General features: G+C 37.1%; 1 long non-coding RNA gene across 1 annotated transcript; it reads left to right on the plus strand.

The window, feature by feature from the left end:
• Positions 1-22,620: 22,620 nt before the first annotated feature.
• LOC139128561 (uncharacterized) lies at positions 22,621-35,188 on the plus strand. The gene is made up of 3 exons (XR_011551337.1): positions 22,621-22,804; positions 33,984-34,061; positions 35,123-35,188. It is a non-coding gene; the product is annotated as an uncharacterized lncRNA (long non-coding RNA).
• Positions 35,189-72,089: the final 36,901 nt, after the last annotated feature.

Genomic DNA, 72,089 nt, shown 5'->3' on the forward strand with positions numbered 1-72,089 from the left:
CCTGCCAAAATGTCAGGAAAGGTTATCATATTGATAAGCTTGTTTAACTAACTAGTCTGCAGGCCCGAGAAAAACTGTCAACACAGTCTCCACAGCTTGCCCTGGGTACCGTATTTGCCCATATAAAACACTGACGTAGACACTGTGGCTAGGTCAAGGAATATGACTTTCCCGACGACCTAAAGACTAAGGACTAGAGATTAAGGGGCGAGTGTCGAACGCGCGAGAGGCATTCTTGTATCACGGGCATCTAAACATACGATCTTGGCGTATGCTTTTCTCAGAGCCAGGCGCTCTCTGCAGCCCGACAGCAGTTTAGGCTGGTACCGAAGAGCGGACGCATGCCATGCGTACATACCCGGCCTTCATGACCATCGGCGATTTATCATCCTTTTTCCTCGCTGTATCTGAACATTTAATTTCACGTAGAAAATATTTTTCTATAACATGACAAATGACGCCTAAGAATATTACTTGTAATAATACCCCTAATCTACCAAGAACCTTCGGCAGCTCTCGGCCATCGCTACATTCTGTTTATTTTTTTTCTAGTGTCACGAGGGCCTAGGGCTGCCATTCTTGAAACAGCGTGTAACTCTATGGAACCCAAAAAAGGTGCCGGTTTACTGCAGCAGCTGTCGGGCATTGTTGAGATGCATTTTATTTTGTTTCATTAATTTCAATTTTGTTTTATTTCCATTTTACTTTGAATTTACTTTCATTTTCATTTTACATTTTTGCATATCGATTTTACTTTAACTTGATTTTCACTTAAATTTTGATTCTCTTTTTTTTTTGTTTTCTATATCGAATAAAATTTTCGAATTAAATTTTCCTGCTTTCTTATCAAAATTGAAAAATAAAACATTTTGTTTCAAATCTCTTTTGGTTGATTTTTCATCTGCAAAACAACATTTAAAATTTATTTGTCTTATTTACAATCGTTTTTTGTTTTCATATACCTTTGTGTAATATGAACTGTTTTGTTACAAAATCACTTTCATATATTATATAACATAAAGCTAAACACACATAATTTTGACGTATCTTTATCGGCGGTAGCTTCTGGCAACCATACACGACAACGGTGTCCCTGTGTGACGCATCACGTCTAAAAGCGGACGACTGTGTCGTCATAGCAAAGTTCGCTCCTGTCGCAGCACACATCGCTAAGAGGACGGCGACAAATAAAACTGTATATGTAAGTTACACTCTGTTTATTATAGCTTTGCTACAGTGGAGGCTGGTGGAGGAAAAACAACAAATAGTTTGGCAATTAGTGATTAGTTTTCTTGCTTTGGTGTCACTTTGTTATTATTGTGTTTTCTCCTTGTTGCTATTGACAGCGATAACAACAGTCGACAGGATTACCATTTCGTTTTATACATGTAAAGCTTGGATACACAAGGGTTAACTATTTTAAACCATAACATCGGCTCGAAATCGACGACACTACAATAAATGGGCGAAAACTGCAGTTTTTACAGAAAAATATTTAGGCGCTGAAGGTTGAGCAATAATCACCAAAGCGATGAATGGCGACGAAAAAACGTACCTAGCTATTCAGTTTGTAGACAGAAACAACGCCATTTTGTGTTCCGTGTTGTAGTAGTTTGGCCCCACCTGCTGACCTTCAACATTTATGGACCGGCAGTATGTACGCTGCACATTTCATGTCGTTGTTATCCATAAAAGTGAATTTCGCATATAATGTGAGATTTACAGAAATACTTTATGTTTATAGAGCTTTTTCTCGTGTATCACACTGGATCACTTCATAACGTTGTTACTGACATTTATGTGCAGTAATTATAGCGGCTGGCGTCACCGTAATTGACATGCCAGCTCGGCCAAGCACATACAGCAGCTATGCACTGGTAGTGTCGTAAGCACTGTTGTCACCGCACCAAGGTAACACAAGAAGGTCATACTGTAAACACATCGATCTACCGTAGGTTACAAAGTGTAGTCAAATAAACCTCTTTTAGTGGCGTATCAAGGATGGCTTGGGCCTGTTCCTTCCTTCGCAAGTAAATAGGGCTGCATATCTATTGTAAAATAGCATCTTACATGAAAATGTAAGACTATATTGTGGGAATCTAGTTATCAGAAGGAACAAGATACCATTTTAATGCCATAGTTCTAGGCTATGTGCCCTTTTAAGAGAATTATGGGTATATACCTGGTTAGAGTAGTAGACAGTGGTATGTACATGTGTGTCCTCTAATCCTCTGATTTTTAAAACTTTCACTGCGTAATTAATCTTAATTTGTGAACACACCACCGCTAAGTTGAGGAAAAGACAGGAGGGTTTATTGCAAAAGGCGAATGTAAACGCCAACAAAGTAAAGAATAAAGCACAAGATGAAACGGCAAATATAAAGCAGTAAAGGGCACAGAACTAGTGCCCTCGCAGATCTCAAACTAAGTACTATCAAAACTTACAATACAAAACAGTCAAAATAGAAGTAGCAAACTAACCTACAATAAAATATGAGCAAAATATATGGGAGAGGGCCCCTTCAGTCAAGCAACCGAGCAACGGTCATTGGTGACCTTGGGGTCAAGGTCTGAATGACCTTGATGATGAATCCATCCTGAGAGGCCGCAATGTGGGAAAGGAGTGGAATTCCCGAGAAATGGGGGTCAGGATGGAATCCAAAGCCCGGACACCTGAAAGAAAGGGAAAAGAGAGGAGGAGACAGGGGATGGTGGTGGGATAGGCTGAGCTGGTATGGCATGAACCCAGCGGCTGAATGAATGAATGAATGAATGAATGGGAGCGATGAGACAAAGGCTTGATTATGTAGTGTCGTGTGCAAACGTGGCTGATTGGCTGGGAAGGAGGATTGATAACAGTCATGGGTAGAAGAGCCGATTGGCTAAGGGGATGACAGTGAAGATGTAAGGAAGGCAGATAGCTAGGTGTAATCACAAAACACATCTGTGATAAAACACAGATTCCACTTTGTGAACACACCACCGCTAAGTTGAGGAAAGACAGGAGGGTTTATTGCAAAAGGAGAATGTAAACGCCAACAAAGTAAAGAATAAAGCACAAGATGAAACGGCAAATATAAAGCAGTAAAGGGCATAGAACTAGTGCCCTCGCAGATCTCAAACTAAATACTATCAAAACTTACAATACAAAACAGTCAAAATAGAAGTAGCAAACTAACCTACAATAAAATATGAGCAAAATATATGGGAGAGGGCCCCTTCAGTCAAGCAACCGAGCAACGGTCATTGGTGACCTTGGGTCAAGGTCTGAATGACCTTGATGATGAATCCATCCTGAGAGGCCGCAATGTGGGAAAGGAGTGGAATTCCCGAGAAATGGGGGTCAGGATGGAATCCAAAGCCCAAACGAAGGAAGTATGACTGAAGTGACCCCCAAAAGGAGGGAAGAAATTGAGAATGATGTTAGTAAAGGGTTCTCGCACCCAGGGGAACACCGTGGTGGTGATACGGCCTGGGGGGAGGGGGTCCTGGGGGACAGGTAAACTGTACGAGCCCAGGTGGAAACATGATGAAACGGAGACGAGGTTCTCGCACCCAAGGGATCACCGCAGTGGTGATACGGCTTGGGGGGAGGGGGTCCCGGGGGACAGGTAAACTGTGCGAGCCCGGGTGGAAACATGGAACGAAGACAAGGTTCTCGCGCCCAAGGGATCACCGCGGTGATGATACGGCTTGGGGGGAGGGGGTCCTGGGGGACAGGTAAACTGTACGAGCCCAGGTGGAAACGTGGATTGAACAAGACAAGGTTCTCGCACCCAAGGGATCACCGCGGTGGTGATACGGCTTGGGGGGAGGGGGTCCCGGGGGACAGGTAAACTGTGCGAGCCCGGGTGGAAACATGGAACGAAGACAAGGTTCTCGCGCCCAAGGGATCACTGTGGTGATGATACGGCTTGGGGGGGAGGGGGTCCTGGGGGACAGGTAAACTGTGCGAGCCCAGGTGGAAACAACGTACATGTAGGAACGTTAGGTGACAGAACACAGACGTGAAACACGACGAGACATGTAACGTGTGAGTCATAATGCAATGGAATGAGGCTGACTTGCATGACGAATAGGCAGCCGTTAAAAAGTGTTTGAGTGTGCACCCAGTGAGTCCAGATGGCAAAACGCAGACATGGAACACAACAAGACGTGTAAACGTGTGAGTCTGTTGATGCGGTGAAATACGGCAAACTTGAAGAAACGACAAGACCGCAGTAGATAAGTGTTTGAGTGTTCACACAGTAAGGAATACGGCAGACTTGATGGCATGAACCCAGCGGCTGAATGAATGAATGAATGAATGAATGGGAGCGATGAGACAAAGGCTTGATTATGTAGTGTCGTGTGCAAACGTGGCTGATTGGCTGGGAAGGAGGATTGATAACAGTCATGGGTAGAAGAGCCGATTGGCTAAGGGGATGACAGTGAAGATGTAAGGAAGGCAGATAGCTAGGTGTAATCACAAAACACATCTGTGATAAAACACAGATTCCACTATATTTATTCCTATGCGTAATTTTCTAGGTTTTTTTTCGTACACAGACCTTTTTATGAAGCGTCACTATATTTCACAGCAGCTTTGTTATATCTTACGTCTTCCGATTTTCTGTCAGCTAAATTTCCAAAATGCTCCTATTGTCATCGCTATCCTGCCAGACTGATGTTCACAAAATGTATCATCATTTTGAAATGTTAAAAAAATATTTTGCTATTCAAGAAAATTCTTTTTGAGGAAAGGCAAATCGCAGAGAGCAAAGCATGCTACCGACGTTTTGTTTTGCAGAAAACGTAGTACGCTGTATTGTATATTTCCACTGATATTTACCAAAACCTTGCTGAACAATCAAAATTTATTCAAGCCATTATACTTCTTTGAATCCCCCAATTAACAGGTCATGGTAAATGACACAGTCAAAACCTATAATTTAGATGATTTGATAACTTTGAGAATATTTGTGGCCATACGTCGGAGCACCTTGTCTTTGTGTCAAGTTTTAATAAACTCGACCTCGGCAAGTCTTGGTAATGGTTTAGGCCTGACAAAACAAAATGGTTGCTAGGCAGCAATACTGGGTCTTTTAAGATTGATTTTCATCTGTACTTCCTGGTACTACACTGCACCCTTGTACAACTTTTTTTATTGAAATTGGTCCTACAACTTCTTAGCAATGGCTAGCAACGTATGAAAAATCGAAACACAATGACCACCATATAAGATGTTTTAGGAAAATAAACTAAAGTGCGTCTGTATGTCTTGGCAAAATGGTAGAATGAAAATCAAGTCATGGAACATCAAGATACTGGCTACAAATAGACATCTAAAGTAGTGCTTGCGAATTACAGCTTTTGAGGTCACTTGCTGACAGCATTACGACAAGTCCTAGACATCGACTTTATTTTTTACTCGAAAAACTTTATGAAACTACCACTAAGTTAGTGTACAGGGATATTAGTAGGCCGTGATTGAATTTCATCTATTTTCTCCATTTTGGAAATGCTTTAGCCGATTTCGTAGATCTGTTACGACCGAGTCAATGATAGCCGCTGAAGAGCGCGCCTAACGACGATTGTGAAAGGGTATGCAATTAGTGAATTCACGGATATACTTTGCCAAAAGCATGGTGACATACCCACTATGTTTAGGAAAGTACTAAAAAGAGCTATAATAGATAAGTGTTTAAAAAATTGACACCACAGGAAGATTGTGATATTTCATCGAATAAAACTTCTACTTTCTGGCGGTGATTACGGCAAATTAAGTAAACATAACTCGTTCAATTTATTGATAAATTTTTGTATAATATTAAGATTATGTACTGTTCCATTTTTTTGTTATTTAAACGATGATAATACTAATATTTATTTAAGGTAGAGCTGCATGTTGCCAACACAGATTTTTTTCAAAGCAATATTTCTCATAAAAGATGACAAAGAGACCCCTCATTCTACACATTTTCAAAAGCAGAGACTCTAAGTTTAGTATGGTAGGAGAAGTTTACTCGAAAGAAGACGCAGGTGTATATTTTGGGTAAAAAACCCTCAATTTGGGTATTAATGATAAAAATTAATTTAAGTCAAAAACATGACGCTATTTTCTGAAATTTAATATTTCGCTTGAAAGAAGAATATATGTAGGAAAAAAAGACCTTTATTTTGCATTATCTATCTTATTCTAAAAAGGAAATGGTTAAAAGTCTGACACTCAAAAAAGTGATTTAAATCATGAGTAGCAAACTAAAAATGCCTTTTATTCAAAATGTAAGAATTTTATCGCCAAACAAAATAGTGATTTGATTATATGATTTTTAAAGAACATAATGTGAAAATATTAGAAAATTTAACCCCCCCCCCCCCCAAGGTGGAGTTCAATTCTTTGGAAATTTTGAAATTTTTGGGAAAAAGAAGCAAGGAAATCGGGTGATTTGCATATATTTGCATAACTTAAGACTTCTGTATCAAGCAACTACCGACTGCCAGACAAGCTAAACGGTAAACCCAACCAAAAATTTAATTTTGGTTGACAAATTAATTAAAATTGAATAAAAATATTTTAAATAAAAAAAAAATTAGCAAAATGCGCTTTGTTTTTGGTGCAGCGCCCCTTAACAGCATGGACTTAAGATGATGCCGACTTTTAATCCTGTTTAAGAAAATTAAACATAATGATAGTCTTTTTCTTGGACTTTAGATTATTCCAATACACCAAAAGTAATAAATCTCTAATTCAAAAGTATTGCTGTAACAATACTTTTATTTTTCTCATCCTACACCCTTTTGATTGATCCTACATCATTAGCACTTATTCAGGTTCAGAGTTATGCGAAATAGGTTCACGAATAGCTTGTATGCTAACGATCATTTGTAAATGTCGAATGTCATGGGATATCTTTGTTACAACAATTCCGATGACTCTGCTTTGCTGCCGGCGGTGATCTGCAGCATATAAAACCCATTAATATTTGCGTACACTGATTTCATTCTTCTCTGATGATAAATCGTGTATGTCAAAATGTACATCTCACATCACAGCTCGAACATAACATTTCATTGTTACAGGCTACAAAATGAGGCTGTCACACTTCTTAAATTTTACATTTGCTGTGAGCCACCGTGAAAAAGTAATCCAAAAATTGTATGGAAAAATCGCCGGAATGTTTGAAGACCGATGATGAAAATAGATAGATGAAAATCATAGTTGTTGTGTTTTAATTTTTATTGATCTGCATCTGCAATGCTTGTAAAACATAAACACAGGAGCAGAGAAATATAGATGTTTGCATTGAAAAGCTCTACATGTAAGGAAGGAGTGAAGTTTAAATAAACTTTAATGAAGTTAAGGCATCATGTGATTTGTTAACGTATTGTTTTCTATGCCTCTGGAAATTGCAATTCGTACCTTGGAAATTGATCATGTGAACATTTAGTTTGGTTACCTAAAAAATTCGTTTTAACCAAAACAATGTCATGCAAATACTCCTACAAATTGAATTTAGATCATAAATATTATTGGAAAGCTGCTGACAAAAATACAGGAAAAGTTATATAATATTTTTTTTACCGAGGGAGACTATAAGTGTGCGTCTTCGGCTTTTGTGTTTTCTTTCAATGATCGTTTTTGGTTAGTTTGTGGTCCTCAGCTACATTTCATGGCCCTGATAACTTTGACCAATTTTGCTCCCACAAAATTTTGAAGAAACCCCTGAAAGTGTAGCTACTTTAAGGAACGAAAGAAGATTCTGTTCCCTCTCCATGAAACCACAGGATTTGCATTTTCTTGTTCTAATAAAATTGCATTTCAAAACAAAACAAAACAAAACAAACCGAACCAAACACATTAATGGTGCAGATCAACAACGACATGTTTATAGCGGTTCAATTGCCCCAATCAGTGACGATTTTCCTTTTCAGTAGGGGATAAAAAATAAGTCAATCACGTGCACAAATCACATTCTCTATCCGTTCTTAGGAAAGTCATGATATACAATTAGTAAAAGAGCATTCTAGAAATAGACGTCTCATTTACTATGTAACAAATCATCACATGAACTGGCTTGTATCACCAACTGTGTGACGTACGCCACCACAGATAAGATATCAATATTACCCCTGTTTTTAAGTCATCAACCGAAACTTTTTCCTGCAGCTGGGTCATATATGTACGCCGCGACGCAGACCGATTTGTCGTGATCTATGCCGTGCTCTCATGGCATTTTTTACAAAAAGGTGACCCGATAAATGACCCGGTAGGTGACCCGACGAAATTTCGAGTCGCTTAAGCTTTCAGCTATTCCCAAGAACTGAATGAGGATACCGTCGATCGTTTTAATGCGTCAGTAGTGACGCGGCTCCAGTCGAGTCGTAAGGCTAAATGTGAACCTTTCCTTCAAAAAAACCCATTAATTATCGTTCGGAATCAAACCTGCAGCGCAGGGCTGTAGCGAAGACATAAGCTGTCGAGCTGTAACCTAACTCTGCCTGCAATGCTGAGGAATACGTTATATTTGGAAAATTGACCCGGAAAAAACTGACAACAGAACAGAGTTCCGTCAAGTGACAAAATTAGGATGTATATACGGGCGATATATGTGTCGAGGCAAATATCAAAGTCCATAAGATAAAAACATTGAATTGACAAGTTGACACCGGCCGACATCGGTGACGGCAGCGTTCGCGCTGTGCCTTCCACAAGCGTAAATTCTGTGTGTCATCGAACGGAACAGTTCGGGCTCGCCAACGTCCTAAACTTGTGATATTTTTAAAAGCCGCGGCTTCTCAAAGGATGAGAACTACTCCATCGATCATGTCGTTTCATTTACTTCATAAAATATTTGTAAATATTCTAAATAACTGAAAATACTATGACTATCTGTCACAAGCACGGTGAAAGCTACGTCCGCCGTTGGCCGACTTGCCATGGCGTACCCCGCGCGTTGGAACAGCGCGAGACAATGATTGACACATTCACGTGACAGAATCCGTATGTCTGATTGGTGGAGATACCATTCAGTGTATCAAAATTTCAACTTGATCGGATTTATGAATAAAAGTATACCTGTAAATCATTTGCATATCTCCTGGATGATGGGCCACCTCACTCACTAAATGAAAGTAATCCGCTTAAATAAAACACAAATCGCGACAAAAATCATGCATGCAATTGGTGACAATAATTTTGATTTATCCACTTCAAAAGAAAAATAAGAAGACTGTTCATATGATAAATACTTCGGCTCGAAGTTGTATGTACGGCTCCGCGAAAAAATACTCCTCTACGATGACGTCAAACAGAGAAAAAATACCATAGGATTATATATAATTATGAGAGGACACACATAGAGGCATAGAGACACAGAGATATATTGTATTACATGGATATGACAAAATAAATACCTTAGCACGATTGGAACTAATTTTGGATAATTGGATGATGAAATAATGTCGATTAAATCTACAAATGTAAGCTCATCTACTTTTCTTTTTAAGTTACACACTTGTTTGTAAGAGTAATTTTTAATATCACAACATTCAGCTATAGGGCATCTAATACTTTTGAGAAATTTGAAAAACATACACTGGGTGAAAACCCTATAATACAGGCCAATACGGGCATGTATTTTAATCTGTCTTTAGGGTAAATACATGTAAATAAACGGCAATACAGAGTAATACAGGAAACACAAATACAGACCCTGTATTTTTGCCTGTATTTACCTGTATATGCACTCTTACAAATACATTGTAAATACAGGTAAATAAAGGGTAATACAGATTATAAATACAATTTGTATCAATCATGTATTTGCCATGAATTTGTATGTTTTAAATTCATCTATATTCATTCCTGTATTTGGGATGTATTTCCATGGCTTGAATTTACCATGTATTATGCCTAGATTTGCCATGAATTTCTTAGCCTCAAAGGAACCTGAGTGAACCGTTTGGCTAAATGGCTTGACGCATTGCAGAATTGAATATTAACAAGGCGTGCGTAGACTTATCTTGCCAAAAGCCTTGAGACAGAAACGAACATATATAACATAAAAGTGATAACTGATCAAACTGCTGAAAGGGAAACACAAGCTGTCATTTTAGGAATGGAGCTAGTTTCAAATAAATGGAGCTAATTTCAGATAAGTGCCAGGTTGTAATATGAAAATAGCTGGAAGAAGAATGAACTGCTACCGTGAAAGGAGAGTTGCCGAAAGAAATTAGAAAAAGCTTAAGTACAATTGCAGTGAGTAATTTGATCTATGAAATTTGTCGAGAACAATTTTTCAAAAGTTTGTTTTAGATACCATTTTAATTAGTTTGATTTTTAATTCTACCTCACAATAGATCGGAAGTTGACGGTAGGTGTTTTCTGCCATGGTAACCATCGATTATTGTGCTCTGACACGGGTGTAATGACTGTGATTTTTTTTGTTAGATCAGTCGTCAGTTAATTATCGAAATGTTGTTATCAGTGATCTTTGTCTGATTATTATCACATTTTAAACAGCAGCGGCAATCATGCTAGTGTTTTGCTAGTATGCAGATTGATCTGTGTTATGCAAGGCAGTGATTGTTTTTTCATGTACAGTAATTGTACAATATGTTTATATGTTATTTGAAACTTTGTCGTCTTGGTAAAATGTACAATTTTTATTCACTTTTCTCAGGCTTGGTGTAGCCACCAAGGCATGGGCAGACCTCTATGGTGTAGCTAAACTGCAATACAGAAGCCGTAAATTGGCCTCACTCGTTATCACTGTATGGGGGTACGTTCAGATCACAGTCCCTCTATCACTGTGGATAGAGGGACTGTCTGGATGCTTGCCAGCCGTCATTTTACACAATGGAGACTCATAGCTTGCATAGTTCATGATCATCACATTATATTTTTGAGGCAGTCCGCCTTGCAATTGGGGGCAGAGATAGGCAGAATGAGGTATATTTGAACATGGAAAGAGTAGGGCCATAAAAATGAGGGTTGACTTGGGCATGGATGTAAAAAAAAAGAGATGTTTGGGGTCGAGATGACTGTGACTTGGTCACCTTGTCCCAAACCAATGTACCAGGCCACAGTCCCTCCACCCACGGTCACGGACGGTGACAAAGCCTTGCTCCTGTGATCATCATTGGCTGTCATAGTTTCATAGTCTACACCCTCATAGATTTTTACATTTTTAAAGAGCCGTTGTCAGTATTATGAATGAGAAATGTAACGCCATAAGGACCATGCCACAATCTGTTTACTCTGTAAAATTATTTCACCATGTTTCTACATGTACTGAAAGATTTCTTTCATTAAAAAAACGAAGAGAATATATCTGTTTTGCAGGACAGATATTCACTGGCAGTCCAGCGAAATTGTTCAACCGGGCACGATACACTGAGTGTATGTCACGGTCCCGTGTGTATGGAGGTAAAAAGCGATCACGCTGACCAAAAATGTTTTAAGGCTTTATTGGAAAGAAAATACACATTTCCCAATATTGATTTGTATTGTCTATTGCTGTAATGTGTGTTTTACTATGTCAACCTCAGACCATATTTTGATATGCCTCCAGACATGCAGTCTGCACTGAGTGTAGAGGCCCTCCATCACGGATCTGTGTTCTGTGGGAAAACCACCTTGCCACCTAATTTACCATTCTTCCTATTATAATCAATGTATTGTTTTTATTCAACAGCTACCTGTTAGATAAGCGCCTGCTAATTGACTAATCTGTTGACACACGTTGGTGTTTGACAAGCCTGCAGCCTCCGTACAGGCCCTGCCACTAACCACTTTTTTCAGTGGGCTGAGGCCGAACAAAAAAAATTGTGCTTTTCCGATAACCCAACCTACGTTATTTTTACCTGCGGACCCTAAACTTTTTAGAGCTACGTAAACACGGAAGTAAAAAAAGAAACAAAAAGTCACGCAAGTCACGCATTCGTTACTTGGCATTTGATTTTTGCTTGAACAAAGATGTTTTTATGTTTTGTTTTCCTTTTATATATGTATGATACATTTTTCTGGAAATGTTGTGGCCAGTGTTTGACCGCCCTGAACCCCTGAAAAATGCATATTTAAAAATACAAATGTTTTGGAAAAAAAATTCCTGCCGACCTATCTACCCTATTTTTGAAAACCATGTTATCGGAACAGCACAATTCATTTTTTTGCCTAACCAACCAGGTCAACACCAACCTACTGCATAGACAGCAGTGGCCAACCCAACTTTTATTAACGCCCCTTGCAAAAATGTCACTGGTCATGAGTTTGGTGCTATAATCTTAATCTTAATCTTAATCTTTATTTCTTATATAGCGCATTACATTAAAAATAATCTCAATGCGCTTTACACTTAAAATCAACAAATAGAAGGATAAAACATAAAATTGTTTTAAACTGACAGTAAAAAAGCAAAGGTAAAATTAGCAACATGTTATAAAAACTCATCATAAAAACTACAAAAATTATAAATAAAAGGGGAGTTTTCAGTTTACTTTTAAAAACATCCAATGACTGAACCGCTCGAATATGTAATGGCAGAGAATCCATAAGTGGGGTGCACAAATTGAGAAAGTCCTATCACCGTAATACACTGTGTTTCCTATTGGCTGATATAAATTTACAACACTAGAGTGAGAGCGAAGTGTGCGCTGAGTGTCACAGACTGTAAGCTATTACCCTCACACTGTCCACTGTAAAGGCTAAGGTGACCCAAATCAACGCAATATACAAATTGTGGTTTCGATGTTGTTAGCACACGGCGGTTAGTCCACAGGGAGTGTCGAGTCGTGATAAAGGCAGGTTTCGAAGCCACATGCACAGCCATTTCATGCCAGTTTTGTTTGTCGGACCGTACGCTTGTTCAGCTTCCTGTCTCAAGACTGAAAATTAGGCATGTGCTGGACGCACTTCAGTTGTTCACTTAATTGCCAAATTGCAGGTAAAAACCCAGCGTTGTCAATGTGTACGGTAAAAACCCATGTAATTCGAGCACAAAAATGATTATGATTTTAAATCGTCGGATCATAGTAAACACCGCCGAAATAAATGGTCGAATTAATAGACGAGACGATTGTGAAATTTTACATGAAACATGTGTTTACATGGAGATTGCTTCAAAGGATGGGTGAATTTTTTGGTGCCCCGACATCGACAAATGGTCGTCATTCAGTAGTTCTATGCTCTACGTCACAAACGAAAACAAATTGGAAAAGGCATGTCAAAATCAAAGTGGCCGCTGTTGCAAGACACGTCACCATGGACGTCGCGTAAGTTGTGTCGGCCTTTGAAAACAAATAGTAAATAGAAAATAAATAGTAACTTGTGGCAGGCAGGTAATATGATCGAGACGTGTAGTGCAATATCTACGTCGATCAAATAATTTTAATACACAACGCCCATCGTAAGAACAGAATATTTTAACAGTCTGAAAAGACCATGGCGACCGATTTCCTGTGGGTATTCTAAGTTTGCAAACTTGCGAAACCAACATCAGAAGACTTTAACCATTTTGCTGTGTTCTACATGTTTTAATATCAGTCAAATTTCAGGAAAGTATCCATACATTTTCGTAATTGTACGGCGTAATCGTGCAACCCGGCGGCGATTTCCGAAAGAACATGAACGGTTTGCGGAAGCGTAAAATCCTCTCTCTCTCCTCTCTCTCTCTCTCTCTCTCTCTCTCTCTCTCTCTCTCTCTCTCTCTCTCTCTCTCCCTCTCTCTCTCTCTCTCTCTCTCTCTCTCTCTCTCTCTCCTCTCTCTCCTCCTCTCTCTCTCTCAGTCTAGCCGTTTCGATGTTTTGGTTTGTCGACATTTTTTTCGGGTTCGCGGTCATAACTCAATGTTGATGTCCATTACTGAACGGGTATTCCAAAATGTTCAGTATCAGACACTCAGAACAGGAACAACGCTGGTAATATTGAGTCTTTAGTTTTGAAAGCCAGTAGAATTCGATTTTTTTACATTACAACAGCAGGCGTCGCATAGCATAGTTGCAGAACTTTTAACAACCTTGAGGCTAGTTTGGTCCTCAAAACCATAGACCCTCGAGACATTTCTCAAGGGTCTGTGTCGAAACTAACAACAGTACGCTCGAAAGTTTTTTTTACGGAAACAGGACAGTAACATTGATCAAGCCCGGATTTTGCATGGTAGCTGTGGAAACCGGTGGTTTTCTCAGAAAACATGCGATGCCCTTTGAGCTTAGACTTTTATCATCTTGCTCCCACACATCAACAGGATCGTTCAGTCACGTGAATCTGTAAATTAATCAATTATAATAATAATCATACCGAATGCATCAAACACATTGGTCACAGTCACGGGTCGAATTCGAAGGACGTTCAGGAAGAGACACAAGTGACGTGTCTGTGGTGGAATTTATATTGGTTTTGAGAGCATATAATACGTCTGTATCCGTTCATCCGACAGTGTACCGTACAGTCGTACATCGAATCAAAAATATAACCTTAGGGGTTCTACGTTTTTACCGTAAAAGTGCTCATTCAAAAACTCAAAGACATCGCGACTGAGTACAACAGCGGCGCAATAAATTTTATTTTCTAGTTTCTCAATTGAATCCCACGTCAACTCCTGCATGTAAAGGCGAGGCTGTGCCCCGATGATGGATTGCATAAATCATGAATGTATAGTTCATGTTTTCCAAAGTTTTGTTCTATTAAACTGAACTGATTTATCACATTTGCCTAGACACACATGCTTGTTGTGAAATATATTTCTCTCTCACGCACAGATACTTCTCCTTGTATGTGCACACGCATAGTAGATAGACCTGGTTCAGGGCGCGGCTGTGCTTACAAATACAACATTTCTTCGCCGCTTTGCAAAACATCTCGCCAAGTATCAACTTTGAAGCACGGGCTACGTCTTTGTAATGTTAGATTGGGATATTATTTCGGTCAGAATATAATATTGAAGATAAAAATACTATTTATCAAAGCATGTGTCAAATACCTAATCACAGTCGGCCGTCCCAAGACGTGAGACTTATAAGATTTCAACAAGGAATGAAAATATATCGATTTATTGACTGACATAACGAGAATATACGTTTTATTCTTCAAAAACGTAAACTTCGGCTTTCCTAGACATCTCCGTTTCAATGTGTGAATACTCTGTCCTCAGTCAGTATGAAGGTTTTAGCCACCGCCGAATTACTCACTCAGGCCAACATATGGTTGTCAGAGATCTCGTCAACTTTCCGGTTTATTGCATCTGACACATCTGTGTACTTTCGTAAGGAACCCGCCACAGTAATTTAGGATACTACAGCGGTCAAATTAACACGGAATACTGAAGATGAAAATACTTTTATCGATTGACCCAAAGAGCAAGAGTCAGTGAATCTGATGTCTGTATGTAAAAATTGACCACCTAGCCTTTTCCTCGTAAATAAGTCGAGCTTGTCATTAATTGATCTGTTGAATCACAAATAAATGGTGCACTCTGTAATAATTTTGTCTTACGAGAGTGACAAAAATTGCATTTTGTCGTAAATGAACATAACTAATAATAACTTCTTAGCAAATTCTTCCTGTGAATATTTGAGCACTTAGGGGTCGTACACAGTAAAGCGCCACCTTGATTATGATGTACCTGTGTAAAAGTTTTACTTGGTCTCCGGAGTGGGTTGTCATGCAGTTACGAGCCGTCTACTTCGACATGCAACACGTTTTATCCTCAGTTCAACCCAAGTTTAGCCAGGCCGAAACAACACAACCCATTTTTGAGACTTGGACGAAGAGAGCAATCTTTTCAACAAAAGCGACATGTCGACAAGTACCTAAATCGCCGTTTTCATAGTACACAACATCAGCTGGACAGCTGTTTAATCCAAGTATGTATCGTTATCCTCTCAAAGTCCCAGTCTTTTTGGTACTATTTCTCGTATAGCTCTGTATAGAAATGTCTCTATCAGATACAAGTATCTAAGATTTTTATATGTTTTCATTTATCAAATCTTGCAAATAATGGAGCTACCTTTGGTAGCTCCATGTGCAAATGAATACCAAATTGCTAGCTTCCTGTTCCCAACCCCTTTATGCTAATGTGACTTTTCATGCCATGCCGTACATCAGACCCAGGAAAAAGGTAAATCCCTTGCAGGCAAATATACACGCATAGACCCTAAAAAGACAAAGTAACATGAATGGTTTACGTTCTACCGTTTGTTAAACCCAGACATGAAAAGGTCAGGGGATTGTGAAACTGAAGTCTTGAGAAGACTATGCGTTTCTGTCTTTTGTTTTTCTCTCAAATTGCAGTCATTGTATAAATATGTTGCGATGATTTTTGATTAATCTGACCAGACTCTTAATTCTTATATCTCAAATTTATGTACTATGTATTATGGTTCCATGATGGGAAGAGCCCTATTCAATTTTGGGGGTCTTTTTGGTAGCATTCTGAGAGGCATATGCATCTCCATTCACTCAGTTGCCATTCAGCGATGGCCACTACTATAATTAATTATATTGTTATGCAAATTAGCCACTTTGCTATCAGAAATTCCTGGGAGAACGCTTTTCACACCTGACCAAACCTTTCCAAACTTCTAAAAATTTGGGTTTCCTTTGTGTGACAAAAATTCAATCTAATGCTTTAGCGCTAAAAGTTTCACACAATTCCCCTAGCCAATATTAATTCAGTATTGTTTTCTAGCAGATAATAACATCTTTTTCAGCTGAAAATGAAGAATCAAAAGATGGAAATATCACACAATTTTCATAGATAATTGCAAAGACAAATTAAAATAACACTGTTATTCAGTAACGCGATGACTCTTATCTCTTATTTATTCATTTACTGCCTCTGTGATTAGTTACCCTTTGTACTGATCTGTTTTCAATTAATTTTGTCTCGCAGGCCATGCAGACGATACGTCATGTGCTTCTGAATGACGACAAGATGACTCTTTTGACGGGTTTGCTCCTGAACTGATTTAAGATGAAGAAGAGGAGGGTGGATTTGTCATCGGTGGTCTCCTGCTTGAAGAGCAAACCTGTTGAATGAATTTTTATGTACATCGGATGCCTGTCTAACAGAAAAAGTGTCTTTTAAAATTCTAAGAGGAAGTCAGTCATTCTACTCATTGCACCTGAAAACAGTGAGGAAATACGCAGCAGATTTCATCTCATCAACGCATTATGATTTCTCTAGTTTCACCACCACAGTTGACTCAAAGTTTTCAAATAGCTGATTATCTCTTTGCCGTCCACCTGTCACTCCACAGTCGACTTCCTTTAAAACCACTCGTCAATTAACTTTCGTATACAGGAAATTTTTTCTCAGACCACTTGTCAATTTGCTTTGAGATTTATTAGGCAGGTTCCTGAAGCAAAACAACCGAGTAAGATTTAATCAAATTATGGTGAGTTTTGCATGTAATTGTATATTGGTGAAAGTTTGCCTTTTTAATGGAAAAACATATCTTCTGAGAAACTGCCAGTCGACTGATTGCTTTCAAATTTTGCACGCAGGTTGCCACGTGTGATCTGAGTAAGTTATCTTCTGATATATGTTTATCCTCACAAATGTATTGTGTGCATGCCAATATCACGAACATGTGCTATACTAGATTAGAAAAAAAGGTCAGTGTAGTAATTCCAAAATCTGTGCAACATACGAAAATTTTGAAGTATTGTTTGCAGTTTTAGTGGCTCTTTTTATTCCATTGTGTATTTATTTTTAAAACTCTTATTAAATTGTAGCTTTGAAATAAAATTTTCAATTTTTCTTTGAAAATATTTGCTGTGTAAAATATTTGCTGAGTGTGTGTGATAAGTGACACTGCTTCTGGCTATTTAGTGATTACAAGAGACAATATCATGTCATCATATTGATAAAAGGTCTTTAGAAATATAGAAAACTTTTAACCCAGATGAGTTCGTCTTGCCCTAACATCATGTGAATATCATATCATAACAGCGATTCCCCAGTTTAAAACCGGATGCAATGTTTTTATTTGTAGCAGTAACTCAGTTCTCTCCTAAGCTGGTGGAATGAAATCATATGCCTGGTAGATTGGTACACGCCTCTCAGTGGGCTTTTATTGATTCAGTGGCCAAAATTATTCCATGGAAATCAAGTATTGTTCACTGCCAGCATTCTAACTTGTGAGAAGCTCAAATATGAATAATTACAGATGCCATATATGGTAACATTGGTATATAAATAATAATCTTTACGGCTCTGATACGGCTTTTGCGGCCCGAGGTCGTATGGCGGAAGGGCCCGAGCGTGCGAGGGCCCGTACGCCGTACGACCAAGGGCCGCAAAAGCCGTATCAGGGCCGTAAAGGTTTTATCATATACCTTATTGAATGAACAATATGTAGTTTACATAATATTCAACATTGTTAAAGAGATAAAAATGCGTGCGACATCGAAAATTCATCGCCATTTGTGTCAGTTTTTCATAAATACGATGGCCGCTTCCCGTCGCGGATTGACATACATAATGACGTCATTTGTTTACCTGCAGAATTCTAGAACGCGCAAAGCAACATCCGTACTGTACGTGACCAACATAGATCAAGGCTGAAATCGAGGTGTAAGAAGACAAAAGCGTGATGTCAGTTTCTTGTAATTTATACTGAACAGGCACGCACTTAGTACACAAAGGATTTCGCTAGAATTAGAAATAAAAGCCGATGTCACCTGCGCGGCTCCACTGTCGCCACGCGCAACTACGATCTGAGCGAGCAGACGTTTTCCTAATCTCGCGCTGGCTTTGTGTACGAATGGAACGTTTGCGGATAGCAACGCGCGTAGTAACCAGAATCGAGATAGTTCAGAAATGCACGCGATTGCCCATATTTGGGCACCGGGCCGGGGCGTGATACGTAAAAAAAATGCACGGATCTGAGGGCGCTTTCTCCCATAGCTTTACACAGGCACGTGAATGTAGGTATATGATAAAGAACTGTATTAACTGGAATTTATGTAAATCCTGAAATATAAGCAGGAAGCGCTGCCAGCACATTGGTTGGAAATACGCGTAAATACAGGCAAATATAGTCGTTTATTTACAGTAAATATAGGCAAATACAGGAAATGTATTTACCATGTAGCAATAGTGCATACACAGGTAAATACAGGCTGAATTTCCAGCCAAAATACAGGTTCAATACACTCTGTATTTTGGCCTGTTCACGCAGTGATAAAGATCTAATTATCCCAAATTAGTTCTAATCTTATTCTTTTCGAACGCACTTCCCAGCAGACGTGTTTTCTCTGTGTTATTAGTATCATTTATTGTTTCCACAGGCGGTTTTTGAAATAAGCTTGAACAATGATCCTGGGACTCTTTGTGGCATTGGCGACATTTTTTCCGTCGGATGCCTCATTTTATTACTGTCCAAGACTCACAGGTAAAGATATCTCTATCTTGGAACTCACTTTGTGCTATGGCTTTCACTGTTCACGTTGTTTTCATAATTCAATTCTCAAGCCCTGGCTGAGAACTTGTTATGATTTATTTGTATACTGACTTTGTTATGTAGGCAGCTTTGTAAGATGTACATGATGAAATATTTCAGTAAATATACCAGTTAGCTCTTCGTTTCAGGTGACAAATACAAAGGCCAGTATGTGGTCATGGACAACCAAACACTCACATTTACCTTTCGAAAGACCATTCTCTTCTACTAAATAGCAGTTTACATGTACAAGGAATTAATCCACCATCACTGTGCGTGAACCGAACTGACAAAGGTACGATTTTTTATATCCACAGACAAAAGTTTAAAACATCAAAGCATCTACATGCATTTCTCGTTGAGCATTATTTTCTTCGAGTTCTCTGTTTCGTTGAGTCATTTTTTTCTCTCCGTTTTTGTGCGCAATATACTCGCTCGCTTTATTTAAAATCAAGGCAATCCAACGCATATCTTTGATTGGAGGGACAGGCTACATGTGATAACATTAAAATACTTAATATAGATATATAAATTACTTTACAAATTCTTTTGTATATCACATTTGTGTCATATTGTTGTTTTGTCGAATTAATTTATCAATTTTCATAATGCTCAAATTAACTTGCATGTTAAGGTGGGGCTACATATTACCAACACAGTTGTTTTTTCAAATGAATTTTTCGCATCTAAGATGACAAGGAAACCCCTATACTATACATTTCAAAAAACAGAGAATTCAAAGCTTAGTATGGTGGCAATACTCGAAGAGAAGAATGAAGGAGATATATATCCTCGGGGTAGAAAATCTCAATTTGGTATTAATGATAAAATTTATTTTAAGTCACAAAACTAGATACCATTTTCTGGAATTATATAGTTCACTTGAGACAAGAGTATATGTAGAAACAAACAACTATTTTACTTGGCATCACCATCCTTATTTTAAATGGGGTTAAAAGACTTCTATTCTAATAAGGTGATTAAAATCATGATAAGCAAAATTAAAACGCCTCTTATTATAAAACTTTATTGCCAAAGAAAAATTATTGTTCTGTTTAATAGAATTTTAAGAATATATTGTGAAAGTTTCAGATGATTGACACTGCCAGAGTTGAAATAAATCTTTATTTGAAATCTTAAAAGTTTGAGAAAAGAAACGGCTATGAAATCGGGTGATTTGCATAAATTTACACTGCTTTACCTCCTGAATTGTGACTGCTTGACGAGCATAAAGGTGAACCAATCGTACAACCCGTACCCGTACAACCAGCAATGTTAGTCATACACTGTGTATTCATACGGTAATCTAGACCCTATCATATACGCAATTTTGTATATGCCCAATTAATTTAGAGTAAATCGATATAGTCAATATTTAGCACAGCAATTTATAATCCAATGAAATAATTTTGATGAAAATCGAAAAAGTATATTACATGATATATTATATAATAATAAGCGTATTGTTCACTCTACTGTCGGAGATTATATAGTTGTATCAATAAAGATACTTAAATTTCATCTGGGATGTTAACAAACACGTTAATATTAGAAATTGTCTCTTCCATAAACGGTTATATTGCTTGATTCAGTCTTTTTTATATTTGCTATACAATTTCTTACAATTGACTGTAGAACGTACTGCACGAATGGAATAATTTAGTCCTAGATTAATCAAACTCAGCTCATGAGTGGGATAAAATGACCTACATAGCATATTGCATGTTTTACCTTTTTGTAAACATGGAACAAATATATTAAAATGAATATTGCGAAGCTCCTTATCTGACAACCAGTCTGTCCGTCTATCTCTCCCTCTCTCTATCTCTCTCAAAACACACACACACACACACACACACACACACACACACACACACACACACACACACACACACACACACTTCTAGCAGAGACTGAAATGATTACAATACTGGGATGTACCGGTAGTTCAACGGACAGTCGAATTGACCATGAAATTATTCCCATTCTGGTTACTACATGCTGCACCTAAGTGACTACCACTATTTCAGCAAACAATACACGCTTTGGCGCCAGGATACCAGAGAGCTTGTTACAGAATATTTTCATTGAATTATTACGTAAGTATAGCGTTTGGTTTATTTCATAAGTATCTTATACGGCAAGATATATGGGCGTTATTCACCATTTACTCGCTCGTTCAGGATTTTACAGTTGGCAAGTAAAACAGAGGAATTACAGCTGGAAAAGCCCAAGAGATGGAACGTGTCTTCTTGCGTTTCACCATTTCGTGCTGGTTAAAAAAAAATATCGGTAATCTTTACAGGACAACTGAATAGAAACACATATTGACCGTTGCACATGTTTCTAATGTATATACATTACAATAATCAAATATTTCAATAGTTGTATGATTTTTTTTTTTGAATGAAGCATTTAATAAAATAAGCACAAATTTATGGTAAAAACTCATGTCGTCTCTCATGTAGCCAATGACTCAACCAGATGGAAGGTTTTAATCCGACAGCAAAGATCTACATCGGTGATACATCACCTTGGATCAAATGCACAAACTGTGACTTTTCACATGGCAGAATCACAAGACGACATTGCAGTGGCTTGGTTGGAAAGAGGGACCGCATATTATTGCCACCTGTCCTTTTCTTCTTTCGAGGATGTCTTATTTCTCACGGCTAACTCTAGCTATCTGTCATTGACATTCAGCGGTGAATTCTCATTCTATGGAAATTACACTATACAAGTGACGTACACAAATGCGAACGTCTGGAATTACTCAATAGAGGTGGTTCCATATGATGCAAGTAAGTAAAACTTGAATGTCTAGCCTGGAAACGACAAAATCACAAGCACTTGCATTCACACGGTATGAAAATCTAACATCTTTCTTAAGCTTTGAAAGCAATACATCCGGTTTATTTAGAGCACAAATGTTCAGGTTAAACGTAACCAACTGAAGTGAAGTTCACACTAAGTATTAATTTACATAACACTCGTTTGATAATCAAAGTTTTCAAAGAACATGTTGAAAAGAAAACAAAATTATATATCAGATACTGGTAAAGTGACTTTAAACATAATTAAAGCCGGTTTACATTAGACTCCTACTTGACGTGTTGAGGTCTTTATTTTATTCATATCCTCGCCGGTAGATGGGAGTACCACGCACACAATATCCCCATTGGCGCCATCGGCCTCTCCGGCAGATGAAAATATTACACAGACAGTATCCCCATTTGCGCCATCAGCTTCTCCGGATGAGAAAATCAATAGAGTTGGCGCCATCGTTGGAGGCTCAGTAGCAGCAGTAGTAGTACTATTGCTACTAATGTTCGTCGTATTTAAAATAATAAAGCGCAGAAGATGTAAAAACAGACAAAGCGTAAGTACACGCATCATCGTGTTTATCATTGAAGAGCTCATATAACATTTAACCACACGTTCGAACTCGGAACAAATCATCACTAAATATAGGCTTTCTGCTATTTCCTTCTCTCTATTTTTTCAGAATGATGATTTGCGATACAACATTTTACTTGCTGTAAATTAAATCATGGGCTAGTTTACGGCTCTTTCGCTTAACAGGCAAATGTGCGGCTCGGATAATGTTTTTGTGTGTTTATCCTGTACTGCTAAAAAGTCCACTGGGGATCAGATCCGTTTTAACATAAGAAAAAAATCTTTACAAATCAAAGCTTTATGGTATATTACGAATGACATAAATGCACACTTCATAAATATTGACAAGGTAATGCCCGGGAAGGATGTTGGTCAAGAAGAATGTAAATGAAGGTACATGTGAGAAAAAACGTACCTTGCTTGACACTGGGTGATTTTAAGTTGTGTGAAGGCTTTACGATAAATAGAGTATTTATATCTAGCCGGATGCGGTAGAAAGGAGCGCTGTTGAAATACTGATAAGAGATTAAAATTCAAAGTCAGCCTTATACATACTGAAATTATAAAATGTAGTTGAATACAGTTTTCTTAAGGAAACATCTGTTAATCCATATATATGAAAAACTCCATAGCACTTCAAACTTCGGCCATTAAAAGAAAAATCTTGTTTTGCTGCATGACCACTTTTCCCCACACAGACTTAGACGGGGTGGCTGTGACCAATCTTGAATGAAATTGGTCTTAGCCACCCCGTCTATTAAAATTCATGAGTTTACTTTTCTTGTGTACGTACATACTTATATCAGATGGAAATCTGAGGATTTGCGATTACATCAGGTTGAGAACCCCCCACACGAGAGCAATGAATTAAAATTACTCTTTACAAAGCATGCGGACAAATTTGTTGGTTCCACACATGTCACTTACTCTTTACAAAGCATGACAAATTAGTTGGTTCCACACATGTCACTACAAATACAACACTAACGTTCATTGGAAAGGGACAATTTGAAGCCGCCTATTAAAGCTCGTGCCCGTGTGCAGTGATATGTTCGTCGGTAATGCTGTGAATGAAACATGAACACAGCGGCCCACAAAACATCGTAAGCTTACTATCGTGGTATTTGTACGTGCGTGGTACGTCCGTGATCGTATTTGAGTGCATAAGTTACCGCAGGCTACCACTACCAGTAACTCGCGGTTACTTGAAAAGCCGAGGGTAGCCTAAACTGAATTTTCCTGTAAACGTCTTAATATTTCTTAAAGTACATCACAGCAACTGGACTGCGAGTCTCCTCTTTGAAAATTCATTCGCATTTACTCAATAAAAATATATAGGTGAGTAACAAGGTTTTGAGAGGGTGTGCAACGTGCAAAGTAGAAGAAGCTGCCCCAAGGCACTGTGTAATTTGTCTACTGTTTGCAAGCTGGTTTATCGCGATTCTTTGGGCACGCGACATGTTTTGTTTCCTTGTTTGAAAGGGTATCTCTAGAAGTGCGAGTTTAGCAGCTTCAGATAGCTTTGAGGTTTTTGTATTTGTTGCTGTTCGTAAAATGTGACTACGCTACATCATGAGACACAAACAATCGCAACAACACCAATTCAAAGAAAAGTCAAATTGGACTCCACGAACAGCAAAAACTACAAAAACCTGAAAGCTATCTGAAGCTGCTTAACTCTCACTTCTAGAGATACCCTTTCAAACAAGGAAACAAAACATGTCGCGTGCCCAAAGAATCGCGATAAACTAGCTTGCAAACAGTAGACAAATTACCATAAAAACCCTTCGACAAGGGTCGGGTTTTCGTCTTTGTCATCAACAGAAAAGATTATACGTACACGAATGCGAAAGGCAATTACGCAACACTAAGTATTATACACAACCAGCCAGTGACGACACAGAACAAACAGTAAACAAAGTACACGAACTATTAAACAAAATGTACGAGTACAAACACATCGATCATGATACTTGTAAGTATCTTGATCCAGAAAACATAAAATCCGTACCCCGCAGTGGTACTTATTGCCTAAAAATTCACAAACCTCGGCAAAAATCTAAAAGACTCACTAATCAAAACAAAATTTACTGAAGTAAAGAAACATAGAACAAACAAACTGAACCACCAAACGGACTCACAATGAGACCCAAACATTAATATACTTGCCTCGCTACTCGAAGAGCAAGACCACTAAAATGCATTAAAATAATTTTTCACAAACACAAACTAAGGAAAGAATCTACACTGCGACTGATGAGAAACCACACTCGGGTTTCGAAACGCAAGCGTCAAAGGGCCACTCTATCAACTTGTAACATAATAGGTCCGGCTGCGTCTCGCCATAAGCTTTCCCCACACAAACAATACATTACCGTACACACTAATCCAAACTTTCCTACAAATATCCGAGGCGAAACAAACATTTTTATTAACACAAACAATCGGATTAGAATGTAGGAACACATCTTTGAAACGAATCAAACACAAACTCGACACAAAAACATTTTGGATAGTTAGGTGGGGAGCCTCTTTCACACTTTTTACAATGAAACTTTTAATTTTAATTGTTTTCCAAGTCAACTATCCAAGCATTTTAAGAGGGGTTATCAAAAAGGCCAGAACAGCCAATTTTGACCAACCGGGTTCAAGAACCCGGGAAAGGTGTTAAAAGTGTGCGATAGATGTGTTTACGACATAAACATTACGAACAGTAGGATTAAGATAGGTATGAAAAATCCAAACTGCCCAGTTTCTGTGTGGGGAAAAGTTGGAATGACAAAGCTATTTTTGTCAACATTTTACAGTACAATCTTGTCAATGCACCAATTATAAAAATATTCATTGCCACCATTTGAATATACTTCAGCAGTGTAATGGTCATGCTGCTTGACACTTGAATTAAATCTCTACTAGATATGTATCGAATTAAAGGGACAAAGTTGCTCATTTTTGACATTAGTATTTTGCCATTTAAATTTCTTTTGATAGATTATTCTCACTGAAATATGCTCACTCTCTGGTTATTGCAATTCAATTCTCACTTTTTATAAGGCACATTAACATGTGAAATTTACTGTGACAATTTTTGGTACATACCTTAAATTAAATTATTAAGTGACCACATGTTATATCCATGCATGCATATGAGTTGAGCTGTGACAACCAGAGATTGCAATTGAGCCCATTTGAGTGAGCAGCTGAAAAGCATATTACATTCAACGGAAATTAAAATTACCAAATTTTGTCAAAAATGAGTGACTTTGTCCCTTTAATGGCCAATGAAAATGGCTAAATTCCATGTTTGCTGTTTTGTTAGTTTTGCCTGTCAGTCACTGTAATTTGAAACAATGGTGTATGGACAAGATGTTGGTTTTGTTGTTTACTTTGCAGGTCAGAGTTATATAAATTCATAAGATTTCAGAATTTTTTAGCATTAGCTGCTGTATTTTAGCATGATATGCTCTGTATTGATACAGTTTGTCAGCCTAGCTTGATGACACTTGAGCAGTGGTGTCATTTTTTGTGTCCAAGTGAAGTCTGTTTTTGTGGTTTGTTCCACATTTACAAGTGTGCTGACAAAGTGGAAAAATAGAGCATTTCATCAAACTTGTGCATAAAATCAAACATGAATAATTTAATCATAGAGTTTATCCTATGGTGTTCCCCAGAACAATCCACCCATACCACACTGGAAACAAGAATACTAGTACTCCTTTATCTGGTGATTGGTTTACTAAGTTTAACCTGTTCACCCCCAATTCCCTGTAAACAGGTCCACACTCACCATTGATAGCAATGGGATTGGGCCAAACCATGGTGGTGAAAGGGTTTAACAGTGTAAGAGTTAAACAGTATGTTAAACCATTATCATAACAATCAAAATGCATATTGTGTAAGCAGAGAAATCAGGGTTTCCCTTTCATTAAAAGTACTGAAAAATCTGTAGCATAGTGTTATGTAGGTCATTTCCCCCCACACTCATCATGACCTGAGTTCAATTAGTCTAGAACATTCTCAAGGTCACTGCCCTTAATGACCTCACAACCTTGAATTCAATTAGTCATGTTTGGAATGTTCTGGAAAGTTGATTAGTTGTGTAAGGGAGATAATTTTAGAACAGTAATTAGCATGTCAATAAAAGTTCTAGATTGTTCTTATATGCCTTTATAAAAGGGACGTGCACAGCTTCCAGTCAGACTTTTGGGATCGTGTCTCTTGTGTGTTACTAAACTCCAGCAGTAGTCATTCTCAGACTTTCCAAGACCTTCACTGCCAACGCTGGATTTATACTGTGGACTTTGTGCAGCTTCAAGCCTGCAAGCCAAAGGACTGTTCATTCATCCGACTGACTGTTACAACTCTGAGACTGGAGCTTTGCCGTCCCAGCTGAGATAAGTAGTCTGTACACTTTTAAAGCTTGTACTCTATCCCTGACTTAGCAATTAGTTTTATTTTCGTAATAAATTTTGTTTAAACGTTAACTGCTGAGTTCACCCTTTTGTTCGTTTTCTCTGCACGTAACAAATTGGGGGCTTGTCCGGGGTACGAATATTTTGAGCCGTTTGACAACATTTTGACAGCCTTTTCAAAACCACTGTATACTGTGAACTCAGCGAAATTTATCATGGCGGAATTCAAGCCAGACGAATTTATGGATGACCTTGATCAGGACACATTTAATTCCCTCAGAAAAGACAACCTCATAGCACTGGCAATTTCCTTAAAGTAGATGTCAAAAGATCTATGCGCAAGCGAGAAATACAGTTCAAGATTGCAAAACATTTAGTTAATTCTGGCCATTTTGAGGAGTCTGCCTTAAAAGATTATGAGCCTGAGTCTTCCTCTGAACTCAGAAAATTAGAATTAGAATTGCAGACAAATTTGGAGATTAAGAAACTAGAATTACAAATGGAAGAAGACAGAAAGAAAAAGAATTACAAATGGAAAAAGAGAGACAGGCATTAGAAAAAGAAAAAATACGAATGCAGTTAGAAATGGAAGAAAGACAGAAAGAAAAAGAAAGGCAGGAAAGATTAGAAATGGAAGAAAGACAGAGAGAAAAAGAATTGCGATTAGAAGAACAGCGATTACAGGTAGAAATAAAACGTTTAGAGCTTGGACAGTCAGGAAAATTCTTCCCTTCAGACAAGTTCGACATCACTAAGCATTTCAGGTTAGTTCCCCCTTTCCAAGAAAAGGATGTTGATAAATATTTCCTCATTTTGAGAAAATTGCTCAGAGTCTGAATTGGCCTAAGGAGTCCTGGTCTATGCTTTTGCAGAGTGCTTTGGTGGGTAAAGCCAGAGAAATTTACATTCAGTTGTCAGTAGAGCAGGCTTCAGATTATGATTCTGTGAAGGAATTAATTCTCAAGGGCTATGAGTTGGTGCCTGAAGCTTACCGTCAGAAATTTAGGGATTGTGAGAAGGTGAAGGATCAAACTTATGTTGAATTTGCTCGAACAAAAGAACAACTGTTTGATCGTTGGTGTTCTTCGGGAAAAGGTCAGTCAGAATTATGACAAATTACGACAACTTGTTTGATTGAGAATTTAAGAGGTGCATTCGGAGTGACATCAAGACGTTTATCAATGAACAAAAGGCAGATACATTGGAGGTTGCTGCACGTTTGGCCGATGATTATTCATTGACCCACAAATCTTCATTTCTCAGCAAACCATCCCAGTCCTTTTCATACAGAAACAATGCAGGTAAATTTAACTCCTCCTTTTCATCCAAGAATTTTTCAAAGGACAGTAGGAAATCAAATGACAACAGTTCACAAAATTCAAGTAACACTTCCACATCATCAGATCCCAAGTCTCAATCTCCTTCTGACAAACAGTTCGGTACACTTTCTTGTAATTATTGTAAGAAAGACGGCCATTTAATGTCAGATGTTTCAAATTGAAAAGAAAACGTGAAGGTCAAAGTGGTCAAAGTGGATCTAAGCCAACGGCTTTATTTCTTCATCAACTCAATTAGAGTCTAATAATGTGTGTAACACATTTTCTGAGGTTAAAGCCCTCTCATCCCCAATTAATGAGGTCAAGGTCAATTCTTCTCAAGATAGCATTATGGGTATTTCGAACCATTTATTCACGATGGTTTTATATCACTTTCTAGTGATTTCTCTTCCGCTACCCCTGTCAAAATTTTAAGAGATACCGGGGCTTCCCAGTCTCTTTTGTTGGCAGATACCCTGCCGTTTTCTGAAAAGTCATTTCAGGTTCTAAAGTTCTTATTAAGGGGGTAGATTGCAATGACTACATTCCTGTTCCTCTCCATAATGTCTATTTGTCTTCGGACTTTTGTTCTGGACCTGTGACTTTAGGTATTAGGCCTTTTTTGCCTTTTGAAGGGATTCACCTTCTCTTGGAAACGACCTTGCTGGGGACAAGGTCATTACTAATCCACTTGTGACTGATAATCCTAGTTTAGATCAGGATCCAGAGCCAATTGAACAAGAGATACCCGATTTATTTCCTTCATGTGCCATTACTCGAGCCATGTCAAAGAAAACTTCCGAGAATCAAAATACTCTCAAAAATAATGTCACAGATGTTGACTTAAATGACACCTTTCTCAGTCAGGTGTTTGACACGGATCATTCCGTTATCCCTCGTGGATTTGAAACTTCCAGTAAAACTTCTGCTGACCAAAGTCAGACATTTTCTAGATCAAATCTCATTGCAGAACAACACAAAGACCCAGATATTTTGTCTTTGTTTGACAGGGTAGATGATGAAGGTAAAACTTCAGATAGCTCTGTTTCCTATTATACAAAATCTGGTATTCTCATGCGTAAATGGAGACCTCCAGATGTTTTGGTTGATGACGATTGGGCTATAAAACATCAAATTGTGGTTCCAAAGCCCTACCGTGCTGAAATATTGCGCCTGGCCCATGAAACCCCCTGGGCTGGTCACTTAGGAGTCAGGAAAACTTATCATAAAATTCTCAGTCACTTTTATTGGCCTAATCTCAGGCAGGATGTAACACATTTCTGTAAAACTTGTCACACATGTCAAATGGTAGGAAAGCCAAATCAGACCATTCCAAAGGCCCCTTTACAGCCAATTCCTGCATTTCAAGAACCATTTAGTAGGATACTAATAGACTGTGTTGGGCCCCTACCAAAAACAAGATCAGGAAATGAGTACATGCTGACAATAATGTGTACATCAACTCGGTTCCCAGAAGCCATACCACTGAGAAATATAAAGACAAAGACTATAGTGAAAGCTTTAGTCAAATTTTTCACTTTATTTGGCCTCCCTAAATGTGTCCAGTCCGATCAAGGCTCCAACTTTATGTCTGGTATTTTTCAACAAGTAATGGATCAGCTAGGCATTAAACAGTATAGGTCATCCGCCTATCATCCAGAAAGTCAGGGTGCTCTTGAGCGATTTCATCAAACTTTGAAAAACATGATTAGGACCTACTGTTTTGACACAGAGAAGCAGTGGGATGAAGGAATTCATTTTTTGCTCTTTGCTGTTAGAGAGTCAATTCAAGAGTCTCTTGGTTTTAGCCCATTTGAGCTTGTATTTGGACATACAGTCCGTGGCCCACTTAAGCTCGTTAAAGAAAATTCCTATCAGACGATGATGATTGTCTGAATATTTTGCAATATGTCTCAGATTTTCGTACAAAGCTCTCTAAAGCATGTGAATTAGCCAGAGAAAATCTTGAGTCATCTCAGCAGTCAATGAAAACCAAATATGATAAAAACACCTCAAAACGGAAGTTTGAACCAGGTCAAAAAGTTCTTGTTCTACTTCCAATTCCTGGAAACCACTCCATGCTCGTTACTTTGGGCCATACCTAATTGATAAGAAATTGAGTGATTTAAATTACATCATAATAACACCTGACAGGCGAAAACAAAAACAGCTATGTCACATAAATATGCTTAAGCCATATTTGGATAGGGATAATCCTACTAAAAACAAGCCTGTCAGTACAGTCAGTTCTGGCCATTATGAAGATAGTGATACTGAAACTGACTTTAGTGAAAATACTCTAAACTCAAAGCTGGGCTCGGTCAAGCTTCAGAACTCAGAAATCCTGGAGAAGCTGGAGTCTACAAAGTTGGCACACCTCCAGCCAGAACAACAACAACAGGTGAAAGAACTGCTCCATGAATATAAACACCTGTTTCAAGATGTTCCAACGAGGACAAACGTCATCTATCACGACGATGATGTTGGGACAGTAAGCCAGTGGAACAACATCCAGACGGACTGAATCCTGCGAAAAGCGGAATATCTCCAGGAGGAAGCCAAGTATTTGCCGAGCAATGACTTTATCGAACTCAATAAAAATAACCGGACTTTGCCATGCATACTTTATGCCAATACAGTGCCATTTCAAGTTTTCCAATACCAAATTGCAAGAGGATAGTCATGGGACAGATCATCTTGTTTGCTATTTTTAACAATTTTGCAAATTTAACAAATCCCAGAGAAACTACTCTACAATTGAAAAAGAGTGTTTATCTTTGATATTAGCTTTACAGCATTTTGAAGTTTATGTTACTTCTTCAAATCAGCCAATAGTGGTTTATATTGATCACAACCCTCTTGTTTTTCTGCAGAAATTTAAAGGCAAAAATCAGAGATTGCTAAGATGGAGTTTAATGTTACAGGAGTTTAATCTTGACATTAGACATATCAAAGGCAGAGACAATTTAATTGCAGACTGTCTCTCTCGTATTTAGAGTTTATTGTTGTTCACTTTCAAGAAATTTTATTGTTGTTCACTTTCAAGAAATTTTACTTTAGAGTAAAACAAAAATTTGAGTACTTAAATCCTTTTCAAGATTACATTTGTAAAAGAAAGATTTTTCTTTGAAAAATTTTCTTTTTGAAGAGGGGGTGTGTTATGTAGGTCATTTCCCCCACACTCATCATGACCTGAGTTCAATTAGTCTAGAACATTCTCAAGGTCACTGCCCTTGATGACCTCACAACCTTGAATTCAATTAGTCATGTTTGGAATGTTCTGGAAAGTTGATTAGTTGTGTAAGGGAGATAATTTTAGAACAGTAATTAGCATGTCAATAAAAGTTCTAGATTGTTCTTATATGCCTTTATAAAAGGGACGTGCACAGCTTCCAGTCAGACTTTTGGGATCGTGTCTCTTGTGTGTTACTAAACTCCAGCAGTAGTCATTCTCAAGACTTTCAAGACCTTCACTGCCAACGCTGGATTTATACTGTGGACTTTGTGCAGCTTCAAGCCTGCAAGCCAAAGGACTGTTCATTCATCCGACTGACTGTTACAACTCTGAGACTGGAGCTTTGCCGTCCCAGCTGAGATAAGTAGTCTGTACACTTTTAAAGCTTGTACTCTATCCCTGACTTAGCAATTAGTTTTATTTTCGTAATAAATTTTGTTTAAACGTAAACTGCTGAGTTCACCCTTTTGTTCGTTTTCTCTGCACGTAACATAGAATTATCGAGATTTTTTTCTACAAGAGTAGTTTTACCCATGCTGGTCAAATGGGACTGACACCATGTTATTGAAAGTATTCTTAGGTAAGGCTGACATCCATATCTAGACTTGTTCTTGTCACAAGCAGAAGCAAATAAAAAATTTGCAGACATCCCTTGCTGGTATCCATCTGTATTGACCTGTGTTGTAAATCCCCACCTCAATTTTTGAACGTTGAAGATTCGATCAATTTGTAATATTGTATTTTTTTTGAAACTGGGGGAGGGTCACAAATTTTTCAGCTTTGCTTTGGGGAGGATCATAAATTTTTGGTCACTCTCTTATGCAATCTACCTCCCCCCTGCTAATTTACGTCCAGTCCCTAAGACAAAAAAAACAGATACAAACAAAGACGTTTCAGGACAGAAATCTTAAATATTTTAAATACATGTGAACAAAATTGGTATTTAGAGTAACAAGATCAATTGTAATAAAAATTAGAATGACTGAAACTTCCAAATTGTACGCGAAATTAGACTAATCGGAGTCCGAGTACGGCTGTCAGATCTACGGTTACGTGAATGAAACACGGTGGTGTACGGTACGGACATCTGGCGAAGAAAGACGCTGTTAAGAGTTGTTTTCTGAGGCCGCGATGTTGAATGTGAAGTTGAAGACTCCTCCGGTGATTTGAGAATAGCCCGGGTAACTGGTTTTGAACTTGCTGGCTACACCATTGCAAGGATTGCGAAGTATTGATCGCCGCGTTGTCGGAGGAGCCGATCTATCACATTTGTCTTTGCCGTGGCCGCCACGGGTATCGATACTTTTCGTGGCTGTTTGTGTACGCTGACGTAAACCGGCAAGATTTACGTCACGGTCGTGGGTCAAGCTCGACTGGTACAAGTTCCCGTTGTTATTGTCCGAAGCCAGTCGTTGAAGACAGCAACTTCGGGACGCGTTTCCGTAACGGTTTTTTTCCGTTTATTTTCTCTGCAACCTGACGAGAGCTTTGACGTCTTCGGTCGAGACCGCAGCAAATCATGCAGATGTCAATGCTTCGGTGTACCTTCGCCGTAACACTGCTTCCATCGTAGTCACAGTATTTTGTTCTGTCCGTGCCGAGATATTAGTTTCACTTCGATAATAAAATTCTGATTCAAAATGTTCAAAATAAATACAGTTCTGCCAATCGTAATAATTATTTTCTTCACCACAGATATACAATCCGCTTCAGTATTTATTGTTGTTCAGGAGCCGGCAACAATATTTACCAATAGAAAGTAGTACGGGATAATAACTAATTTGCATAATTTAGCGTGAAATAATTTCTTAACCATGGTTTTCTATGTAAACATTTAATGGCACGTGACCTGTTTTCGAAATGCTTTGAAGTTGATAAAACACGTGAAATACTTTGCTGAAAGCAAGCAATTAGAAAATATTAAAAAGCATCGATAATATTAGCTCAATCAAAAGCTAAAATACTTAGAAACGTGTCAACATTTTTAGAAAATTCAAAAAATATACAGGGACTATATTATCTCTGTCTGTGAAAATACCAACTTTATTTCACTGCCAACATATTGGTAATCTGTGGTACATATGTAATAATAGTGTTTATTTACGGCCATATCTAATCTCGCTTTATATAGACATATTACTAGAAGTGGGTATATCCGCGATTTTTTTAATTTTTTCACATACATCTATGATATTATAGTTGATACCGGTTGACGCACAGGAACCGAAGCAGGATGCCAAATTAATTGAATCGAAACGCTCAACAGATGAAAGAGTGGTAAGTGTCTTTACGTCCTATGTTCATACGAAATCTGTGTGCTTCAGAATCTAGTATAAATTAGGGTAGGGTTATTAATATGCGCATTTAAAATCCTTTTATAGGTAACAGCGTAAAGCCAAATCTTAGAGAATGACATTTTACATGTAGCTTTATACCATGAATCAATGTTAGACATAGCAATCTCCCTCACAGCAGGAATTGAAAATACATTTCAACGATGTTCTCTAACTTGATCACATTTTTATGTATTTCATGAACGTCACTTGCCGTTTATATTTTTATGTATTCGTCTATTTATTTATTTATTTATTTATTTATTTATTTATTTATTATTTATTTATTTATTTATTTATTTATTTATTTATTTATTTATTTATTTATTTATTTATGAAATCGCTTTTAAAACACGGGCTCACTAAAACAATATGAACAGCCAATCGCACAAAGCAACGACAAGGAAATTCAATGGCAGAGATGATGAGCTGCTACGCAATTACGTACAGAGGTGACTGCAACGATGGTAAAATAAAAATGAACAGTTATCAAAAGCAAGGTTATATCTATTTTACTAGGCATCGATTAAGGGAAATGTTTGTCAGAGAAATTATTCTTGTAATACTTTGAAGAGCCTTCATGGAAAACCTGTGTCAGTTTAGTTCATTATTGTCCTAAAACATTTCTGTGTTCCACAAAGCCCTTCCAACTTTTACATCGGCGACATCGCTCCCAAGGAGGAGAGCGGTAGCCATTTTGTTTGTTTACTTTGTTTAATATAAAATTGCAAATATAGTTCGGGAACGCTCTAAATCCGATGACGTTTATCGTGCATATGGCGGGTCTCTTAAGCTATTCTTACTTTTTGTTACCTCATTGGGCTGCGCGGTCTCGTCTACAACACTCACTGTTTTTCTGAAGCCAATCGGTATCCGAAATGCATTGTGTAAATAATAGTGTTTATTTACGGCCATATCTAGTCTCGCTTTATATAGACTACATTACTAGAAGTGGGTATATCTGCGATTTTTTAAATTTTTTCACCCACATCTATGATATTATAGTTGATACCGGTTGACGCACAGGAACCGAAGCAGGATGCCAAATTAATTAAATCGAAACGCTCAACAGATGAAAAAGTGGTAAGTGTCTTTAGGTATCTTTCGACATTAAATTCGGTCCTATGTTCATACGGAATCTATGTGCTTCAGAATCTAGTATAAATTAGGGTAGGGTTATTAATATGCGCATTTAAAATTCTCTTATAAGTAACAGCGTAAAGCCAAACCTTAGAGAATGACATTTTACATGTAGCTTTATACCACGAATAAAGGTAAGACATAGCAATCTCCCTTACAGCAGGAATTGCAAATATTATATATATATATAATATATATATAATATATATATATATATATATATATATATATATATTTATCATACATGCTATGCCTGTATTGCCATTCTTCTATTGTTCAGACGGTACTGATATGAGCCCATATTTTAACTAGTGAAAATACGAATTATATTTTCACTGTAACCGAACTACTTACAGCGACGCGGACGCGTGACCTTCGCTGTGAACAGCTGAGCGAATAAGACAAATGACAGTCCGAAACGTCATTATGATTATGGTCAAAATTCTGTTGTTTGCAGTCACTTCATGGGCATTGCACTTAGGCACAAGTACAGTTGTACCAAAAACATACAAACAAACGACGAAAATTTGTATAATTTGTCGACACCTGTCGATTCACGGCCGGTGCACGGTGTAGTGTTTTCGTGTCGTCTACTCTGCTGAAGAGTACACCATGGATGTTTGATTACACGTAATGATATCGGTTGACAGGGCATCATGATAGAATCGCTTTACGACAAGTTTCCTGTTGATGAGCTTAAAGTATCTGGGCGGTGAATTACATCGTTTACAGTCGTAAATGAGCCACGAAAATCCAACCGCACTGAAAATACTCGCGACAGACAAGGTTGAAGGTGCACATGATATTTCCGATTTGTACCTGTCAGTGCACAGGTCATGTTCGTGTCTGGTGGCACCGATGCGGTGCGGGTTTCAGATACAATGTACCATCTAGGGAAAGTAAAACTTTTGCTTAGGTTGTTAAAGGAAGTTTAGTTCTATTTAGGCAAGCCAGGAACGAAAATATACGAGCAGACGACGGAAATACCTTTGAAATGTTTTATTCGTACAGCAACAAATAAAAATCACGAACGAGTTACGACACTACAGCTTACAGTGTACTCACTTCATGTTTTCACTAATCCGCTTACTGAGATGGTAAATTCGGCATATTTTACGTCTGGGAACATGTATAATTCTTCGAGATAAACTGACTGGTACGGGTATTATATCCACTGTATGTGCATTCATAGATGTCGCAGAGCTGCTTGCTCTGTGCTCTCAGCTGTTCATACTCGATAGAGTTTGAGCGTGGCGCGAGTATTTTGACCCGATTTTTGGCGGCCTCATAACTTTCACGCAGGGATGAGATTATGTATCAAACACGAAAACACACCCATTTTACAAACTCCCGCCTATGTTTTACATCCACCGTCATTTTAAACTAAAAATAAATCTTCTTCAAATTGTGAAAACCTGTGTCAACATCGTAATATTTAAATTGTTTGCTTTAAAAGTGCTCCATAAACCCTCCTTTGAAGTGGAATGGCCCAATAGCGGAATAATATAAGAAGTGATACGGTTGTCATCACTCCTTAGCAACCAACTTTTTATAAGTACAGCCTGGAGGAAGCAAGGTCGATTTCAAGTTGATTTCGTTGCTAATTTCGGAGCGTCTGTAGGAAAACAGTCATAACCAAAGCATGCATGTATGATAAAGGGGTTATTACACGAAGTTTGGGCGATACCACGTCGTATTCTCGTGATGTGTCCGTATTTTGACTCGTTGCTGCGCAACTCGTCAAAATACGGACACATCACTCGAATACGACGCGGTATCGCCCAAACTTCGTGTAATAACCCTAAATATATATATATATATATATATATATATATATATATATATATATATATATATATATATATATATATATATATATAAATAAACAGATTACTTCAAGTACAAAGTAATAAAATCTATTACTTAAGTTTCATGCATCTTGCAATCCTCAGATAGAGTGAAAGGATTACTAGCTCGACACTCTTACGTATATGATTGGGACGAACCATTCTATTTGTAGGTAGTGTTAAAATTCGATAAATAATATTTGTTTTGGTGGCGACATTTTGAAACCAACTCAGAGCGTTTGTTTAACAGTGTAGATTTGTCAGCATTGATAATGTGTAGCTTTTCTGATATACAAAGATTACATCGCTTGTTCATGTTAGAGTAGCTCAATGCTTTATCAATAATTGACCATGAAATGTCAAAGTCTTGTCCCTTATTTCTTAAGTTCCATACAAATTTTGACAACTCGGTGTCGTTTTTGTATCTCTCGTTACGGAACGATTTCATGTGATTAGTGTAGCGCGTCTTGAAGGTGTTATCAGTGAGGCCGATATAAACCCTCTCTCCGTTGTCCTCATTGATACTTTGGCCTTGTACACCACGCCTTTGACTTGACAGTTACCCTTCAAGGGGCATGCCGACTTAACCCTGCAATTGCAATCAGCTGGTTGGTCCTTACGCTGTTCTCCGGAGATTACCCTCTTATTGTGTGATTTGATTATACTTGCCATATTCTTCATACAGCTATAACTCACTTTAATTGTGTTTCCATTGAAGATCTTGTGAAGTTTAGACCCCTTTGGAAAATACTTATCGACAAGTTGGAGAAATTTCCTGCCGATGTTAGTTTCAACGTTCTTGCTGAAAGGGGGGTTGAACCACGTGATATGACGCTTCCTGTTATTACTTCTCCTCCTTGATTGGTTGGTCTTGGTGAATTCAATTTGCTCGGTGTAACCGTTTGCCTTTAGCGCTGTATTGTATCGCCCTTTATATTTATCAAAGATGCCCTTATCACTAGATATTGTTGAGATGTGTTTGCTTATTGCGTCAGGTATGTGATTAATAATGGTTGGCGGGTGATTAGACTGCTTATGGACATACATTGTTTGGTCGTTTGGTTTACGATACGGGTAGAACTTGCCGTCGTTCAGATTAAATGTCACATCCAAGAAGTTTGTAATCTTCTGGTTTTTCTCGATCGTGATTTTCAGGCCAATGTCACGAAATATCTTTGTGATTTCCTTTCTGATCTTATCCGCCTTGCTGGCCGTGATATTTTTGAGTACACCAAGCCCGTCATCCCGGTATAAGCCGATATGATTCTTATCATACTTTTTGGCGAGGGTGTTAAGTATATAAAGACCCACCAGTTCGCATATTTCAGCACCATCGAAGCTGCCCATCGCCACATCGAATAAATCCTTATTCTCTCTTTTAATCCAGGGTGTTATGTCGTCAAAAAGGAGGGTCTTCCTCGAGTGCATTATGATAACAACCACTTCATCAGAAATCGAAGTATATACTCTCATACTCTCGCAAAATCAAGCGATTTACGCAAGAGATCTTCTGAGATAGATGGATAGAAGTTGACAGTGTCAAATGTAATGAATCTACATTTTGATTTACCTCGTATCCCCTTGAACCAGTCAATGACAGCTGATGAATTCCCTCTTGTCGATAAGTATTTTCTAAAGGGGTCTAAACTTCACAAGATCTTCAATAGAAACACAATTAAAGTGAGTTATAGCTGTATGAAGAATATGGCAAGTATAATCAAATCGCACAATAAGAGGGTAATCTCCGGAGAACAGCGTAAGGACCAACCAGCTGATTGCAATTGCAGGGTTAAGTCGGCATGCCCCTTGAAGGGTAACTGTCAAGTCAAAGGCGTGGTGTACAAGGCCAAAGTATCAACGGAGGACAACGGAGAGAGGGTTTATATCGGCCTCACTGATAACACCTTCAAGACGCGCTACACTAATCACATGAAATCGTTCCGTAACGAGAGATACAAAAACGACACCGAGTTGTCAAATTTGTATGGAACTTAAGAAATAAGGGACAAGACTTTGACATTTCATGGTCAATTATTGACAAAGCATCGAGCTACTCTAACATAAGCAAGCGATGTAATCTTTGTATATCAGAAAAGCTGCACATTATCAATGCTGACAAATCTACACTGTTAAACAAACGCTCTGAGTTGGTTTCAAAATGTCGCCACCAAAACAAATATTATTTATCGAATTTTAACACTACCTACAAATAGAATGGTTCGTCCCAATCATATATGTAAGAGTGTCGAGCTAGTAATCCTTTCACTCTATCTGAGGATTGCAAGATGCATGAAACTTAAGTAATAGATTTCATTACTTTGTACTTGAAGTAATCTGTTTATTTATAACGCTCTGCTTTTGCATTGAGCACTGTAATTTCCCACGAGGACATCTGAATACTTCGATATATATATATATATATATATATATATATATATATATATATATATATATATATATATATATATATATATATATATTAATTCATTTATTTATTTATATTCATGAATACCCTTTTAAAACACGGACTCACTAAAACAATATGAGCAGCAAATTGTACAGAGTAGCGACAATGAAATTAAATGGCAGAGATGATGAACTGCTACGCAATTACTATACAAAGGTGACTGCAAAGATGCTAAAATGAAAATGAACAGTTACCAAAAGCAAGGTATATCTATATCACTCTGCATCAGTTAAGTGTTTGTTTACACTGAGAGCTACCATGTCAACAGGCGTCCGCGTGCGACATCGCTGTCACGCCTCTCGCTCACTGCCTGTTCGGAGGTAGACCGTCCCGTGCGAACGGCTGAATGTTTGCTAGAGCTTGTTTAAAATAAGGGAGCGTTCAGTTATTATGGCTGGGGATGGGCCGGCAAATTCTTCCTGCGCATCAGTCAAAATAAAATACCCGTTGTACCAAAAAATTGATGACCCCTTTTAAGATGACAAAAAGTTCGTGACCCCCCCCCCCACACACACACACATTGCTTGAGTAAAGCTGCACACACGAATACCTCGGGGCGGGGTATGGAGCGATAGAATCCCCCCAAAAGATCTTACATTTTTTCAAATGACCTTCCTTACAAACTCACAAGGTGTTAATGCTTAGATTTCCACTTCTGACGTGCTATAATTTTGAAATTACCCCTCACAGGGGTTGGACAGAATTACAGGTGGATCGCAATATTTTTGCGCAAGCGTGTGTGTACAAAATTTTGATATTTGGATTTTTAATTGAAAATCAGCTGTTGATAATGTTGATTCACTATACATGGTAATGTATGAGAAAACTATGTAATACTTTTTCAATGCAAAACTATATCTATGCATTTATAGATATTTGATAATTTACATAGATGTACTTAAAATGAAATAGGGTTGTCACAACTGGCATGTGGACAAAAAGTTTGACTTTAGAATTTCACCAAAAATGTTCATCCACTATACATGGGAGTCAATGATAAAATTGTGAATAATTTTTTTCCAATGAAAAACTTGGTATACTTGTGCATATACAGACGTTCAATAATTAACATAATTGTACTTGATTAGAATATGATGGTTAAAGGTGCATATTATGTGTGCAAGAAATCTGATTATGGAATTTCATTGAAAACGTTCATCCACTATACATGGGAGTCTATGAGGAAAGTATGAATAATTTTTTTTCCAATACAAAAATAGGTAAACCCGTGTATTTATGTACTCTCGATTATTGATATTAATGTACTTGATTAGATTATGGTGGTAACAAATGGATGTGTTTGCCAGAAATTGGATTTTGGAATTATACCAAAATGTAGATTCACTGTACATGGGAGTCTATGAGGAAACTATGAATAATTTTTTTCCAATAAAAAACTATCAAAATCTGTGTATTTATAGACATTTGATAATTCATTTTAAAGTACTTAGTTAGCCTGGGATTGTTAAAGGTTGATATGTGTGCAAGAAATTGGATTTTGGAATTTCACCGAAATGTTGATTCGCTATACATTGGAGTAAATGAGAAAACTACGAATAATTTTTTTACAATGCTAAACAAAATAATTTGTGCTTTTGTAGGTGTTTGATAATTGATACAAATGTACTTGATTCCAAAAGGGTATTTGAAAGTTCAGATGTGGACAACAAATATGATATTGGAATTTCACCTAAAAGTATTATTTAACTTTTCATTGTACTAGTAGTCTCAGTACAGTAACTGTTAAATAATTTCCCTGACAAAACTTGCTATATCTCTAATATGTAAGTAATAGGAATTGTTCATTGCCCTCAGTGAGATATATTTACAATGAGACAAGCCTCAGAGTTGCCAAGTACAAGATGTTCATGTGACAAATAATTATACTTTTGTTCAGATTTACAGTTGAATAACTTCAGAGAATGAAATCATGCAACAAATCATTATATCCCCCAGTATATTTCTTAACACTGAAACTGCCTTTTGATGGGACTGATACTTATGAAAATTAAGTGACCCCCCTCTGAGCTGTTTGAAAAATACATGACACCCCCCTTTGCAGTTTTCAAATTTGAGGTGACCCCCCTGGATTTTACCGGCCCACCCCCGGCCATAATAACTGAACGCTCCCTAATGCAAGAACTTTAACAGAAACACCACGGGGAAACATTACAAGACTCAACATGTTATGTCCGTATTTAGCAACCCGAAATATCCGTTTTCCTCAAAGCCCTTCGAATTTTTACGTCGGCGACATCGCTCCGCAGGCGGAGAGCAGCAGCCATTTTGTTTGTTTACGTTGTTTACCATCAAATTGCAAATATAGTTCGGGAATACTCCTAACCCGATGACGTTTATTGTACATAGCTCGGGCAGTGGGTGGGCTAAAGTGGGCACCCTGATCTCGGTTAGTAGGACTGGGAGATGGACAAAGTTAAATTGTGGGAACGGCATCTGCAACGAACATCATTCTGGTTTATAAAAGAAAAAAATATTACAGCCAGTCACCGAAAGTATTGTTGAATTTTGTGAACTACAAAAGATAGGGAAATGAAAACATTTGGATGCATTCATATGTACTTTATGTGACATTTATAGAAGCAAGGTCAAATACTAATAAAACATGACCTATTTAATTTGTTCATCAAAAAGCAGTTAGTGGTGTTTTATTTCAGGCTAGACGCGTTCCGAGTAGAGTGACGTTCAGAGACGATGGCGAAATTGTAAGTAGCACTTTGTGTAACACATTTTTACATCATTCGGTTGTCTTTGACGGTGTCAAATGTATTTTCGTACAGCATATCGTTCTGTTTTCAAAAAGCTGAGGGCTAGTATTGTGGGCCTCGAAACAGTTAATGATCTGCGCAAAGTTGAGTTCGTAACCTAATTAAAGTGTATATTTTTCTAAAAGCCAGTATATCGTCAAATGCTGTTATTTGTATTTCGTAATCACTGTTTACAGTAAGAGTTACTTTGCAGTCAATTTCAATATGCTAACAGAATCGGTATTTTAATCCCCATGTACAAATTACTACAGTGCTTCCAGACACAATTAGCACAGACAATTGAGAATATCTAAATGTATCTTTTATCGGCTCTATTTTCTGTACTGACCCCTTTTTAAAAAGGGTCAGTAAATTATAGTGTCACAAAAAAGACCCTCAATCTACATTCCAAGACACTGTAAACAATTGACAATATGTTTTACCAACGAAATGTAAACAGTATATATTTCAGCATTTGTACCCGGTAATGAAAAAATGAAAAGTTATTGAAATGTTCTGTCAAGTAATTCATTTTACAACAATAATTATAAAAATAAAATAACAGTTATTGTACTAAACGATGTGCTGGATTTCTGAAAATATTTACTTCAGTTTGGTTACAAGTTCAGTTTTTCAGGGGATAATATATTGTTTGGAAGTGCCAAATGCCTGTCAGTAGCCCTTCATGCATGGCTGCTTTGTAAAGGTACAGATATCCGTGCTCGAAAAACAGTGTGCTTATATTTCTGATGATTGTGTTGTAAAATTATTTTATGTGTAGCAAACTGTGCAATACATGGACGTACTTCTACCTGTGTGTTTGACACTGCATGAAAACACTATAATACTTACTGTATTTGCATGGATTATTGCTTGTATTTTAGCTGAAGAGTGCATATACAGGTGAATACATTCAATAATCCATTTCTTGTATTCAGCAAGCCTGTATTCATGTGGATTCATGTGAATTCACGTGTATTATTCTATAATACAGGCAACTCATTAATGTGAATTTATCTGTATTATTGCGTTTTCATGCAGTGTGAAAACCAATTGTATCCCTTAGTGTAGTTGAATGACATGCACAGATAATAGTCGGTTGTTACGTCCGAATACCTTGCTTTATATTCAATAGGAAAGATACAATACATTTTTAAAATACGAATGTCGCCCTTTGTTAACTTTTCGTATTTTAGAAATAGGTGTTTGTGAAATCGCGAATAACTGCATTTTCAGAGTGCAGTCCTGTATCTACAACCATCATTGGAGTGATGAAGTCTCTATAGAATAGTAATATATGTCAACTGAAAACAATTTATGATAAGCAAATACGGCCTTTAACATTATATTGTTGCAAGAGAAATTTAGGTATATTAATAGTGGCAACGAATACTGATCGAGTTCGGGCTCATACTCAAGATGACATTGATCAACAGTCTGTCTTTAAATGGTGACTCTTGCGTTGTCTCACCACAAACAGGTTTACAAAAACACTGATGCAGCAGGCAATAGGAGGCAGATATTAATAAATTTCAAAAAGACCACAAATCATGAGAAACCGAAGAGCATGAAAATGTGAAAATTACCACTGGAAATTATAGTCAAGAACGACAAAACTACAACTCTATTAGATACTCTTTCAGACTGACAGGTTTTTTGTTTAATTCTACATCTCCAGAAAATAGTGCTAATACCTTCTGGAATATTGTTCCAAGTTAAACTACCAGTAAAGTAAATGTAGGTTTGTCCTTCTGAGGTTCTGCAATTTGAAGGATGGTAAACATTAATATCTTTGGATCGAATACTATTTGTACGATCCATTGAGGAAAAGTAAGATTTGAAAAGCATTGAAAGTTTATCATGAAGTACATCACTCATAACACGATTGGAACTAATTTGGGATAATTTGATCTTCATATTTTAAAATTTCTCAAAAGTGTTAGGTGTCCTATAGTTAAATGTTGCAGTAATGGCGACCCGAAGCTTGATACATAAAGAACTTTAAGTTTCCTAAAAAAGGCACACCATGATCATCATAAATACTGCCCGATTTAATAAACAGAATTTGTTTTGAATGACAAACATATCTAAATTTTTGGTTTGAATGTACTATTATCTACCCAATTAACCAAGGGAGATTTGAGGTAAAATGAAGACGCTACACAGCACATATGGTTTGTCGGACGATACAATTCAAGTAATAAAATGTGGCAGCGGGGCGTTAACTAGGGCCATCACATATCCCACGATACGAGCGGACACATGCTAAGAGAGAAGAGAGATTCGTATGGTGTGCTCAACCGCTGAAGCGGTCACGGTGTCTTTATTTCCCTGTGTAAAATACAGAATACCTTCATGTGAGTTGCCGTGTCAAAAAATGCAATAAATTTTAAACTTCAAGAAATACTTCTCAATCCTAAAATATCTTCAGAGCAAACACAATAACACTCTAGACCTCCAATAACACTTTGATCAAAGGGTTGATGACCAGCGTATGAGCTGATAAATAAATGTTTATGAAGAGAGTGCTTCCTATTATAAGACATGATCAATTGCAGTGCATGTGAGTTGCCTTATCAAAGGTGGAACTCAAGGACATTCCCTTTCAAGCCTGACACAAAAGGGCGTTAACAACAGTTCTAATAGGATGTATTTACATATTGTTCACATCACTGAAACCATGAAATTGCGTGTTTAAACAATAAATAAAAGAAATTCTAACAGCAAATTTATTTAATGCATGTAACATCTAGCCACAAAAATATACCAGTTAATTTACGGATCATTTTTAAAGACAAAATCATGACGTTTTCAATACAATCAGGCAGAAATGTCTGACTTATTCATCATACGCTGCGCTATCCCTGTCCCCACAAAACTTTAAGTATCTTTAAACCATTTGTACAAACATTACTTTGTATAGCATCTGGACGGTAAACACTAAGAATTCATCAATCTACAACTTTTTCTCATATATATGCTACACTAATAATTTGTACGTGTAATTAGGGCCGCGCTGGTATGGGGCTAATACCCTTTGAACCAAATAGCGAGAATGCCGTCTTTTATGTGTTTTAATCTCTAGGCCCATCGGTGGTCAGCCAAATAGATTTTTTTTACTAAACTCATTTATCTTTTTCCATGTCATCCCTATTATCATTCAATTAGGCAGAGGAACCAAGAGAGAATGTCAACTTAATTGTAAGTATAACTACAAGTATTTTTGGCCAAGACAGACACATTTTATATAGTAGACTTCAGTTTTACGAAGTTCCATCCCATTAAAGCACACTCACTACCATAAGAGCCACTCAAAAGGCCATTTCAGAGGAAATGACTATGATATTTCTTTCGAGCGGCGAGAGTGTTTCAGGATCGATTTGCTATCCATTTTGGTTATGTATCCTGTCTTGGTAACACTCGGTTACTATTCAAGCTTTCTCTTAAACGCTAAACTCTGACTTTCTACCATGACTAGTAAGAGTGTGTTCCTAAAGTGTTTCAAATGCTCAACGGCCAGTACCGAGGGTGAAACCCTATGGTTTTATAAGAATACTGCCGTGCTTTGTACTGTTGATGCTTTCAAGTAATTTTATTAGCACGTAAGCCCACTTTTGTGGTTTTTGTATCGGTAGAATTTCCACATCATGCCTATCAATGTCTGATTTGATCATTCAACACATTTTCCTTATTATCACCTTATGTTTCAAACCAATAGATACTATTATCAGAGAATCAGTCCTGCATCTTCCTCCTTGGGAATCCCTGACTTCGATAAGTCTGTAATTTTTCTGACCGCCAACCACGGACGTAGGTAATGCTCTTAAAAGCCCCAAGAGTGCCATCACAGGTCTTGTCCTCGATCAGTATAGCCTATAGATAGAATTATTTACTTAGGTCGGCGATTAATTTCTGTGGATACCTTTCATTTATGTTTATGTCATAAAAGTTATCAACAAAGCTTCAATCTAAGTTCTTCTTACAGAATTGTAAAATGGTTGAGTAAGCTTCAGAGGAACTGTCGGTTTGACTTATAGTGTGTCTTAATGACTGTTGTTCTCCTTTATGAAAGGTTGTAACAAATTCTAAAGCCTAAAAATCACCCATTGTTTTGTACTGAGTCTATGGTTCTGGTATGTCCTCAGGACTATTGTACACCAGATTGAAACATTGTCCTTCATTTATCGTTTGCTTAACTGCAGAACTAACTAATTCCAGGTCTTTCAAATGTCTTAGTGATAGCTGTACTATTATTTCCTCAATTTCCTCAAGATACATTTATTTTAATTTATCAGGATCTCAGAAATGCTGAGTATTTCGACCACGATTATGTATCCGAGGGTAATAAAAGTAAAGTTAAGAGTGTCTCTGATCTGTTTGGATTGATCGATAAATACTTAGTCCTTCACCCTGGAAAGCAGCATTTATCCACCCTGCATTCGTTCGCTACCCTAATCAACAATTATGATTATGACTACTACCGCAGCCAGTTTTATACTGGCCTCAAAAAAACAAAAGTATATTCTCAGCGGAAGCCCTTGACTTTGCGCATTCAAAAGTAATAAACCATGTTTTATTTGCCGTAGGATATCACTATTGGTATGTTGAATATTGTTAAGGGGATCTGTACGTTGTCATGAATTGGACCCAAACGTCGTTTTATTTTTTTCTGGTAATGGCTAGATGCCTGGCTACCAGTTAATATTATTTATCCATCTTTTCATCTGCGCATATGTTTTTCTATTACCATGGGGAATGTCATATTCAGACATAGACCACAATTGAATTCCTAGCATCTTTCACAAAGGTTCATCTGCAGAAGCCAGTATGTGTTAATCCTGCATCTTGTATATTTATAGGAGGCATCATGGGCCAGTGGCTAGAGCAGTGGACTCACGATCAAAGGATGGCGAGTTCGAGCCCCGGCATGGCCATGGTGTTGTGTCCTTGAGCAAGGCACTTTATTCCTCATTGCTCCTCCCCACCTAGGAGTGATGGGTACCTGGTAGGACAGTGGTTGTAATGTGTGTGTTTAGCTCTGCTGCGCTTATTGGCTGCACATGTGAGCTGTAGTTTGCTCCCCAGGGAGTTGAGTGGTATCATATTAGGTCCAGTGACCAGGGGTAATAATAATTGTAAAGCGCCTTGAGCACATGTACTTGTGGATATGTGCGCTATATAAGAACCCAATATTATTTTACTGCTATCAAAGTACAACACATATGGAATGCTTATCACTCCAACTGCATCTGTTCGTGAGCCAATACATCTTGCAACTTTGGTAAATTGCGAGGAATATATATTAGGGTAGAAATGTTTGCTGCTACTCATATCACGTGAAACCCATGGGGTAGCAACATTGCTTGCCACGATTGTCTTTATGATGACCGTGTCACATCTCTACATCCAGTAGCGCAACTAAAACTAATGAGGATGTTCATTCTGCTTAACTGCAACTGGGCTCAGAAGACACCGTTTATCAATTTGTTTTGCATAATAATACTTAGTCATTGTTATAATTTCTGTCAGTTTCCTGCTCTGATTAATTTTCAGATCGCTATAAGGTCATTGAGCTCTTTATTAAAAGATACTACAGGTCGAGAAACGTTTTGGCAATATGTTTTATATTAGGTCAAAACATATTTTTCATACGTTTGCAAATGTGAACTTGCAGACAAAGCCCATATAGCGCAACTGTATACCTACAAAGGTTAGGTCAGGTACGTTGACAATTAGCCCTGGCGTAGTTACGTATAAACCAGAAAAAAACGTCGCTTAAAAGCCTGTTGAACCAGTCGGAATAATATAAAATTTCTAGGACAAGAAATCGACCGTTTTTTTCATCTAAAATTCTCTGGTGGTTAATATGCTCAGAATCCCCGTAAATCATACATTTCTGGAAACATAGATATAGGGAAAACTTTGGTAGCCACGGGGTCACCATTGTTTACATAACCACGTGACAGGAAATTTGCATGACCTTTCAAACAACTTTACCTATGCTTTGTCCCAATACTTCAAAATATCTGATTCAAATTTGCTGGAATGCAAGCTGCCATAATGCTCTTTCAAAGTGTGTCTCATTTTTTTTATATGTTACTTTTTTGAGCACAATTTTAAAGAAATCAGCTAGAGTTAAATTCACCGCTCTGGAAGTTTTTCTGGCATAAAAATTGTTAAAGAAGGTTTCAAAAAATTCTGAGACAGGCTTTGGAAGATCCTTAGGACAGCTTGCACTCACACAAATTTAAACCACATTTCTCAAAGCATTGAAACAAAACATAAGGAAAACCGATTTTTGACAGGCTATGCATATTACCTGTCACGTGATAGTTATGTAAACAATAGCGACAATATGGTAACCAAAATTTTTCCCTATATCTAGGCTTTTCGAAAATATATAAATTACCTGGGTCTGAGCTTATTAACGACTAGAGTATTGTTAGCATAACAAGGTCAATTTCTTGTCTTCGAACCTTAAACTGGTTAGATATTCCAAGGACCATTTCCCTGTTGTATAGCATCTTTATGGAAGGTGTTTTCTTGGCCTGATATACAGTATCATTAGCATAAAACTTTAATACCAAACAATACTCATTTTAACCATTGGTTCAGATGATTACTAAATTATCTGTCGAATCCTGATTGCCCTCATTGGAGATTTATTTTTTGCTGAGACGTATTTCGTTGTTCTGTCAGGTGTTGATCCATGTGGATGCTCTAAGCCCTTATTTGTCTTGTGTGCTGTTAATTTCTTGTTTTATAGAGAGTTATCATGAACGTAATAGTTATCAGATAAACAATACGACTAGTTTTCAATCGAGTTCGAACTCACAACAGTAGCCTAGCGGAGAGGCAACACACAGAACGGCTCGGCCAAACCCCACTCTCAAAAAGAGTGGTTCAATAATCGGGATAAGTTGTTACATTTTCTGACTGTGACCGCTCCACACAGTGTAGAGTTCTAAAGCACTCATGCTCGTATACTCACTATTTCACATCGCACAAAAAAACTTTATCGAAGCAATGAATACATCGCTTAAATTGGGAGAAAGACGGCGATATTACTGGTTTTGCTATAGTTAAAATGTATGCATAGTAACACCGATAGAAGATAGATGACATCTGCCGGACAACATAACATAAAAAACGAAGAAACGAATCAAAATAAAAAGAAAGATTTACAGCGAATGCTAACGTCCATCAAAAAAATAAATAATTATATTTTTTTTTGCTTTCCAGACAAGTAATAATGGACGTAATCGTGAAAGAAGCAGTGAGTGAAAAATAATGATTTAAGATAACTTATGCTTCAATGCAATGCATATATAGTCGGGGATATTGCTTGGATCAAACAGATTCGGGCAAGTCATTGTCCTTATGGGTAATCGCCTTTGCTTCACACATTTCGTGCGCGCGACACACACCCAGACACCCAGACACACACCCAGACACACAGACATCCAGACACACACACACACACACACACACACACACACAATAATATATATATATATATATATATATATATATATATATATATATATATATATATATATATATATATATATATATATATATATATATTACATGCCTAAGTATAACAGTATCAATGACAGAACAAAAACATTTTATCGATTAAGGTTTTTATTGAACAGTTGATGAATAAAATACTTACGCTTTTCAATTTGCGAAAGTCAAACTGAGATATTTTATAGTCAATTTGAAATGGTTAGTTGTTAGGATATGATTGTCAATCTGGCATCACTGTGTCCTACATATTTATCCATTTCTTGAAGAATAATAACGGGAATTGATATTCGAGATTGAACATCGTGCTTAACATTACTTCAGAGTACTAGTGTTATATGACATGATATGGTCTTAACATACTGTGTGTCAGATGGTGTTCAATTATATAGTACAACAATTTCAAACACCATGCTCTGTGTAGCCCATGTAAACTAGTATATGACAACATGTGCCTTTTAGACCAAATTTAGGGCAATCTTGTGTTGTCTTGGCAAAGTAGGGTATTAGTGTTTGAGGCTGAATACAATTGAACACTATATCAGCATTACCTCAAACTGGTGTGTGGCATAAAATATCCTGGCCTGAATGGCCTGAAATCCCTCTTCTAAATTAAGGTCAAAATGTGCCTCGGATACACGTCTTGGGAATCCACATTTTTGTTGAATAATTTTAATCATCAAAGATTGTCGGGCATCATTTTGAAGCTTTTCGAATAAATGAAATTATCATCGACTTACCTTTTTTCTGACGATCGAAAATGGATTTTCCCTGATGATAACACCGGATGGCGCCATATTAAATTTCAAATGTGAGGTAATTGTGTTTTTTGGTTGAAAATTTGCATGGTGATCTCTCATTTTTATTCCTTAATACTAAATTCTGCGGATGACATATTGATAATATTTTATACAGCATGTGTAATGATTTTAACGGCATTATATTTCAATGTTTCACTGATATAGATATAGATCCACTGAATCGGACTTTTCAACACCCTTGATGAGAAACTGACACAAGAAGACAAAGGTCGTATCGTGAACCTTTTAATTGCAAAACAAATCAGCGAACGTGATGCAGAGAAACTCAAAACCTCGCAAGATGTCTTTATCCTATTGCGAAAACAGAAAACATAAGCAATGATGACCTGGATCTGCTGGAGGATGTATTTAAAATACTAAATAGACCGCGACTGGTGGACTACATCGATGAGTACCGCAAAAATAAGGATAGTTACACCGTAGAGCAGTAGAGCCACGAAAAGTAACTATCTAGTTACTTACATCGAACAGAGATGATGTAGAGAGTGAAACAGTTAACATTGTACCTAAGAATATATATTAACAACATTAACTTCAGTAATGAAAGATACAAGTTCATTTCAGCTTATAGCTTTTATCAATTGGCATTTTAAAAAGAGATTATCAATCTCAAAACAATAACCTCTGCTTTTTATTCATCCAACAGTGAACACTGTAACATGTTAAGTCATCATGTGACAGTAAGTCAGCTATAGCACATTATCATACATGCTGTGCCTGTATTGCCATTCTTCTATTGTTCAAACGGTACTGATATGAGCCCATATTTTAACTAGTGAAAATACGAATTATATTTTCACTGTAACCGAACTACTTACAGCGACGCGTACGCGTGACCTTCGCTGTATGCATGACCTCCGTTGATATATATAAAACAGCTGAGCGAATAAGACAAATGACAATCCGAAACGTCATTATGGTCAAAATTCTGTTGTTTGCAGTCACTTCATGGGCATTGCACTTAGGCACAAGTACAGTTGTACCAAAAACATACAAACAAACGTATTGAAAATTTGTATAATTTGCCGACACCTGTCATTCACGGCCGGTCCCATGGCGGTGCACGTTGCAGTGTTTTTGTGTCGTCTACGCTGCTGCTGAAGATTACACCATGGTTGTATGATTACACGTACTGGTATCGGTTGACAGAGCATCATGATAGAATCGCTTTACGACAAGTTTCCTATTGATGAGCTTAAAGTATCTGGGCGGTGAATTACATCGTTTACAGTCGTAAATGAGCCACGAAAATCCAACCGCACTGAAAATACTCGCGACAGACAAGGTTGAAGGTGCACATGATATTTCCGATTTGTACCTGTCAGTGCACAGGTCATGATCGTGTCTGGTGGCACCGATGCGGTGCGGGTTTCAGATACAATGTACCATCTAGGGAAAGTCAAACTTTCGCTTAGGTTGTTAAAGGAAGTTTAGTTCTATTTAGGCAAGCCAGGAACGAAAATATACGAGCAGACGACGGAAATACCTTTGAAATGTTTTATTCGTACAGCAACAAAATCACGAACGAGTTACGACACTACAGCTTACAGTGTACTCACTTCATGTTTTCACTAATCCGCTTACTGAGATTGTAAATTCGGCATCTTTGACGTCCGGGGACATGTATAAGTCTTCGAGATAAACTGACTGGTACGGGTATTATATCCACTGTATGTGCATTCATAGATGTCGCAGAGCTGCGTGCTCTCTGTGCTCTCAGCTGTTCATACTCGATAGAGTTTGAGCGTGGCGCGAGTATTTTGACCCGATTTTGGCGGCCTCATAACTTTCACGCAGGGATGAGGTTATGTATCAAAACACGAAAACACACCCATTTTACAAACTCCCGCCTATGTTTTACATCCACCGTGATTTTAAACTAAAAATAAATCTTCTTAAAATTGTAAAAAACCTGTGTCGACATTTTCTGCTTCAATATATTCTCAAGGGCAACTGTTTTCTCAAAAAAAGTTTAAACTTCAAGCGCCTCGAGGAAAACCTAAAGAGCAAGTATTTATGTACAAGATGATATGCTTTCGGCCTTGCATGTGTTTTCGCTTTCATATCATAAAATATTTCCTCTTTGCAAAGTATTAAAAGCGTCCTTCATACACAGGTAAATTTTGTATTTTGTTTCAAGGCTAGTTACAATATTTTGAAAATTTGACTCTGCAAAAAGGCACCACAAAACATACAATGAATACCGAGCAAGTGACTGCATGTATTTTTCATGTTACCGTATTGTCTAGTTCAAATTACTAATTTCATTGAATGAATGACAGGTTACATTAAATTGAACGTTTAAGAACTGCTATTAACTGCATGGGAGACTAACACTCTGTTGCTATTGCCAATATGGATAGACGACCGATAAAATATTCAGGATCAATAATCTATTTTAAAATTTGAGCGTCTAATTCCCAAGTGTGCAATTTTCTTTCAAAATAGTTCACTCCCATGTCTTTATGACTCATCTAATTCATTTTTTAAGAATATGAATACTAACCATATCTGTTCTTATTTTTTATAGAAAGAGAGCAGTTCAATGACCTTTAATATTAAATAACACAATTAGAGTGCAGCTTGTTACATAGCATGTGGAAAGTTTATCTGTAATTTGTCGTTTGGAATGTAGTATTTTGAAAAGAGTTATTTTTATGAAAGTCTTCCAGACTGTTATTCTATTCTTGACATTTGTCATTTCAGACTCATGTAACCTGCAGTGTTAATTGTATAAAAACATTCCACTACACTCGCCTGCATTGAATGTATTTGTTATGAAGCTAATAGTTTTGATGTATGAATCGGAACTGAGCTATAAGCAATGTTAAATGAATTTTAAAGTAGTTAAGTGTACTTGTTGTGTACTTGACATGTTCTTTTACACTGAATGCATTGCGTACTTTATTTTCGGACTTGGATAATTATCATCATTTAAATGACACATTTTGTAAAATATATGACATATTCGAACCGAAATCAGGGGTTTCATAAAGAGGAAGCAGTAGGCGAAATCGACCGGTTACTCTTTCGATTTCGCCGGGTACTTTTTTGGAAAATAGGGACTCATGCATTAATAAAATGTTCAAACCAGTATCGCAAGCTGTGTAATCAAACTATTCAACGAGTTTTTTTTTTGTGAAACGAAGTTTAGTAGACGAGCAACTGCTATCGTCGTATAGCATGTCTAGCGTGCATTGCCTAAATAAAATTCAGATTTGCAAAAGGCAATTCAATTGGCTACTGCAATTGCTGACTCCTATTTGGTGACCTTTATATCCGCCAAGAAAAAAAAGTGCGTACTACAACTGTCGGCCCTCATAAGCTCAATTCAAAACCAGATATGAACTGAAAATGCTCACGTGTTTCATTATATTTTGCAGTTATGTGTAAATTTGAACCTTTGCCACATGTTTGCAACTTCATTGAAAGTGTTATGATCAACATAACGAATAATATTCACCACAGATTAATTCTAAATCCAAGTATATCCCCAATCAGGAAAGTTCATTAAAATATGCAAATAAGGCATTGACTGAAATTTTCTCATTAATATGCAAATCAGGAATTGGCCGAAGAAAAAACGTTAAATGACTTTTAATAATATCGTATCATAGTATCTTTAATGTACAAAGCAATTTGTCAGCTTTGGTCTAGTCAAGACAGATAAATATCCTTAATTAGGAAAGTTCATTAAATTTGCAAATAAGGAATTGGCTAAAGTAAAAATGCTTAATGACTTTTAATGTTGTATCATAGTATTTTTAATGTACATGGCAAGTTTCGTCAAATTTGGTCTAGCCAATAAGATAAATATCCCTAACTAGGAAAGTTCATTAAATATGCAAATTAGGAATTATCTGACATAAAAAAGTTTAATGGCTTTCAATAATGTTGTTTTGTAGTATCATCATTTTTGGTCAAGTCAATTCAAATAAATATCCCTAACTGCAAAAGTTCATTAAATATGCAAATTAAGAGTTTGATGAAGTAAAAATGCTTTAATGACTTTCAATAATGTTAAATCATAGTATCTTCAATATACATACCAAGTTTTGTCAATTTTGATCTAGTCAAATCAGATATATATCCCTAATTAGGAAACTTCATTAAATATGCAAATTATCCATTACCTTTTATGTCACCCCTTAATATCTTTCACAGCTTATATATCTTGATGTGATCAACATTTGTAGCAAATCTCATTAAGTCGTGTGCAGTCGTTGTCAATATATATATGTTGTTTCTAAAATCATTAATTATGCAAATGAGCAAAAAGTAAGCAAGCCACACCCACCAAAAACTAATCAGTTCTTGCCATTTGCAAACTGAATCTATGTACCAGATTTGATTCTGATCTGATGAGCCGTTTTTGAGATATCGAGCACACATACAGACAGACAGACGGACAGAACACAGACAGACAGACAGACAGACAGACACACAGACAGGCAGACATCGCTGCAACATATGCTCACGTGTGTCAACACGTGAGCAAATGACCGGATACGCATAGGAAGAAATAACCGGAGGTCAAGCTTCGCTGTACGATCTTGGGTTTTTAAAGTGACCCAGGAACAGAGAATGATAATTACGTAGATTTAAACTGTTTTTCAAGGCAATGGCAAGGTTTTTACTTTGCTGAGAATATTGTCAAATTATTTCTAGATTTTGTTTTTCTTTGTTCAAAATACAGTCAACCTCATCACATGTTATCATTTTCGAATTGCCACATTTAGTCTATCAGGAAAATGGCTTTTGTGGTATGCACACAAATTGTCTTTGAACATTGCTGACAGTACTCCTGAAAATACTAGAATTTCAAGTGACTTTGAGCTGTGAAAAGTTAATTTTTGACGTCCGCCTGGCAGTTGTGGCATCTGTAAGCCGCTTACTTTGTAAATTTGCCGCAACTCCAAAACTTAGTGAAACCCGCGACTGAACGAGGGATTCTGTGCCTGAGGGTAGTATACCATTTGCCCATCATCAGGAGGGGAAACGCTTCCTGCCTCGAGGGAACACAGTCCATTGTTTTCGGTGTAATGATTATATAATAATAAAAATAATAATATATAATTATTATTATATTATTATATTACATGGCTTCCTTATTCCGTTTTTATTCCATTCCGAAATCAATCATGATGATTTAACTCCGCATTAAACAAAATTCTTGTGAAAAATCATAACGATTTTCACTATTAATTATTTATATATTTACATCACTTTTATGCGATTTTTTAATTTTATGGATAATCATATGCCCATATTATTTATGTTACATATACAATTAAATAACTTTAAAGTGCTGAAGTTTTAAGTTGAAGAGAGTTGCGGATGACATGCTCTTAAAAGATGACTATATACCCTGTGACGTCATCATCAAGTTATTACTGGATTCTGTGGAGCAAGCTAAGTTTGCTCTACGAGGCATGTTGTTTATTTAATTTGAAACAAGTGTTCTTCATTTTTTATAACAAAATCAACATGGATATACTGATGCATAAGCTTTGCGTATTTATTGTAAACGACTAACATATTTTAATTTTAGTGATTTTAGTGTGTCTATAATTTGTAGTAAGGGCCTGTCCGTTTTCTTCAGCGGGGTGTCTTTTGCTGACGTCAAAAGGGGCTGACCTCCCTATTCCAATCTTAGAGAACAGGGTGATCCCCCTGCGACAAAGGTAAAACAAAGTCTGAAGTCTGAATATATATATATATATATAATATATATATATATATATATATATATATATATATAATATATATATATATATATATATATATATATATATATATATATAATACAGTATTTTGAATGAGCTGTGAATGTGTATCACACTTTTTTATACATACCAAAACTGTTTTACATAAGTGGATGCGGATCAGTAATATCAAAGAGAGAACGTCGGTAAATAATAAACTGCATTTGGTAATTATGCTGTTGCCAGTCATACATTTCCTGCTCCTTAGAAGCCACAGAGAGCCATTTTCATAGGTTTTAGTCAGATCTGATGCGCACATTGCTTGAGAAGACCTTGCCTTATAACGTTTAAACCATAAAACACAGCTAATAATTACAACAACTGCCCTTTGTTGACTTTTATTTTAACCAAAAAATATTGGCCGTCCTGATTTTTTTTATATATATATGCCTGATATTTAAAAGTGTTTGGTATATTGAAGTTACGCCCGAAGGCCACGCCGGAAAAATTAACTCCATGATGAAATATTTGATGTTACAATTTATCTTAGGCAAGTATGAGCCCGTGTTGAAACTTAAAAAAACACACTGACCGCCCTATTGGGCATTTCAAAACATGGTGATCCCCCAAAAAATCACCAAAGTCAAAAACAGGGAGAACGCCCCTATAAATCCATTGCCCCTCACCTGACGGAAGAAACTTATTAGTCATTACATAAACAACCCAACCCAATCAATTACTTATATCATTTCAGATAAGCTTACCAACAATTAAATAGCCTCTCATTAAGTAAACCTACCAACAAAGATGTAAATGACGAGAATTACATCAGACAAGTGTAGTAGCAAAAATGCTTAAATTCAATAATGCATGTTCACAAAGATACATACAGCGTATTGGCAGCTATGCCCTGGCTCTTGCCTAAAGTGTCCACTGGTGGCCGAGCGAGGATACCACATCTACACTTTACAGGCATTGATTACAAAACCACAGCCTTGTCTTATCACAGGATAAGTATGTAATATTTCCGAGGAATAATATTATTCTCTATCCGTGGTTTCCTCTCTCTTTACATAAAACTTAAACGTGTTGAAGAGAGACGGCAATAGTGCATAACAAGATATTGACTAACTGACTAATTAACCATGGTTTATTAACTGATAGTTGTATGTCTGGGGATCAGAGGTCGATCAGAGTTCGAAGTAATGTGTGAAGTCGAGGTAGATCGTGTAAAGGAAATACAGCTCATTATAGGAATGACATATATGAATGTTGTACTTTCCCTGGTGCTACAATGGTTATGTAGGTCATTTTCCCCCACACTAATGAGCTGAGTTTAATTAATCTGGAACATTATTAAGGTCACTGTCTTTTATGACTTTGGATTCAATTAGTCATGTTTAAAACTTTCCTAAAATTCAATAAGTCACCAGTGTAAATATTTCTAGAGCAGTAATTAGCATATCTCTAGAAGTTCTAGAATGTTCTTACATTCTCTCATATTACCATACACGTATAAATACTAGGACAGTACAGCTTGCAGTCAGACATTTGGGATCGTGTCACTGGCGTGCTATTCCAAGACTTTCGAAAGTCCAGCAGTATTAATTTCAAGACATTTCACGACCTTCACTGCCACGCTGGGTTTATACTGTGGACTTCGTGCAACCTCAAGCCTGTAAACCAAGAACTTCATCAGTCGGTCTCATTCCCGATTTTGGAGCGTAGCGCCGTCCCTGCTGAGAAAAGTAGCCTGTAAACGTTTACAGTTTGTAGTTTATCCCTTTACTTAGTAATTTATTACTTTTATTTTCCGCAATGAATTTCGTAAATTTGTAAATTCTGAGTTCACTGTTTTGTTCGTTTTCTCTCACATAATACAATCTAAACTAATGACCAAGATTTGAGACAATTCATGTTCAATAGTAGAACACTTTTGTGGCGTATCTTGAGTAGAAGACAACAGCGTCTTCGGGTGGCGACGACTGACCCATATAAATAAACGTCATACATTGTAAACCATATGCAAGGTGCAAAACGTTAACTGATGATTTCATGCTAATAATAATAAATGGAGCACCTGGTGCTGGTGTTTTGTCAAATTCCTGGTCATAACATCATCACATGTCATAAATATTTATTATTATCAGAATTCGTACCCTTTTGACCAGTCTGAGGTTGCGGGGTTTACGCACAGCTGATAACTCGCGTGCACTGCAGTATAATCACAGCTGAACTAGAAAGCATTCGCAAGCAAAAGCGAAGTTCCAGAGACCAGAGCAGCGGAAGAAAAGAGAATGTGTGACCATGGAGGTAGTCTCTGCCATGGTGTGACGAAGATTGGTGCAGAATGAAAGAGTGCTTGGGATTTTAATATGCAAGCACGTACCTATAGTGAGGGCTGATACAACAACAGAATACAACTAAAAGCAGGCAGTCCAGGGAATTACAGTACACAGATTACAAATGCCTACATGTACGGTAAAAACGCAACAGATACATACGGGGGCGACAACGCACGGAAATGTATATCAGACGAGGGGAGACATCGGACCTAGGCCGTTGAACTTGAAAACCGAGGCCACATGGCTACCCACTCATCTCCGGACAATCAACAAATATACCGTTACAGTTGGTAAAACTGCTCAGATCAAAGAAACTATTAAAAGATGTAAAACAATGAGACATCGAAGTTCCCGTGACAGCATCGCTAGGAAAATACTACATTTTTTCAGTACGTTTATCAGGGTTCTCTGACCCTGCTCACCGCCGGTACTAAGAAGTGTCCCACTGATGTCGTATCCGCTATTGCGTTTACAGTATTTTTATTCTCGCACGCAGTCTGGATGTTCATTCTCTTCACATGCATTTTCATTTGATTAAAAGCAATGAACGCTTCATCTGTTAAGAGTTTTTACCACTGACTAAAACAATTTTCATTGCTATGTTGCTGTTTTACAAAATAACAGACCGTTTGATCTTGGAAAGTTGAGTTGTTTTTACGTGCAGCCAACGGATGCCGGTACGGTGACAAACAGTTCACTATGCTATGCCATGCCACGCTGTTGATCGGCAGCATACATGATGTCTTCGTTCCAAGTTTACTTTTTATTTCAATATGTGAGTCAAACAGAAATTTCATCAAATTGCCACTTCTATATCTAGGGATTGTGTAATCAGTTTGATTTGAAAACATTTCGTCAATTAAGAGTGGAAAACGTCGCTGACTTGTGCTGTCTTTTGGCTACGGTTGTATATCAATTTTTTCTGTCCTTTTCATACGATCGCCGCCGGTACCATCAAGGGTGGGACGTGTGAAATTGTTGTGTTTTTGACGCTATTCATACAAATTGAAAGGAGTAATAACTAGTGACATTGTAAAACAACGAAGCTAACAATAATCTGTCTTCCTTTCGTGTGATCGTACGGAAGTTGACCAGTCCGTGCCATTGTGAACATTTTGCCGCTGAACCTCATAGCGTCGCGGTTAACAATGGTAGCGTCGAGTGAGATCGAAAGCGTCGCGGGTTTGAACGATGGCGTCGCTGGCCGTGACGCTGTTTTGGGCTGGGGAGAAACCCTGTTAAAGCCTCGTATATGTATACAAATATCTTCGGCAAAACTTATAATAAAGTTATAAAACCCATCTTCAAAATGCGATCACTCTCCGAAACGTCACAATATCTAAGCTCTTGAACGATGACGCACGGTCGCTATGCTTGTGTACTGCGGCATTTTGTAATATGACGCATTTTGTAATAACTTACGCGAAATGTAATAAGGGTATCAGCATTTTGTAATAAAATGGTCTACGCATTTTGTAATAAGGGTATCAGCATTTTGTAATAAAATATTGTTTACGCGATTTGTAATAAGGGTATCAGCATTTTGTAATAAAACGCGTTTTGTAACATTAGTTAACTTATTTTGTAATAATTATAAACATCCGCTGATATTGTATGTATTTCGAAATGCTTTGTGGTTTCTGAATACGTAAAAATGTAATAGCATATGATGATGTCGATATTATATCGCACTACCAAGGCTAGGTTATAATAATAACGCCATATAAGGGGGTCTGAGTTGACAGTCAAAATGCAATTGAAGACAGAATAAGATTTATTGTATGCGATTTATTTTTTTGAGAAAACAAACTGTGACAGTTTTAGTAGGTTTTACATACAGTACTTTACAATGGAAAGTTGTGGATGGAAAGAGAAAGGCTTGGAGATGACATGCAGAGCTCAGAATTTGATAAAAGACAGCGACATCATCAACATTGATAGTGTTGTGTTCTAAGACCTAATTTTATTATACTAATGATGTAAATGCCACAAAACCAACCTTATCCAAAAATGGTTCCCTTATGACATTTTGAGGGTTTCAGTCTGATTTTTAGGGCGTTGCTACATTATTTTTACTTTTTTTACTAAAGAAAAACAATAAATATTGTTTTTGGTTACAATAAAATTGTGTATTCTTATGTTTTTTCATGTATATTGGATGAAGTTTGCAAAACTCGAATAATCAAATTCTGAGTTTTGCAAAATGATTGTAATGTTAGTGTACACTGTGATTTGAACTAAGCTTTTATTGGGTTCATAAAAATGATGTCACAAACATTTTCCTGGAACCATCAGTTGTAGACAACAGAATCTAATATACATTTAGACATAATTGAGAAATGGGAAATGATAAATTCTTTAGAATGTCGTCAGAAAGAGAAGCAATATGTGAAAATCATTGTAAATTTAGAATACTGGTGGCCATTTTGAATATTTCATGAGGTCATGTGACCAGTATTTGCATATATTGGGGCAATTGTAATACTACAATTCCAAAAATATCTTGTAATCTTGTAAGTTTGATAAATTCAATAGTCAGATGATATAAAATAGGATACCTTGATCTGTCTGACCCCTATTCAAGGGCGCTGTGTGTAATTCTTGACTTATGAGTTAAGACAAGAAAATCTGTGTACGGTTTATCAAATCTGTGTAAAGTTTATCATAATGATAAAGTTTACATCAAAGTCCATGGTAGTGGGACTATAAAATGTGATTTAGCATTGGGATATGATAAAATATCGATTATCTTTTACTGAAAAATTGGAAAACATGTAAAAATAATGATGAATAGAGAAGAGAGAGAGAGAGAGAGAGAGAGAGAGAGAGAGAGAGAGAGAGAGAGAGAGAGAGAGAGAGAGAGAGAGAGAGAGAGAGTGCGAAAGACCATGCAACGCCAAGTGCGGTCATCATGTCCCATGTCTGGACACTGCCTATCCGAATCCGTCATTATCAGCCACAGTCTCATCCCCGGACAGCAAATCAAATCAGACATATGTAGGACTCACTGCCGGCACTTTCAAAACCCGATTCAACAACCACAAAGCATCCTTCAAGAACTCAGCCAAAAAGAATAGTACAGAACTCAGTAAATACATATGGACATTAAAGGAAAAAAACATCAACTATAACATCACATGGAAAATCCTCAAACAAGCCAAACCCTACAACCCCATCAGCAACAGATGCAATTTATGTCTTTGGGAAAAATACTTTATAATATGCAAACCCCAATTGGCCACCCTCAACAAACGCAATGAACTCGTTAACACATGTCGCCACTCCAGCAAATTTCTCCTAAAGAATTTTGTTACCTGACTGTTATTCATGAGACAGGCAAATCATCACCATCTGTCACTCCCCATTCTTTTTTCCACTGCCATTCAACTTCAGGCTCATTTGCATATTCAGTCCAATACAACGCATATTTTCTGTTGAGCTCCGCGTTCTTGTTCAATAGGCTACGGTATCTGATGAGTGTAGGTTCTACCTACACGAAACTGACCAGTAATACAACGCCTACCTTGAAACTGCCTTAGTTCCCGTTAACACTACACTATTTTGCTCTGGATTCGCACCATCGAGCACTCTGCCAGCAATACTTGCAATGAACTTTCATATTATATATATATATATATATATATATATATATATATATATATATATATATATATATATATATATATATATATATATATATATATGTATATATATATATATATATATATATATATATATATATATATATATATATATATATATATATATATATATATATATATATTGTTGGCGGCCATTTTGAATACCTTATTGGGTCACATGACCGTATCAGCATATTTTGGGACAAGTATGTCATTGTCATTCAAAATATACATACTTACTGTGGGAAATATTTCATAATTATACAGAGCTTTTGTTTACATTACACTTAGCAGGTCAAAATGATACAAAATATCAGTGTTTTTTCAAAATTTGTGTCACAATTTCATTTCAGTCCATGCTGACGTGATAGAAAACAGGTTTGGTGATGGAAAATGATGAATTAATGAGGAATTCCTATGAAAATAAAGAAATATGTTGAAAAAATACAATATTTTATATATTGGCGGCCATTTTGAATACTTAATGAGGACACGTGACCATAATTTGCATATTTTTGGCACAAAGTATTTTACGGTGATTCCAAAAATATAATGGTATGGGGGACAGTCTTTGTTAATTTGAGAAGTCAGACATCATGCTAGATGGTACTTTCCAAATGTCAACTCCACCCCAGGGCCTTGGGGTGCAAAGGTTTAAAGAGGAAAATAAATGTACGAAAGGTTGCAGTATTCTAAGCAACTTCTATACGTATGAAACGTGTTTCTCTAAAGTTGATTTCGATAATTTACTGTAATAAGATGGGAGGGGCACGTTAATATGTCAATGCTGACAGCTGATATTTATCAAAATATACTGAAATAACCACTGACGTGAAGCAGTCAATTAAAATACTGAATGATAATTTATTTTAATCATCCCATAGACAAGGACAAAATAAAGCTCTATTGACAGACCAGCCACTTTTCCTTGTATGTAAAAGGTGACAATTCATATCTACTGAGCAATGGTTTTGTTTTCTCAGATCTATTTCTTTCCCGTTGTGTTCCTCCTTTGAATCTACGCTATCGCCCAATGGTAAAATTTGTTTAGCCAAAGAGCTAGGGTAATCTGCCCTGATTCGCTATCCTAATGGTTATACCTGCCAAATATCTGCCATTATCATTAAATGATAACAGCCATAGAAAGATAGATAGACAGACAGACAGACAGACAGACAGACAGACAGACAGACAGACAGACAGACAGACAGACAGATAGATAGATAGATAGATAGATAGATAGATAGATAGATAGATAGATAGATAGATAGATAGACATGCATACTCAGGCACTCTTTCCTCCCTCCCTCCCTTCCTCCCTCCCTACCCACATAGATGCATACATACATACATACATACATACATACATACATACATACATACATACATACATACATACATACATACATACACATACATACATACATACATACATACATACATACATACTCAACAGGTCAGATATACTTCCGCTTTAGTAGCTAAACAAGTCAAATCACTAAAACATCAGATTATTCTTACTATTTTAGTTTAGTTTAGTTACACTTTAGAGGCATATTCTGCATCGCCCTCTTAACTGCGAGCGGGTTAAGGGTAAGCGCCATCTTTGTTTACATCGCGCGCTCATTGAACATTCGATGTACGAGCCGAGCAGCGATGTCGTGGCATATTTATACAGTACCGTCTTGGTGAACTTTTGTTATTACCTCATAATATGTTTCACCTTCAAACTGTCGTAATACATTTACTTCTGTTTCTTTTATCAGAAGTTATTTTCAAAGTACAGTATGGAGTTTCATTTAGACGCACTGTTTATCATCAAATATGAAAGTAAGGGGTTATTGCATGCCCGTTACGTGCCCGTTTTTACGGAAGCTCGATTCTATTGTTTGCGATGGCAGATGTACAACAATTTATGTTATTTATTTTATTTTATCTGAGTATCTACCTGTTGATTGCTGGTTGTCTGCAATACATCGAAAGAATGTCATTATCCTCTGTTTAATAAATGAACTGACTGTGTATACCAATGATTCTCTCAAATATATGATAATAAACTAGTCAAAATCTAGTAGTTACCTGCCTCAATGATCAGTTAGTAAAAATACTGATTGACAGCTATCTAAAATTAAGTCTTTCTAATGGAAATAGAAGTCAGGGAGCAATCAATTTCTGTACTTACTTAACGAGTAAACACACACTTTGTAATACCATTCCAAAGTCAATAAAATATCTGTTAATGCTTTAAAGCTGCGGAAAGTTTTTAAAATTATTACAAAATGCGTTAACTGTTATTACAAAGTGCGACTTATTACAAAATGCTGATACCCTTATTACATTATGCGTAGACAATCTTTATTACAAAATGCTGATACCCTTATTACAAAACGCGTAGACTGGTTTATTACAAAATACTGCAGACGTTATTACAAAATGCGTCAGTTATTACAAAATGCTGATACCCTTATTACATTTTGCGTAAGTTATTACAAAACACGTCAGTATTACAAATGCCGCAGCACAGCTTGAATCATCGCAAAGCAAAAATTCAACATGTCCGCAAAGACAAGTCTAAACCATATGGAAGGCGTATGACGTAGAGGTATAGCGCCATGTACGGCGAGTATTTAGAGAAAAATAAAAAGCAAAAAGCAACAAAAAACAAAGCGAAAGAAAGCTAGAATTATTAATAGCTGAACGCAATTTGATATTTGTGCAATGCAAAATAAAAAAAAATAAACAAACAAGTAATGCCCGTGAAACCCGTCCGAGCTGAGCGATGACGTCATAAGCGTGTCGCAACGCCGCACCCGCACGATAAGGTGCTCAGCGCAACGCCCCTCGGTTATGGTTGACCCAGTTTTATATAACAGGCCAATTACAATTCAATTTTTCAAAAGATCACCCATATTTGTAAATTTAACAGTAATGCACGATGTACACAAAGAATCTGTGACATTCCTAATGCCATTCGTGTAGCGTTACAGTGTTTATTGACATTTATTGTATGAATATGAACATTGATCTATCATTTTGACGAAAACTGTATCGATTTAATTTCCAAGTGGTTGTGCACCTCGACTGTCAGCAGGAAGATGAAACGACTGAATGCTACGAAATCGGGTTTGCTAGACATAAAATTTCGGGATTGACTCAGTACCAGAAATTAATCGAGCATAAAATGGAGAGAAAAACCATTAAAACATATCGTTTTGGCATGAGCTCATACCGGAAAAAGAAACAAGGATTGGACATTACTTTGTACAGGTGTTACACTGTTAGAAACGAATGTACCACTGCCTACCAAAATATCTATGAACTGCTCAAATGATATGTAAAATCGTAAATACAAAAATTAATATAAATGTCTATGACAAAGTTCTTGAAATTCGCCTTGCGTATATTACAGGATGGATAATGCTGCTTTACCTATCCTTGAGTAATAATCTTTGGCTAACAAAGAACAGTATTTTACTGTAAGGACTTAGCGAAAGTCAATGGCAGCAGAGGCTACCTTCACACGCCATGACCAAAACCACACTCTGATGAGCCGAGAACTCTGTGCTTCGGTGTTGAATAAATATGGCAAGAGTAGTAGAGCGCGAGAGAGAATTAATATTGCCGAGGAAGGTTTTTGAAATATTTTGGAGAATGGCATGTCGTACAGTAGCGATATGTCACATGTAAAAGATTTATCAAACTATCATCAAAGAAAGACAACTCTTCAAGGTCTTACAAAAACAGCATACACGTATGATTTCATGTTGTGGAACCGTAAGTAGGTATTCAGGAAAGCAACTTATTGCACAGTGTGAAATTTTGCTGTAATGAATCAACCTCGGTAGAATGCATGTAGGCCAAATAGCTTATTTAATCTTTCTTTTCTTCTTCTTAGACCTCATTTCTTTAAGTGTTTCTTGATAAACGACTCATATAGTAGAGTATAAAGTTTTTAGATGACATTTGCGACACATATATACTAGGAAAAATGCCATTTACAATTTAAGAATGTGGCTCGCGTTTTTTTTCTGTGCCAAAGTTTCTTAATGGCACTCATAAATCAAAAATATTTGAAACAGTTCGGTTTGAAAGTGTGTCTGTTGTTAAAATTGTTACATGTCAAAAAAGCTTCAGTTTCATCAACAAGATTTGACAGATACTTGACTTCCTTTGTAATACCAAGTTGAAAAAACCTGTTATCATTATCCAAATTCACAGAAAGATTAAACCAGATAAACTTAAAAGATGTTGTTGCCATGAATAGATTTCTTTGTGGCCGTTTTAGACCAAATAAGTAAAACTGAGAACCAATAACTGGCGGTCTGATGAATCGTTTCATTGCCAGTCCTATTGTTTGTTCAGCCGAGAAATGTACAAGGCAAGTTTAGCCTATTGGGAATCGTGATTGAACAATAATCTGTGGCGTTTACCACTTGGATAAAAGACGGAAAATGTGTAATTTATAGCCCACCATTCTCATTGCCAAGGGCTTCACCTATTTATTTTATCTTGTTGTAAATTCCAGATAAAATTAAAGAAAACAATGGCATAGAAGTTAAATTCCTAGACTCACTGAGGTAATGGAGAGACTACCCAAATAAAATCGCTCGCCGGACGACGAGGCTTCTTGTAGAAAAAATATTGAGACAGCTTCCTTAACTAACCAATTCACTACGTCCTTTTTTACGTGTCACGCAAACCACCTACACTTAGAGAAATAATATTCTAATTTAGAAATTGATTATTTTGGATATAGAACAAAATCTACAGACCTCACAATTAAACCATGATAGTGATGGAATTGACCAGATGATTGACCACTACTTCAAAATACAATGACAATAACAATATAAAAATTAACTTTGAAAGAAATACAACAAAAGAAAAGATACCCGAGGGGAAATGTAACAAAAACTGAGCGCACTAAACAGAAATATAGAATCCAAAATGCGTAAAAATGGAAAACAAGTTGAACACTTGGGAAAAGCAAAATGATCACCTTTATTTCTAGGTTTCTGTTCACATTCCGGTTGGTTCGACGTGAAAGGTTTGTACATCTGATCAGTTTTATGAGAACGTTGTCTTCTTACTCTCTGTGCACGCTGGAAATAAAATTGAAAGTAGAGATCGATAAACTAAAAGACAGCGACAGTGAATATTAGATGACACACCTACAAATGACAAAAAGACAGACACTAGTCAGTCAGCAATAGAAATGGACAGTGTGTAAGTGACCACGTGCATTACAAACAAAACTCACAGTGTTCGGGGAGAGGCGGTTTTACTGTGTTTCATAATCATGAGCAAATTCATACAAACTCGGTGTAACGGGAACGCCTTGGAAACAGATTATTGTGAAATAATCGAGCATTGCCCAAATTTCCTTTTGAAATGCTTGTCTAAAGAGATTAAACTTCCATGAAGCAACCTATTTCAGCGACCTATTATATGTTGTTCAGGAGATATCCAAAATCTAAATTTCGTCGACGACCGGTGATACTAGAAAACCTTAGTTTAGGATAGAGGAGGGGTTTAAGATCAAACTCAACGAGTTTCCTTTGTCTTGCGCGGTGATTAATTATCCCCTGTCGTTGAGAATGAAAAGACATAAGGAAATGTGACAAAATACAGTTACATTATTGTCACGCACAGCTTATTCATCCGTTAAGGACACATTTGATAGGCTAACATGAGTACTTGTAAATAAAGATTAAAATAGTAACAAATATTTATTATTTTTCTGACTATATAGTCAGAATACGGGAATGCATAATTTGCAGAGGATATTCATAGTTTACTCTTTTTGATTGAATACAGAAAATAAAATAAAAACCCCAAGAAGCCAATCAAAGGACTCAATTGACTTATTAACCAAACATTTGTAATAAACCATTGTGGAAAAGGCGTATGACGGTAATCATTGTAGCTCACTTTAAAATCAACTTATGTCAGTGCATAAATTAGCAATTCCTGAATAACGTCCTGTCTAAATTTAAAGAACCTTCATTTTAGGAATATAATTCACAGACAATGCGTCTACTGTGGTATGACCAATATAACACTAATATTGCTTCTTTTGACCAATGGGACCGGCGTATTTGCACTACAAATGTACTAATATAATGTAATGGCACCATAGAATGATGAACAGCGGATACAAACGGCACTTATTGTAATTAAGACAAATTAGGGACTTCGTTGTGATGTATGGTCAATATTATTGTTATTGTGATATTTTCAGGAAAAGTATTGACCCTAAGTGTGTACACAGTGGAAGTTATCACAAAATAAGCACTGTTTTGTTGACGTCACTGACTCACACTTAATAATAATAATTATAATAATAATAATAATAATAATAATCATAATAATAATAATAATATTTATTTCTTATAGAGCGCATTACATTTTTAAATCTCAATGCGCCTTACACAACGCTAAAAAAGAGGTAAATTATAAATAAAAATTACGAGAAAACACCAATAAAATGCAAAGAGTTAAATTTTTAAAAAAGTGTCTGGGAATAAAATGATCTAAAAGATAAGTTTTTAACTGACTTCTAAATTGTTATAACAATTAGCAAGCCTTATCTCAAATTGTAAAGCATTCCACAAATGTGGAGAATATACAGAAAATGCTCTATTGCCATAAAAAAGCCGTGTTGCAAACTTACCCTTCGTCTACGAATTAGAACCACTATCAGAACAATGAAGATGATAACAAGCACTACAACGATTACAACTCCGATAACGATATGCCATTGGAATGAACCTCCAGTCTGCTTCTCCATTCCTAGAATAAACACATTAAATAGGATAGGGAGAAATGTTAACGATAGCTCCATTAGGGTATCAAGACAATTTCCAAAACCCCCCCCAGCCTAGACAACTGCCCCCCCCCCCGACAACTACCTCTGGAGAACTGTCCAATCCCCGCGGACAACTGCCTCGGTTGGACGATAGCCTCCAGGACAACTCCCCAATAATGGCAGTAAGATTGACGGAGCAGCGAGAAGGACATATTCGTTATCTTGTTAAAAATGTTGATATTATGTAGATAATACATTGTAAATATGTTGTGCGATAGTTGATTGTATATCTTTGTTATTCTAGCGATGTCTGTTTCTAAACACTACACAATTTCGATTGTAACATTGATGTCTTGCGGCAAGTAATGTTGTATTTGCTAATAATGATTCGATCTACAATGCCAATCATAGAAATGTGTACATACCGTTTGTCACGTTTCCCATGTCAACTTGATGACCTATATTTAAACAAAAGGGGAACTACCATGAAACAATCTTAGACCGGTTTCGACCATATCTGGCAGCCCACGCACTAAAAGCGGTAATTTGACCTCTAAATGACTCATAGTTTTGAAAATAGGGTTAATCTATCAACCATTGTATATCATCCCTCACGATGATGAAATTAACAACACGCAACTTTTAACTGGCGCCACCACTAAAATCCACAATTAACATCCGTAATTTTCAAAAGCTATATAAGATCTGGATTATTTCAACACTACCTAGACTTTTGGTGCAATATCTTAACAAAGTGCTGTTACAACTCCCTTAACTCTGCCTCACACTAATCAAAATAAAACTGCGATAAATAAAGAAGCTTCTACCCTTTTATTTGTAGGTATACATGTGACTAATGCGAAAGCGTAATAGAAGACGTTTTTCTCCTATCACCCTTAGTTGGTCGTTGTCTTTAAATAATTGTATCTCACAAGATTTCCTATGTGGAAATCATTTTCAATCAAATGTTTGGTAAGTGCGTTCAGTTTGTAGTTTTTAATAAAAAACCTATACTTCCTGAAGGAGCCTTAACAAGATGAGGTAGATGTTTTTATCTATTACGATACTTTTTACTCTGCGTTGCTGCTGAAGTCGAATAGGGAGGTTTCCATAGGGTGTGTTATTAATCCATACTTATTTGCGCAAGAATTGAGCCCATTGTCGTAATTTTTTGTTGCTTGTTAGTCCCCGCGGACGAAGTCCGGCGGGACTTATAGATTGGGTCCCGTCCGTGTGTCCGTCCGTCCGTCCGTCCGTCCGTCCGTCCGTCATCAACAGTTTCTTAGACACTGCTTAACTGATTTTGTTCAAACTTGGCACAAAGGCATAGCACTATGACCTACAGATGCACGTCGATTTATTTTGTGATACGATCCAATATGGGCGCGAGGCGGCCATTTTATTGCGATTTTTCATGTCTTTGGACCATAACTCAGACATCCTTGAGCACATTCTGCTCAAACTGGGCACAAAGGCATAACATTATGGCTTTCATATCCATGTCAAATTATTTTGCGATATGTTTCAATATTGGGCGCGTGGCGGCCATTTTGTTGCGATTTTTCATGTCTTTGGACCATAACTCAGACATCCTTGAGCACATTCTGCTCAAACATGGCACAAAGGCATAACACTATGGCTTTCATATCCATGTCAAATTATTTCGCGATATGTTCAATATGGGCGTGTGGCGGCCATTTTGTTGCGATTTTTCATGTCTTTGGACCATAACTCAGACATCCTTGAACAGATTCTGTTCAAACTTGCCACAAAGGTATAACACTATGGCCTACATATGCATGTCAAATTATTTTGTGATACAATCCAATATGGCCACTAGGCGGCCATTTTGTGTGCGATTTTTCGTGTCTTTGAACCATAACTCAAAGATCCTTGAACCGATTCTGTTCAAACTTGACACAAAGGCATAACACTATGTCCTACATATGCATGTCGAATATATTGCGATACGATCCAATATGGGCGTGAGGCGGCCATTTTGTTGCGATTTTTATGTCTTTGAACCATAACTCAGACATCCTTGAACCGATTCTGTTCAAATTTGGCACAAAAGCAAAACATTATGCCCTTCATATGAACACCATTTATTTCGTGATATGATCCAATATGGCCAACAGGCGGCCATTTTTTGCGATTTTTTCATGTCTTTGAACCATAACTCAACATACTTGAACCGATTTGGTTCAAACTTGGCACAAAGGCAGAGCACTATGGCATACATATGCATGTATCAATTAAGCTTGGTATAGGATCCAATATGGCTGCAGAACTGCCATTTTGTTGGAATTTTGCATGTCTTTGAATCATAATTCAAAGGTCATTACACCCATTTTGTCCAAACTTGGCACAAAGATCGCACATGTCAATTTTCTTCGTGACATGTTCCAATATGGCTGCCAGATTGTCATTTTTTTCCAATATCGCTGTCAGATGGTCATTTTTGGATTTTTTCATGTCTTTGAGGCTTAATCATATGCAAATATTCTTTACCCAATGTTGTTGAGACTTGTACAAAGATAAAGTGCTATGGCATACATATGCATGTCTACTAATTTTGTGCTATGATCCATATGGTCAATAAACAGCCATTTGATTTAAATTTTGGTGTGATTTTTTATGTCTTTGAAACATAAACATAGGTCACTGTCCCTCGATGGACTGATTTTGTTCAAACGTGATACGAAGATAAAGTACTATGGCTGCATTCTTGTGCACATTAAATTGTTTCATTATATGGTCCGAAATGGCTGATTACGACAACATACCCGATCCCATACCATTTCGAAAATTCCACCAAACCATGTGTATAGTATGTGCCAATCCTGACAATGGAGGCAGTAAGGGCATCGTTATGTGTGATGTAATCAAAAGTTCCTTGAGTG

Source organism: Ptychodera flava, unplaced genomic scaffold (genome assembly GCF_041260155.1).
Source record: "Ptychodera flava strain L36383 unplaced genomic scaffold, AS_Pfla_20210202 Scaffold_59__1_contigs__length_806204_pilon, whole genome shotgun sequence".
NCBI classification, from domain to species: Eukaryota; Metazoa; Hemichordata; class Enteropneusta; family Ptychoderidae; genus Ptychodera; species Ptychodera flava.